The sequence below is a fragment of the Stegostoma tigrinum genome, chromosome 24, assembly GCF_030684315.1.
Source record: "Stegostoma tigrinum isolate sSteTig4 chromosome 24, sSteTig4.hap1, whole genome shotgun sequence".
NCBI classification, from domain to species: domain Eukaryota; kingdom Metazoa; phylum Chordata; class Chondrichthyes; order Orectolobiformes; family Stegostomatidae; genus Stegostoma; species Stegostoma tigrinum.
The window spans coordinates 30,354,406-30,426,494 of NC_081377.1; the positions used below are offsets into that span (position 1 = coordinate 30,354,406).

Consider the following 72,089-nt stretch of genomic DNA (forward strand, 5'->3'; position numbering starts at 1 on the left):
TATAGGTATGAAGTGCAAGTGGGCGGCCATTCGGCCCCTCAGGACGGGGTCTGCTTTTTTTTTCGCGCAATATCAAATGCTCAAAGCCATCAACCCCAGGGGAAACGCTGAAGGTGGCTAACCGTTGGACCCTGCCTGGCGGAGTCCTCCAGGGCGGCAGGTGGCGGTGCAGCAGGAGGACCGCGGAGGTTTGGCCTGCCCTGATCGGAAGGGGGAGGGGTTTGGTTTGGGGAATGAGGCGAGTGCGCGGGCGGGCGAGCGACGCTGGGTTTCCGCTGCGGCCCATGTGAGCGGATCGGCCATTGTGTGTCTGTGAGAGACGGAGGCAGGAAGGGAACGAGCGAGGCAGGCTGGGACCGGAGCCAAATCGTTCGGACGGGTTTCTTGAAATAAGGCCCTTCCTTACCAGCGGCAGCGAGGATTGAGCACCTCCAACTCCCGGGATCCTGTCTGTGCGCTCGCTCGGTCGGAGAGAGGAAAAAAAATATATTTATTAAATCCTCAGCCGCGCGGCGCCCTCCCGCAGCCCGTTCAGTCAGCGCGCTGTGCAGGCCGCTGGAGCCCAGCCCACAGCCTCGGGGCCCGAGTACCTCACTCTTTAACCCCCTCCCTTCCCACCCTTCCCCTTCCCCCACCCCTCCCCCCGGCCTCGGTTCATGAAGAAATGTCGGCCACCAGCGTCCTGGACCAGGTAAGGATATAAAACCTACTCCTATCTCCTTTGCACCACCCACCGGTGAATCAGACCGCGGGGGTGGTTTGTAGATCCCCCCCCCCCCCCCCGCCCTTTGAATAAGGCCGCAGCCTCGGCACTCGATTAATATGTTTTTTTTCTTTTTTCCCTATCCCGCCATCTCCCTCCCGTTCTTCTCTCTTTCGTCCGCCCGGAAACCGGCTGGTCCAGAGACCGAAAGGCCAAGGAAATAAAGGTAAGAATGTATGTGGCCGCCTCCCTGCTGCAGTCTCGGCTAGTCGTGTGTGTTTTATTTTAAAATGGTGGCCAGCTCGCAGGAGGTGCTGGTGCGGGCACTTTATTCAACTAATTCCTCCTGATCGATCTGTATCGGCGATCAGGAAGGCTTGTGAGTGAGAAAAGGAAGCAGCGCAGGCCTCGATGCCTAGACCTCCAGTCAGACTAAGTAGCCAATCGCTGAGTTTTAACGGCCTCAAGTCTCACTCATATCCTTTCTTCCCACCGTTTGCAAATTTAGAGGGCGAGGGGGTGGTTTTGGGGGGCGGGAGGAGAATTTTGAGGTGAGTTTTATTATTTATAAAGAGCCCTGATATAAAATACACGTTTATCCCATGAACAGGAAGAATGACTAATGCATTTCATTGGTATCTTCATTATAATTTTTTTCAGCAAAGAAATTATGGTGGTAACTACTTTTTGGATGGTTCAGATTTTGAAAACCTGTTCATTTAACACTGAGAATTTAAGAAGAATTGTACAAAATGTATTTGCATGACACTCCCTTCATTGGGGGAGGGGAGAACATTTCACAATTTTTTGTTGAATGACTTTAATGTGTTGCAACCAAGTGTCTGCAGCATGTTTGTTAATTAAAAAGATTGCCCCATATGTAAATTCATTTAAACTTCCAATGTTTATGAAAGACCTACATTTTTGTCATTCTCTCAAGTTTGTATTGAATTTTTGTGGAGTTCAGTTGTGAAAAATTCATGAATTGTTGTTATATTAGTAAATAACTAGGTTTGTTGTAGAGTGAAAAACAAATTGCTTGGAAGAAACGTCAGGTCTGGCAGCACATGGAGAAAAATCAAGAGTTAATGTTTTGGGTCAAGTGACCATTCTTCACAACTATAGATGAGTTGGCCAGTTATTCTTGCTTTGGTGCTGCCTTCTGCTAGACCCTGGAACTACCCTTCTTTGGTTTCACTTAGGTTACAAGTTTCCCATTTTCAGCTTTTGTTTTCACTTTTTGCCACAAGCTCGTTTACGTCAACTTGAGATGTGAACCATTTTGTATCACTGGAAAGCTAAACACCACTGTTACATTTTTAGTGACATTGCTACTCACGCTGATAAATGTGTACCTCCCAAACCTGTCCCTGATATGGAATGTTTGTCTGAGATATGATCTTCTGCCATATAGCATGTAACTTTCCATCTCAACTTCATTACTTGAGTGCTAAATCACCCCTCAGACAATTTACAGCACTCTTGCAGACCATTCCAGGAACAACCATGTTTTGCTGCACCAAAATGCTACCTGGTCATAAGCCTTGAGCATACGGTAAAAATGTTTAATAATGAAGGAAAGTATAAATATACAAGCAAATCTTGTAAGAGCCACGATTCATAGTGAATTAAAATAAAAGGCCTTTTATTATTGATCGTCACATTCTTCAGTTAACGATATCAAGTCTAAGGAAAGATCCTTTTGGATTTTCTGATAGCTTAGCTGTTTGAGCTATTAATACATGGCCAGCAGATTTACAAATGCTTCTGTTGGTTTACATTTATGTTTGTAAAAGCATGTGGGTCATTTCCCACAGTGTTTGCTACAGGGCCTTTTGGATTCATTGGCTTATTGAAAAAGAAATTTCCATTCTCAATTAAAATAATGTCTTAGCTTGGTCAGAATTTATAATGTTCTCTGCCTGAATATGTCTTAGATATGAACTAACTTTTAAAACTTGTTTTCTCTTTCTAGTTTGTTTTTTCATCCTTCCTTCTGAGCAAACAAAACCTTACTTTCTATAAGATTCTGACTCACTCGGATAAAACTCAAATTGGCTGTTCCTCAAGTGTGAATCTAGGATTTTTTTTTGTCAAGTTGTTCAACTGGGAAAGCCATCACAACCAAATGAAATCTGGATCTAGTTGACATTCAGACTGAGCATTTTCCAACAGGAGTATCACTGAATAATGATCAGGAGTATTGTTCAGAAATCCTGACTGATCCCTTCGTAGCCCAAGATTGAGGGAAATTGTAGATTCTCTTATTAGTGTTCAAGCAGAGGTTGGGTAATTTAGTCCAGATTAGAACTTTAAGATGTCTGACTAAGTACTACACAGTGTGATTATCAGCTGACCAATTACAAAATTTTACTTATTGTATTTCTTCATTAAGGACTGGTGATCTGTTGTGTGTAATAGCGCCCTCTATTTTACTTCACCCACTGTATTTACTTGAAAAGGTAGTTTAGGCACTTATTCCTTTTAAGATGCCTCAGTTTGTTCCTAAAAAATGCCCAGTTAATGAAAACATAAAATGAAAAAGTCAAACTCCTATTCTTAGGCCCTGAGTTTATCTAGGCAGGAATGTTGTATCTTTGAATGCCTGCAGCATGTGCTTGCCTGACCTATTGAGTAAATATGCTGCATGTTGAGCCAGTGAGTCATGCTGACTGAACTCTTGGTTGGATGTGCAGGAGTAGGTGTCTACTGCAGATTGGAGTGGGATTGTCTCATTCTCTACTTGCTGACAATTGCCTCCGACTTCAGACTTCACGAGAGAAGTAATTGGAAGGGAGGCAAGAGATTGAATTTTTTTGTTTAATTCTGTGTAAGCTTGTGTTTTCCAGATCTAACATATGTTGATTGTCTAATATTCCCAATTTTTATTCAATCTTTTCCCCCTCGAATTCTGTTATAGTACAAAATGGAGCTGTTCATCAAAAGGATGCACTAAATGATGATGACTTTGAGCCTTATTTGAGCACTCAGACCAGGCAGGTAAGTGTGTAAGAATTTTATTAGCGATTTGAGCTGGGAGTTGAGGTCTTTGGATGATATTTCATTGATTTTATGAATATGATACATTGGAGATTGTGATGTGTGTAGTGGGAGCAGCTCTGTATTGTAGAAAAATGTTGGCAATGCCTTGCCAAGTATGGTGAAATTAATTTGTTGGCTGGTTTCCTTGGTTAGGTGGAAATTTGTCAGTATGAATTCAAACATAAATTTTCTTTCTTTGCGACTTTGCTCGATTCATTCCTTTTCAGGGTAGAAGGATTTGCTGTGTCTAGCCATTATCATTGTTCCTGGATACTTTTGTTCATATGTATCTGTGTTGTAGGCTTTTGCATTTTTCTGTTAATATTTCAGTTCACAGCCCAATTCCAGCTCACTTCCAGAATTGGGAACTTTATTTTCTTGGAACCTGAAGAGCAGACAAGGTGCAAATAGTAGACTAAGGTTTAGAAACAGGAACTGTTTTCCATAGAGGACCACTCGATTTTCTCTCAAGTATTTTCTTCAATTCTTTGCCTTCCCTTGGAGATGTTGACCAGTGCAGGATTGCAATTTCAGTTATCTCCGTCAATTTTAATTTGGGTATTTTGGCATTGTTTGACAGGCTATTCACCTCTCCATCTCTCCACTTTACACTTCTTATAACCTATTTTTTAAAGTTTGCATTAAAGGCACTCTATATTGGAAATTGTTGCTAACAAATATCACAACTGACCCTGAGTTTCCTTTTGAAACCCATGCATCTACGTGCTAGCAGAACTCCCTGGTTATTGTTTGCAATTTGGAGACTCTAACTGATTTCCAATAGTAGGAACTCTTCGGTCAGTTATTATTCCTGAGTGAAGGATGCTAATAGGGCCAAGTCATGTCCCTCGTCTGTTTGCTCTGATACCAGAATAACACAAGATTTTCTCCCAGCCTGATGCAAAATAGTTCATCATATCAAATTAATATACTGTGAACAAATTGCAAAGTTAGACCATTCACAAGGTCATTATATTAATTAGCAACCTTAGAATTTGTGGCATCTTAACATTTCACGAGTATGTCTGTCTATTTTTTACATCCGGTTCTCTCTGCAATGAATTCTCTTATGCATGCATATGCAATGATCAATTTACACCGTGCAAAATCCCATAAAAGGCAAGGAAAACTGGTAGAATTGCTAGTTGAAGGAAGATGATTACCAAAGTTATTCGAGGACTACTTTGTAAGTGCTCCAGTGGAATTTTTTAAAAAAAAATTCCTTTTGAACAGGAACGTGTGGCCTTGATTTAATGCTTAATCTCAGACAGCATCTCAAGCAATACAGCATTCCATCACGACAGCACTGAGTGAGCACCTTAGATTATCCCCCTGAAAGAGTGTTTTCCTGATCAAGTACAAGTACTAGTAATGGAGACAAGTTGTTTGGGGATAAATACAGCAGATTTTCTCAGTTTGTATTGAGCCTTCATGCAACAGTTGTTTGTACATCATCCCACATCTAAGTCTACCTTCCAGTAGTTTATTGATAAATTGAAAGTTTTCCATTTGATTAGAAGTTATGCTGAAATCTAGAGTTTAAAAACCCATGTTTACACAGCAATATTGTATGTAATCTCTTGATGTTAATTCTATGATTTTTCTCTTCCTGAAGCGCATTTAACTTGGCTTTGGGACGTTCAGTACCTGTGATTTATCTGAAAAAAAATTCTGCTATCACTCTTCATGAATTTCCTCTAATATTATTTGTTTGCTCAGAGGGAGAGTTAGACTGTCTAGAGGGTGGAAGCATTAGGGACCTAATCAGACATTGAGTTGTGAAAAAATACTGTTGCAGTTAGCCTCTATAATTGTATCTTTAGAAATCAATGACTGGCAGGGTGAGAAATAATGACTGTCATTATTGAATGGGAATATTCATGCTTTATTGTTGTAACTATTTTGAAATCTCTCCTGTGGAGAACTAACTTTGGTTTGTCAGTCTGTGATACATCAGTCTGTACAAAGATGATCTAAATGTGTTTTGAACCAGATGTATCAAAGGTTGTCTTCAGATTGTTTGAGGCAGGCTATTAAGATTGTAGTTACTTGGAATGAGAAGAATTAAAACACAAGCAAAGGGCAAGAAAGTTGGTTGATCTTAGGATGGAAGTTATTTACCTATATTTCAAAGAGCTTTGGTGATCTTTGAGGGTACATTTCAACAAGCTGCTTCATTCTGAAATGTTTTCTGAAAGCTCCCCAATAGTTTAGGCAGTACTTTGCCATTTAGGCCGCAATAAACTTGTAACACTGGGACTGTACTGAGTTGATCTTATCCAGATTTTGTACAGCCTGGCATATACCCAGATAATTCCATTTAGTGATGATAAATGCCCCATTGCCATGTCTTGTACTTTTATTCTTGCAGCAATTTCAGAAGCAAACTTTTTTTTAAAAAGGGAAAGTTGGCAACTTATGCCTTGCTCCGTCTACATTTAATGGATTGCCATTTATTCGTAAAAACACAACTACCTTGTTGTATTTTCCTTCTGACCAAACCTATTCTTGCAATGTTTTGTTTAAATCTTGCCTGAAGTTGTTGGGTCTAGCAACAGCTGCAGACATACAGGTGGGCTTTCCTGCCCCTTGGAGAAAATTGTTTTGGTATCTGACCACTGTAGTACTGCTCATTGACCAACTCCATCTTTTCTATTCTACACCAGACCCCCCCAAACCCCAAAAACCTACTTAATGCAAAGCTCAGCAGAATATTCCATCCCGAGCAAGTGAATACTTTTTCAGTGCACCTGAGGTGAGATCATGATAGCACTCATACTAAGGAGCAATCTGGTTTGAATACATGTTCTCGAAATGCAAGCAGTCTGTGGACAGTTTTCTCTCAACCCAATGCATATTCACTTTTTTAAAAAGGCGTTTCAAAGTTGAGTCTCAATATCCTTTCCACTGTGGAAAAAGGATCAAAAAGTCTTTAAACGTGACACTGGCATAATATCCATTTATGTTGGCTGCTATTTGTCAAATATCCTAATCATTGTATCACTTACTCCAAATTGTCAATGCTACCACTGGTCTAGTTGCTTGCTAATTTACATGGAATGGCTTTTCTAGTCAATTTTTAGTGCCGTGGTCATTTTATTAAATGCCTGGGTGAAATTGGGGAAATCCCAGATCCCCTTCCCAAGCTGTTAGCTTGGATTAGATATACTAGATCAAAGATAAGTTCGCATGAGTAATTTCCCTTCCTGAGCGCCTGATGCTTTATTTAGTTGGAAGTTGATCGTACTGTTCAATTTGGTGATCGCAATTGCAACGCTCAAGCATTTCCTCCTCCTAATAAAACAACAGTTCTTCATTCTCTTCTGTGAGTGCTGCAACTGTTGGCCACCTTTTGTGATATCAACTTTACAAATGAATGCCTAATGGAAGTTGTGTATGCAGGAATCAATGAAAGAGTTGTGTCATGTCTCCATTACAGTCTTGTAATTAGAATGTAGAATAATTGTGCATATAGTTTGAGCTTCAGTCTGAACAAAGGATACATTTATGCACTTCTGTAGAGACGTTCATGGCCAAATTACTTTGCAGAATTATAAAACCACTTGATCAAGCAAAATCGTTTAAAGCTATTTATTTAAAAAAAGATTCTTTATAATTAGATGAATTTTGTTCCATTGGTTTTATGTTAACCCATTCATTGTGAAGTGATTTATTTTAATCTTCTGCAACACTTGTGCTTTTTGTTTCTCTCTTTTTCTTGAAATGAGTCAAGTTTGTGTGATTTGAACAGAAGTGAAAGAATTTTACATTTTTAAGCAGTGTTTGTACTCTTATAGGTGAGGGATATTGGTACCAAGTAAGGGAAGTCATTGCATCGAGAACTTTAATTAGCATCTTTTAGTTAAAAGCCCTGAGGCTCTTTCATAGGATTGTTGGAAAAGAAAAAAATGGCACTTAACTACATAAGGAGCTATTGGAACATGCAACCAAAAGCTTGATCATGGTGCTAATTTTTAAGGAATGTTTTAAAGCAGATGAGCAAGCTGAAGATACTCTTCTTGGGTTCAGATCGGCACTGATAATGAGAAATTTTGGATGGTAAATTAGACATGGTAATGGTCTTTAATATTAAAGATGCAAGCATGCAAATGATTTCCTTGCATTGAGTTCCCACCATCAAGTTATGCTTGAGAAGGAAAGTAATTTGGGAGATCATTGGGAAGGAGTAGCTTTGGAATCCTTAACCCTTCAGTTACAGCATTAGTGTGGAGACTTTAGGAAATTTAAGGAAGAGTAACCTAAGAACCCACTCTCTTTTAGCCAACTTACGCAAGGTATAAATTTCTCATAGTTTCAAAGTTTATTGTTTTAAAATATAAAACAAAGCCAAGAAAATGTACTAGTGAATGTAATTCCAGATGATATCTTTATCAGGATTAAGTTTTATTCTTGGGGCCTAACTGCATCCTCTGTATAGCCTAAAGACTCCTGGGGAGTTTTTCTACATTCCTTGTGGTGTTGATGGTTAAATGCATATGCATGCACGCTTATTTTAAAATGTGTTAGAGAAATTCACGTAACAGTGCTGAGCACTTGCATTCTGGTAGCAGTGTGACTGAAGTTTTGGAATTAAATGAGACTTTAATTAGATTCTTTATGGTTCCTTATTCTTTGTACGGTGTTGCTTATTGAATGTTTTTACTTTGTTTTAACAGAACAATACCTACACTGCCATGTCTGATTCCTACCTGCCAAGTTACTATAGCCCATCTATAGGGTTTCAGTATTCATTAAGCGAGGCTGCCTGGTCAACAGGAGGGGATCCACCTATGCCCTATCTGACGTCATATGGACAACTGAGTAACGGAGAGCATCACTTTCTACCTGATGCAATGTTTGGACAGCCAGGAACTTTGGGGAACACTCCTTTCCTGAGCCAGCATGGGTTTAACTTCTTTCCTAGTGGCGTGGACTTCTCAGCTTGGGGGACCAGCAGTTCTCAGGGACAGTCCACTCAGAGCTCAGGATATAGCCCCAGCAGCTATGCTTACCCTCCCAGCTCTCTGGGCGGAGCAATGATGGATGGGCAATCAGCTTTTACGAATGAGACACTGAATAAAGCACCGGGTATGAATAGCATTGACCAAGGTATGGCAGGACTGAAGATAAGTGGTGGTGAGGTTGTGAATAACGTATCTAAAATGGTAGGCTCTGCTGTTGGGAGTAATCCTACATCGACTATTTCAAGTAATGCAATACCTTCTAATCCCATGCCACCAACTACTATTGCACCCCCGAAGCCAACTTCATGGGCAGACATTGCAAGCAAGCCAGCAAAACCCCAACCCAAGAAGGCAAAAGGTGGGGCTGCTGGACCATCCCTTCCACCACCTCCAATTAAACATAATATGGATATTGGTACCTGGGATAACAAGGCAAATGTGGCCAAAAGCACTCCTCCACCATCGACTCAAACAAACAGCCAGCAGCAAGGCCAGCCACCTCCCCTGCCAGTGAACCAACAGGTGGTGAATATGCAACCACAACAGGTTTCCTCAGGCCAACAGCAGCAGGTGCCACCACAGCCAGTGCAACAGCAACCACAACCAAATCGCTGGGTTGCACCTCGCAACCGGGCAGCTGGATTTGGCCAGAACGGAGTGGATGCTGGAGGCATTGGACTGTCACATGGGAATTCAAATTCCACTTCTGTGGAAGCTCATCCAGTCTTGGAGAAACTGAGATCTGTGAACAACTATAACCCCAAGGATTTTGACTGGAATCCCAAACATGGACGAGTTTTCATCATTAAGAGCTACTCTGAGGATGACATCCATCGCTCTATTAAATATTCCATTTGGTGTAGTACCGAGCATGGCAATAAGAGACTGGATTCTGCCTATCGTACGATGAATGGCAAGGGCCCTGTTTACCTCTTGTTTAGCGTTAATGGAAGTGGCCACTTCTGTGGTGTTGCAGAGATGAAGTCAACTGTGGACTACAACACTTGTGCTGGGGTGTGGTCTCAGGACAAGTGGAAAGGACGTTTTGATGTGAGGTGGATATTTGTGAAGGACGTGCCCAATAGTCAACTGCGGCACATTCGCCTGGAAAACAATGAGAATAAACCTGTCACCAACTCCCGAGACACTCAGGAGGTGCCCTTGGAAAAAGCCAAGCAGGTTCTGAAAATTATTGCCAGTTACAAGCATACAACCTCTATCTTTGATGACTTTTCTCATTACGAAAAACGTCAAGAGGAGGAGGAGTGTGTTAAAAAGGTTGGTCCTGCTAAAAAATGTTAATTCGAAGACTGATACGCTGAAAATTGTCAACTTTGGAATTACCTGCAAACTTTTTGAATAGTGTTAAGTTCTTTTTTAAAAACAGACAAACATCCTGTTTACTTAAACCCTGTTGGTTCTCATTCTGTCTGAATTGATGGCTACAAGAATTAGATATATCTAAGTAATGCCACTAGAATTTACATAAAGGTTATGGAATGGATAAGAATTGTTTAATGTCTCTTGAATAGTGACTATTCTCCCTGCATTAACGCTATAGATTTTGCCCATTCAGACTTGGCTGGAGTCTTGAAAGCAATTGAGTTGAGAGTAGGCTGAAGTGGTGAGAAAATTCAAGGGAATGAATTCTGGGTGTCACAGAAGTGTATCATACAATAAAAATATATTGGCTGAAATGTGATTTTTCTTCTCACTAAATAATTAATCAAATAAGATTAGTGAAATATAACCACTTGCAGAGTCTAATGATTGCTGTACGTAAATTTGTTTAAAGGATTTGGATGCAGTTCTTGACCGGATTTAAATATACATTTCCCATGCAAATTTCCCTGAAATGTTTGCGTGCTTTCTATTCTCCCTCCTTTTGTAATATAGGAAAATATAACAGACCAAGCATTTCAATTGGATGTAAAGGACATCCGAAATTTTTGGTGATCAGAAATGGTACAGTGGATTAGTCTCTGGGTTTTCACCATTGACGTGAATACTGAAATTGTTGGAAATGCTCAACAAGTCTGACAGCATCTGTGAAGTGAAATAGAGTTGGTGAAAACCACAGTGCTGCTGTATGGAAGACAAAAACCATTATTTGTACCCTCTAAGTTGGGCACAGTGAAATGTGTGCTATGCCTGATCAGTTTGTGAGATGCCTGACATTGAATGATGTGGGCCATGTCCCATCCTTCAGTTACATGCATCAAGAGCACCAGCAGCTGGATGACAGTCTCAGTTATGGTCATGCGCTGAGTCAGGCAGTCAAAAGCAGATATTGTAAGCAATTTATTATTGTATCTAAAATGCTGCATCACAAATTCCATATTCTAATGGGCAAAGCTGGCCAAATGATTGGCATCCCATCCATGCACTTGAATATCTTAAATCTGTATTGTTATTGCAGTGTATTATTTACATTGAGGCATTGTGCTAACTTCCAAAAAGGCTGCTTTGGTGGTACAGCCGCATCATTCAGAAGGATAAGTACATTATGGTGATGGGGCACACTATCACCTCAATGTCACTTGCAGTCTTGACTTGAATGCACGTTATTAAGCCAAAATCTGGAATAAAGTATTGCTGGGAGCATCTTTGCTAGATCATATAATCTAATTGTTTAAGAACACTGCCATGTGAGCTTTCTCAAGGTCACTGAGGATGGGCAATAAGTATTGTCCTTGTCAGGAAAAAAGAGTACTAAAGTCCAGTTCAAATTAATTAATCAAAAAGGGGTAATCATTTTGGAAAATACTTGAACGAAATATTTTGAAGAAGTTGAAAAAATGTTTTGTCTGGGCTATGTCTTTCATGCTCTGAGGCAACTGGTGTTTCCATCTGTGTGCACTTGAGTTAAAACTATGCACCAATGCAATACTGCAGCCAGGGGAAAGATGCAGTCAGCTTGGGAAATTTTGCGTAGGACCAGTTTCACATCACCAAAGAAAGTGCCCTGCAATTTGAATCAAATGGGTTCTGGGTACCATGTTGTCATGAATAATATCAAACTGCACTGGAAACTATTGTCCCAAAGTTTAGGTGGGGTTGAGAGTCCTTACTTTCAACCTAACCCTTCCTATTCAGGTTTTGAGTGAAGATTTGTAGCTTGGGTGCTGGTTGTAGATGTTGGTGTTTGCCGAGCTGGGACGTTTGATTAGCAGACGTTTCGTCCCCTTACTAGGTGATATCGTCAGTGCTGTAGAGCTCCGATGACGCGCTGTTGTTTTGTGCCGGTTCAAATTTGTATGGTCTGGCTTTTGCTGCTTCTGGTAGGTGCCTGTTCCGGCTGTGTGTTGTCATGGTCGGTATATCAGGTCTAATTCAATGTGTTTGTTGATGGAGTCGGTGGATGAATGCCAAGCCTCCAAGAATTCCCTGGCTGTCCTTTGGTTTGTCCAATGATAGCGTTGTCCCAGTTGAAAGTGTAGTCTGTGTGTATTGAAACAAAGGACATCTGGTCATGTCGTTTAGTTGCTAGCTGGTGTTCGTGGATACATGTTGCTAGTTGTCTGCTTGTTGGTCCCCCGTAGTATTCTTTGCAGTCTCCGCATGGTGTCTTATAAACTACATTTGTCTGGTCTATGATAATAAAATGTGAGGCTGGATGAACACAGCAGGCCAAGCAGCATCTCAGGAGCACAAAAGCTGACGTTTCAGGCCTAGACCCTTCATCAGAGAGGGGGGTGGGGAGAGGGAGCTGGAATAAATAGGGAGAGAGGGGGAGGCGGACCGAAGATGGAGAGTAAAGAAGATAGGTGGAGAGAGTATAGGTGGGGAGGTAGGGAGGGGATAGGTCAGTCCAGGGAAGACGGACAGGTCAAGGAGGTGGGATGAGGTTAGTAGGTAGCTGGGGGTGCGGCTTGGTGTGGGAGGAAGGGATGGGTGAGAGGAAGAACCGGTTAGGGAGGCAGAGACAGGTTGGACTGGTTTTGGGATGCAGTGGGTGGGGGGGAAGAGCTGGGCTGGTTGTGTGGTGCAGTGGGGGGAGGGGACGAACTAGGCTGGTTTAGGGATGCAGTAGGGGAAGGGGAGATTTTGAAACTGGTGAAGTCCACATTGATACCACATGGCTGCAGGGTTCCCAAGCGGAATATGAGTTGCTGTTCCTGCAACCTTCGGGTGGCATCATTGTGGCAGTGCAGGAGGCCCATATTGTCCATCGTGGGCCTCCTGCACTGCCACAATGATGCCACCCGAAGGTTGCAGGAACAGCAACTCATATTCCGCCTGGGAACCCTGCATCCCTAAACCAGCCTAGTTCGTCCCCTCCCCCCACTGCACCACACAACCAGCCCAGCTTTCCCCCCCACCCACTGCATCCCAAAACCAGTCCAACCTGTCTCTGCCTCCCTAACCGGTTCTTCCTCTCACCCATCCCTTCCTCCCACACCAAGCCGCACCCCCAGCTACCTACCAACCTCATCCCACCTCCTTGACCTGTCCGTCTTCCCTGGACTGACCTATCCCCTCCCTACCTCCCCACCTATACTCTCTCCACCTATCTTCTTTACTCTCCATCTTCGGTCCGCCTCCCCCTCTCTCCCTATTTATTCCAGCTCCCTCTCCCCATCCCCCTCTCTGATGAAGGGTCTAGGCCCGAAACGTCAGCTTTTGTGCTCCTGAGATGCTGCTTGGCCTGCTGTGTTCATCCAGCCTCACATTTTATTATCTTGGAATTCTCCAGCATCTGCAGTTCCCATTATCTTTGTCTGGTCTATGGTATCTTTTGGGACTTTAACTCTGTTCAGTTGCTGTCTTAGTGTGGCTGCCAGTTTGTGTGCTGTATGACTCCTCATGGTCTAAGTAGTCTGGCTGTCAGTTCTGAGGGTTTTTTTATATAAGAGTTTATTGTTTTGGGTTTTGTTGTGTCCTAGTTGTGTCATTTGTTGGCTTGGCACCTATGGATGAAACTCTGGCGGGGTAACCATTCCTGGTAAAGACCTTTTTTGTAGGCAAATTTTTATTGGTTTCAACAGACAAGAAAAGTCACACTTTGAATCAGGACAACACTGCTATCCTTGGACAAGCCAAACAGAGGACAGCCAGGGAGTTCTTGGAGGCTTGGTATTCGTCCGCGGACTCCATCAACAAACACATTGAATTAGACCCAATACACCAACCATGACAACGAATAGCCAGAACAGGCACCTACCAGAAGCAGCAAAAACCAGTCCATATAAATTTGAACTGACACAAGACAAGAGCAAGACAAACGTCTGCCATCAAACCTCCCAGCTTGGCAAACACAACAACATCTATAACCCTTCTTATGTTGAAACTGAAAAGTGCTTTTTGTGGAAATTGTCCTTTTCCATACTGCATTGTTCTGAGGTCAGAAGCTTGGGGGTTCAGCCTTCACACTGTCACTGCCTACACTTGAGTGTTATGTGAGGGCACTCTTTGGATGCTTAAGTACCATGACACTGATTAAAGTGTACAAAATGTATCTCTCTTTTTCTTTGTGGGACCTTGCAAAAAAAAAAGGACTAATTTACATGGCAAAGTGTTCTCAGCATCCTGATAGGAATAGAAGGATAGTCTGAAAGAGTAAGATGGGGAATCATGGAGAGTGCTAATGCCAAGTATAAGCACTGGCATTGGTCAGCTAGGCCAGTAAATCAGTGCATCAATCAGCATTCTTAATTGTTTACTGTTTAGATGTGCTACAGTTCTAAGTGCAAGTATTTCCTCCAGTTATCCAACGTGGATCATTGATTCAAGTTAGGTGATATTTGACTGAAATCACATTTAGAAAGTGCTTTGCGGTGATTCAGATTGAAATAGCTGCTAAAACTCTGCTCAGCCCTGTGTACCTTTTTATAAAGAACCTGATGTTTACTTTTCAGAGCAGAGTTTGATAATTGTTTCAGTCACTTAGCAAGGGAATAATCTAAAATGTGCCCTAGCTTCATTTGTCTGTTTTGTAATCACTTGCGTCCTGCACCTTTTCCAGTTACTTAATTTTTTTCACTTGATTGCTATTCTACTGTATTTGTGAACACCTTAAAACTATAAGAATCTCTACTGTTGAGAGCCTATTTAAGAATAAAATATTGTCCTCTTTGACACTTGGAAATAAATTTCAACACCTGTTATGTAAGGACGCATGAGCAATGCATCTGAAGCTTAACCTCGTGTTCCTGTGTATTGGGACTGCCATTTGCCATACACACCACCAGCTCTTCTGTGAGAATACTGTAGCTTTTGCTCAAAATTGAAACTAGTTTGAAATTACTTTTGCCTCATTCAGAACTAGGGGACTTTAATCATCTGGTCTGATTCAAAACCAAAGGCAAGCCTTTCAGATGAGAGGTTAAACCAAGGCCCCATTTAGAACTACTTTAGGTTGACTCCCAGATAATAAAATGTGAGGCTGGATGAACACAGCAGGCCAAGCAGCATCTCAGGAGCACAAAAGCTGACGTTTCGGGCCTAGACCCTTCATCAGAGAGGGGGATGGAGTGAGGGTTCTGGAATAAATAGGGAGAGAGGGGGAGGCGGACTGAAGATGGAGAGAAAAGAAGATAGGTGGAGAGGAGAGTATAGGTGGGGAGGTAGGGAGGGGATAGGTCAGTCCAGGGAAGGCGGACAGGTCAAGGAGGTGGGATGAGGTTAGTAGGTAGGAGATGGGGGTGCGGCTTGGGGTGGGAGGAAGAACAGGTTAGGGAGGCAGAGACAGGTTGGACTGGTTTGGGGATGCAGTGGGTGGAGGGGAAGAGCTGGGCTGGTTTAGGGATGCAGTGGGGGAAGGGGAGATTTTGAAGCTCGAAGTCCACGTTGATACCATTAGGCTGCAGGGTGACTCCTGTGGTGTTTCTTTAACATCCTGATCAATACTTGTACACCAATCAACATCACAGAAACAGTTAATGGCTCATCAACTAGCTTTTTGTGGAAGCTTGTTGTATGCAAAATAATGGTCACTTTACTATGGTGTAAAAATGACTACTTCAGAAGTACTTAATTTATTGTAATGCAGTTTGCAGTTCCTATGATTGCATGATTTGGAAATGTAGGTCTGTGATTGTCTTTTCCGAGAACCAGCTTGGCTTCTTAAGCTGAAACATTTATGCTGATGAATTTAAACTTTCAGAGAATTCTAAACTGTGATCCTGATTTGCAAATCCTCTATGGTTGCTGTGGCTCTCAATTCCAGGTTTTCCTGATTTATTTTTTTTCTCTCACCCTGTCCAATCGGCTGTTTCAGCACCACCTTGGAAGTCATTTGTGCATCTACTTGGATAGAGGACTGAAGAAATTAAACTGATTAACTATTTATGTAGTGACTGGTCATGTCAGGACATCTCAAAACAATGTGGTCGTATCCATAGTATCTTGTTTTAATATTCCTCTTTTTGCTTCCAAATATAAATTTGAGACCTTGACAATTCCATTGGCAAGACTCTTGAATGTATGCAATGCCAATCTGGTACCCATTTAAATCACCTGTTGCACTTAATTCACCAAACCTTTTCTGTAATCTGTGTACGCACATGATACAAACAAGCATTTCTCTATAAAATAAATCGAGTGCTAACAGCAAAGTTGGGCATTAGGCCTGCCGAAAACTGAAAATGCAGCTGCATGCACTAACTGAATACTGCAAAGGCAAATGAGTAACCAAAACAAGGGGAATATTTATGCTGCAACAGAGAAATAATGTCCTCTTGTTTTCTTAAGAATTACTTGATTAATGGCCTGAAAGTTTTAAATATGTTGTGTACTCCTGAGCCCAAATAAGCCGTTGAAGAAAGAAGCTAGTACAATTAGTGATTATGTCTCTGCCTTGGGGAAAAAATAAAATGCTGACTTGCTAATTTGTTACTGCAGTACATTGAGTATCCATGAATCTTGTAATGGAGTTTGTGTGGAGCTGGAGGTTAAATTTTACAGGACTCAATCCTAAAGTATTAGAATTCTTGAGGTAATTTCTTGAACTCGTGCCTGTGAGAATGATATGCTGCATTTCTGTAAGTGAAAACACATTACTTGTGTTTTTTTTAATAAAGAAAACCAGTTTCACCCAGGAGGAGAAAACTTAGGTTTTAGTAACTGCTGATGAAATTTTATATAGGACTGAACTGGAGGGGTCTATTGAAAACAATAGATTGAGAAACTATATCATTTTAAGGAAAGGAGTTCCTATGTAATGAATTACTGATCTATGCTTTGAGAATGTTGTAAATGGTACAAATAATGGCACTCTGTGCAATATGAAATATATTTGCAGTTTGAAAAATATATTGACCACCTTCTGGACTTGCAATGAAACTAAATAACAAGGTAGTCCGAGGTAGTACTTGAAATCAGATAAATTGATACTTGCTGTTTGGTATCCATGAAACAAGGTCCAATCAGTGTTAGTGCCTTAGAACAAAAGGTATTGTGGGGTTTCTGTTTGATTTTGGGTAGGTCTCCAGACTGGCATTAATCTGGGTAGGTGTGCAATTAAACTGAAATGGAAACTATTTTTGGTTGTATGAAGTAGCTGAAATGTTTTTGAAAAAAGTCGTGCACTTTTTGGGACCACCAGTAATTTAGTGTAGTATGAAATCTTGATATGAAAATTAACCAATCCTGATAGTTGCTGGTATTTTTATTTATTCATACGATGTGAGTATCGGTGAGTTCAGCACTATCGAACTGCTCTTGAGAAGATTGTAGTGAGCACTGCCTTAAAGTGCTGCAGTGTCTCTGTAGTAAGCACACCCATTGTGTGGCTAGGAATGGACTTGCAAGATTTTGACTGTGATGTTGGAGGAACAGCAACATATTTCTAAGCCAGGAGGGCACGTATGTTGGAGATGCCCTTTATTGCCTTTGGCCTTCTAGATAGAAATAATGGTTTTTCAATGTGTTTTTTTTGAAATATTTGCTTCACCAATTACTGAGATGTATTTACAAATGGGCTGCATTGTTTATATTAGAGTTTGAATTCTACAAACACCTAACTAAACCTGTCAATTATACTTGGGACACACACCATTTATACGCAGACTAAAAAGCTGCTGTTTTCAGATGTGTGGGCCTTGAGCAGCTCGCATAACTAACCGTGTCCACACAGCTGACTGCGGCAGAAACAACCACGTTTTGTGAAACTGGTGATCCGCCTTGATATCTTCCTGCAACCTGCTAAACACATCCTTCATTGTGTTGTAAAGCATGACCACTAATACAAAATAGAACAACACAGTACTCATCCAGTATTAAAATGAGTGGGCTTCTAGAATTGGTACAGTTTGCTAAATTAAAACATTTGTCTTGTGATCTAAAGCTAGGAGAGTGTATCTATATGTCTTCCTTGAAAGGAGTGGCTTAGGTATGACCTGGGTGCTCATTAAGATTATGAAAGGTTTTGATAGGGTAGGTGTAGGGAGGAATTGTGAATAGCAAAATTCATTTAAGGAGAAGACAAATAAAATACAAAGGAGACCAGGAATAGAAGATTATTCTGATCGACTGAGATGAGGCAGCAAGGGAAAGATGGTCTTGGAGAGAATAAATACCAACATAGACCATTTGATGGCCTCTTTCTGATGTCATTCTAATATCAATCCCCTTTCTTCTCTGTATTGCAAATGGATGTGCCTGCATGAATTCATTGCTTTCACTTTGGTAATTACTTTCTGGGATTTCATTGGCTGTAAAAGTAATGAAACGTTGTTGAAATGCAAGAAACTGGAATTTGTACACAGCAAACTAACACTGATCAACCTTTTGATCCACATAAACTCTCAAATACTTAAAGTCAGCAAGTTTTATTGTTATTGTTAAGTATTTGACTGACTGTATTGCAAGTGGACAACACAATATTGTCAAGAAAGACTTGTCTCCTGATTGTACTTTTGGGTCAGGAAACTCGAATTTACACCTGGAACCTGTAAAGGAAGGCCCTTCTTTCCTAAGTCATTAATTGGAAACCTTTGTTTTGCCATGTTGTACCTTATATTTGAATAGCCAGCCCTTTGTAGTTCAGTGATTAAACTTAAATCATTTTGATAACCAAGAAAAGGTTTTGGCATGCAACTATGGGGGTGGTAATAATAGGTAGATAAGAAAGAATGAAGGATGTTAGCATTGATTGGTTTTAGAGGAAATATGTACACTTAGTCAGGAAGGACTGCATCTAAATAGGCAAGAGTAGAAAATGGAATTCATGGAGTTTGTATGAAATGTTTTTCTGGATAAAGATCTTGAGGAACCAACTAGAGAATGGGCTATCCTCAACTCATTTTCTGTAATGAGAGAATAATTGGCAGTCTAGTTGTGCAAGGCCCCTTGTGGAGCAGTGACAATAATGTGATCGAATTCTTCATTAAGATAGAGTGACGTAGTTAATTTGGACTCTTCGATCTAAATAAAGGAAACTATAATGGTATGAGGTGCAAGTTGATTATGATAAATTAGAGCTTAGGCTTAGACCATGGCTAATGAGGAAAATTAGGAAGAATATTAGATCCAAGGAACTGCAAACAAATTGGTCAAACAAGTAACAGACCTTAGGAGTGGGAGCAGTTCAGACTTCAGTGATGTAGAGCAAAGAGATTGAGAGGGCAAAATAGATTGAGAATACTATATTAGCAAAATATACAAACTTAACTTCTACACATATATGAAGGCAAATGATTCATGAAGACAAATGTAAGTCCCTTTAACAGTCAGAAACAGTAAAACTTGTAATGCAGAATAGAGATGGCAGACCAACTAAATACATACATTACTTTTGCCTTCATAAAGTGTGACACAATTGTCCTAAAAATATTGAGAAAAGGGACCTTGAGGGATAGAGGAACTGAAAACTATCTGGATGGGGAAAGAAATCTTGGTGGACAGTTAGGATTAAATACTGATGAATCAGCAGGGCACAATAATTTATACCCCACAGTACTTAAAGTGACCGTAGGAATAGTTGATATATTGGTCATCTTCCAAGATTCTATCGACTCTGAGACCACTGCAATGGGTTGGAGGGTAGCTGTAACCCCAATATTGAAGAAAGAAGGTAGTGAGAAATAAAATTATAGACTACTTAGCCTGACAACAGTAATGGGGTAAATGCTAGGGTTGACTTGTAAAAAAGATTTAATAATAGAGCATTTGGAAAACTGAGTGATAGGATTAGACAAGTCCATGGATGGCAAATCTATTAGAATTTTTTGAGGTAACTCATGATGATGGGGATCCAGTGGATGTGGTTTACTTGGATTTCCTGAAGGCTTTCGAAGGCCCCATGTAAAATTAAAACACTTGGGATTGGGAGGTAATGTCCTGACGTGGATAGAGACCTGGCTGGCAGACAGGAAAAAAACGGGCATAAATGGGTCTTTTTCTGACTGGAGCCCTTGTCTATGGGTTATTGTCGAGGTCAGTATTCGGACCCAACTATTCACGATATATGTTAATGTTTACAGACAACACAAAGGAAGGTGAACTGTGAGGTAGATACAGAAATGCTGCAATATGATCTTAAGTTGAATGACTGGGCAAATACATGGCAGATGAAGAAAAGCATGGATAAATGTAAGGCTGTCCACTCAGTAGCAAAATCAGGTTGCTAGGTTATTATCTGATGGGCTCGGGGAAGAGGGAAGATACAAGGAGACCTGGATGTCATTGAATAACACTTGCTCCAAGTAAGCATATAGATGAAGGAGGCAAGTGATATGTTGCCCTTCCTGTTTGAATACAGGAAGAGGAATGTCTTGCTGCAATTGTACAGCACCTTGGTGAGACCACACCTGGAGTTATTGTGTGCAGTTTTGATCTCTTTACCTGAAGAAAGATGTTTTGGTTGTGGAGGGAGTGCAATGCAAGTTAACCAGGCTGATTCGTGGGATGGCAGGACTGTTGTATGAAAAGAGACTGAATTGGTTAGGATTATGTTCACTGCAGTTTAGAATAATGAGGTGGGGATCTCATAGAATCCTATAAAATTCTAACGGGACTTGACAGGGTAGGTGCAGGAAGGATGTTCCTTATGACAAGGTAATCCAGAAGCAGGGCTCACCTAAGGATTTGGAGAAAGTAATTTAGGACTGAAATGAGAAATTTCTTAACCCAGAAAGTCTGGAGATCTCTGCAACAGAAAGCATTTGAGACCAAAACACTGAATGTTTTCAAGAAGGAGTTAGACATAATTCTTAGGGCTAAAGGGATCAAAGTGTATTGGAAGAAATTGGGAACAGGATACTGAATTAAATGATGAGCCATGATCATATTGAATGGTAGAGCAGACTCAAAAGGGCTGAATGACCTACATGTGCTTCTGTTTTCTATCTTTGATTGGTTCAACTGAGTCTGCATTCACTTGTGTGTATAAGAATGTATGCCTTTCCTCCTAGCAAGTTACAGAACTAAGTGGTGATTCCAGTGTTTGGTTTTGCTGAGATACTAAATCTTCAATTTTTGCAGATATATATGGGTCTTTAGATTTATTTTGATAATTGAAAGTACTTGAATTGAGATTGCAAATTGTGGTTATAGAAATTAACAAATTAAAAATCATCAGCAATAGGAGCAGGAGGAGACCATTTGGACCCGCTCTCCTGCTTTGCATTCAATAGGATCATGCCTGATTTGATTGTGGTTTTAACTCTTATTTTCCTGCTTGCCTTCTGTTGTAGTGTAAAGATCTTTCTTAACTCAGCTTTGAAACTATTCAACAACCCACCCTCCCTCCAGAAGAAACTCTTTCTCATCACTTTTAAATGGGTGACCCCTTATTTTAAAATAATTTGTCCCAATTTTGGATTCTCCCAGGAGGAGATCAATGTCTCAGTTCAAAATCTGATATTTCAATAAAGTCACTTCCCATTTTTCTAAACTCCGATGAGCGCATGCCAAACCTGTTCAACCTTGCCTCGTGGCCTTCTCTGTTCTTTGGCAATTTTGTAATTCTGTGATATGACAAGCCCTTCATCCTAGTGTACTGTTCACCTGAAAACACAGCTCTATGCAGGTGTGGTCTTATCGGTTTCCTGCACAACTGTAACAAGACGTCTCTTCTTGTATATTCCTTACGTAAAGAATTTGATGCTTGTGCAAGTACATACTACAGCAAAATGTCATGAGATTGAACTGGCTGAGCAGGGAAAAACAAAGACAATTAGATCTGGTCTTGAAACAGGGTTAATTTTGTATCAGTTGTGTTAGCAGATACATATTTCTCTTTCTGTGCACGCAGCATTACAAAAGTTGGGATACTCAATAACATATGTGGAGAGCAATAATAAATACAAATTTGGCTTGGATTTAATACAATATTTTTTAATTTCCCCAAGAGCTTTAAGCTGTAAAATACTGATCAGTCAGTGGCAAATAGCAACAATAATTGATACAATAAGTACATTCAGAATTTTATAAGTGTGATTATAATTTATTGGTTTACCCTGGGTTTCAGGAAACCTAATTTCTTTGAATTTCTCACATCACTTAAACATATATAGACAGGAAAATGTCAAACTATGCAAAAAACACTTGCACTCTGGTGGAGATGCTTAAGAATATTGTTCATCTAAAGAGTTAGTATTATGTGTTTTTTTTTGTGAAACAAATGCGGTTTAATTAAACAAAACTTGTTAAACTTTAGGCACACTACGACATGTGGGGGCAAATCTTTTTAATAGTTCCCAACGATTAATTTCTTCCTTCAAGGACCTGTCTGAACAAAATAGGAAATGTGGTTTTATGACACTAGGCTTTAAATTCAACTCCTGCTTATTCAGTATTGATGTCTGATATCTAGATTCCAATTTCTATTCAGTTTTTCACCAGGTTGCACCAGAATATTTTGGGAAGGCCTGCTGCACTTGCAAAATATACTGTTTTAATAAATCATAAGTAGCAATCACATTGACATGTCTCATACAAGATATGTTCTTCAGCATACAGTCTGAGCTTCCAGATTAATTTTTGCTATTGTACTGATAGAATTCCAGTACAGTCTGTCTGCCTTTCTGAGCTTAGATTGACTGGACTGTAATTTGTATTTTTTTTTCCCCTCAAATAGTGGGCCCTGGTGAGTGCTATGGAGTATATGTGAAATGTGGGATGTGCCCTGTGGGGTAGCCTGCTGGTGATGTCACTATTACAAGCCAGTGGCTTCTGCTTCATAACCTGGGAAAGTAGTTTGCAGTTTCTGAATCTGTGTTCAATAAGCTGCAGTATGGACTGATGCAACAAAAACGTTGAGAAAAAAAACTTAAATGTGTGAAGTAAGCACCTGAAAAAATAGCCCAGATGTGCCTTTCTCTGAAAAAGGCATTGGTTGGGATAAGAGGAAAAATGATTGTCGGTATAATCAAACTCTGCTAATATACTTGCAGTGATTAGCTGTAAACTGATTTTTTTAAAGATTCACGATCCTCAACTTTGCACATTTGTGCATAATTTAAAAACAATAATACAGTAGCTTATAGAGGACTTTGGGTTTTATTTTTACCTCAGCAAAATGTTACACTCTAGAGCACACAAACTGGTGGAAACAGATTCAGTTGTAATTTTCAAAGAATAACTATTTGAAAAGCAATTGTGCACAACTGTTGGGAAAAGCAAGAAAGTGGAAATTTGCTCTTTCAGGGTGCTGACAGAAGTGCCCCCACCTCACCTCTTCTCCCCCCCCCCCCCCCCCCCCCACAACACACACGCGCGCACACACGGGTGCCGCTTCGCTTGGGTGCAGTTGCTAACACCTCACCCAAAAGGAAAATATTGACACTTATTAAACTTTGTAATAAAGATCCAGAGAGCCAATCACAAAAAGTCTGTACCTTGGAAAGTAATCAGTGTATTGTGTCTAATGCATCTGGTTTGAGTAACACATAAGCATGGTGCCATGTGTAGGAATGCTGTGTTCTTTTAACGTGTCCTGGGATCTTGATAGTATAGATGAGTAATGAGTCCCAATAAAACAAAGCAAATAAATAGTTCTAATGTAGCCCAAAATGACCTAGTCATCCTAGGTCTGAAGTTACAAACCTTACAAGTAATACATTTTGAATGACCATATCAAAATTGAACATAATGCTGGTTCATAATACTGTATTTGGAGTTTGTTTTCTGGCCTTTGAAAGCAAGGAATTGATAGTTTGATGAAAACTAGGTCCCAATTTGCTTCTGCCATTGCTATCTCCTCCCTTAAATAGATGGTGGGAAAGAGGGTAAAAGAACTAAAAGCTCATGTTTTTAAAGTCTGCCTTTAAATTCAAACCAAAGTTTGGATATATTAGTATAGGATTGAAGCTTGAGCTACCAGTCTTGTTTAAAAAAAAAAGTGAGTTAGTGTTATCAAAATGGTTAGCATTGAGGTGAAGGTACTACCTTACAAATGGCATCATCACTGTGAGCTTATTAATCGGCATGAACTAAATACATGTTGGACTGATAAGTCCAGGAAGACTGGAATTACCTCAAATTGCTGCTAGGGTTAAAGAAATAATTAGAAATTGTCATTCCAATGTCACATGTTATTTTCCTGTCTGTACTAGTCTCTAAATATGATTTTCCTTTGGTTGGATGTAAGGTGTCCAGGATTGCTCCTGCATCGTCCTAAAAGGTCATCCTTTATGTAAGGAGTTAAAAACATATGAAACAAGGGTAAAAACTTACTGGTCTGACTTGCTTATTCCACACAGTTGTGATATCTGATGCATCACAATACAGACACTCCCCTCTACACTACTTTTGAGGACTGGGTACTCTTAAAAGAGAGGAGAAGCCCAGACAGACTGCAGAAAAGCTCTGACAACTTTGTCTTCAATCCCCTTAACTGATCAAAGCTAGCCCAAGAGTCAGTACTGCTTATTTTTCAGCATGAGGTATCTCCCTCAACCAGGAATGGCTCCAGTTTTCAATTTAAGGAACTAAGTAGATCAAGTTTCAATACATAACCTGTTAACCTGTTTCACAGGTTCATGCTGGTACATAAAACATGCCACCTAACCTCTAACCTAGTTCTGCCCTGATGTGGCTTGTAAGGCTGGTTTGTGCTGTCCTGTTCAGTCAAATTATTTAACAAGTACCAATCTTTCTATTATGAGAGCCTTACATTTGTCCCAAACTCATCTAACACCCACACTTCCGAGCAGGAACCACTGATACTTGGGGTTTTAATTCTTAGCTGAAATTTTCCACCCCTCCTTTCACCTGCATGATCCTGCTTTCTGTATTCTCCACCCTGCACATGCAACGCATTCACCACCTCACGAGGGTCCGAGAGGACTGTTACTTTGTTATAACAATGTCCTTGCTGTTTTGGTCAACAATCTTCCTTAATTGGAAACACCAGAAGTAGATAATTTGACAATGTCTTATTTGTTTTATGAGAACGTGCTGTGTGCAAATTGTGACCATGTTTTCCTACATAGATGATAGCCTCTCAGAAGTATTTAAACATAGATATAGTGAGGTGTTTGGAGATTTGAAGAAATTAGACATATTTGCACTTGACTTCCTGTGTCTGCCAGTTGATAATACAGCACATAGCCACAGGTTTAATAACTTTTATGTATTAGTTTCACACTAACCCTAACCAACACACCCAAAAGGGGCTTTAGCAGATTTTAATTGCCATCATCAGGGAATGCAGATTCTAGGTATATTGTGACCTAGCTGATAATGAACGGAATCTTGTACTGTATCTTGTACTCTATCTCTTTGTACTGAGATAGACACACTCCATAGAATTTGTGCTTTTCGTTTTATGTGCAAATAAAGCAGTTCAGTTCCTTATTCCATAGTTTTGAAAAAAAATACTGAAGTATATGAACCTGCCCCTTTGAAAACAACTTACGGACTCCTGATTCAACAACACAGCATTCTGTTCTAACCATCTTCATTGTAAAGGGTTTTTCCCTCAATGTTTCTAATTGTGCAGTTTGTATTTTGCTGTCACTAAACATAAGCCATCTTAAATAACTGGATTAAACCTTTGTCTTTTCTTTACAGGAACGTCAAGGTCGTGTCAAGTAACGATGTATTCTCTGGAAATGTGACGTCGACCTAAAATGTCATGTCCTGAATTTTCTTCAAGAAATTGAGTGATAATGAAGATCCCTCTTCCTGTCCTGTCCCCTCCCTTCCCACGCACCTTCTTTCATTTTCAGTGAATTCTACGACTTTCAGACTTGTAGTTGTCAGACGTTAATCGTCTTCTATAGAACTTTGGGAACGATAGCAAGAACTAGGTGGGGGAAAAAATGTTTAAAAAAAAAACCTTTCAATTATCAGTTGTGACTTTACAAAGTGGTACAACTTGTTTTCCTTCTGTTTGAAAAAAATTAAAATCAATTTTTGATTTTTATGGTTCATGGGCTGCATTTAAATATATTTCCTTGGAAAAGAAATCAGTGGCCTCACAGCATCGAAAAGGCATCGCACAGCTGGGTCAGCATGTGGATAGATTTCCTTCTCCAACTTGAGCTTAATTTATGGAGCCCAAATTAAAGCATCCAGGCCGTTTTGGGAACTGCAGCCCCACCCCACCTTTTCCTGCAAATGCTGCTCGTTTCGTTTTGAAAATGCTCCAGGAAAGAGCTGTTACTTCTCTGTTGTCCCTCCTTCCGTTGAAAAAAAATTAAAATGGTTCCTGTTCACAACAGTTAAGGTGAACATTTTTTTAAATTGCTGCCAATTAAGTCTACATCCACCTAATTAAAAAAAAAAGACTGGACTAAAGGAATACTGTAAGGAATTTTTTTTGGACACTGAACTTTGGAAAAACAAAAACTGCTTAATTTTTTTTCACTCCTCATCAACAGTGAAAAGCTGGGAATTTACCCTTTCTTCATTATTAATCACTTCTCAGTAATAAATGTGATATCCTGTTCAGCAAAGTGGTCGTGTTTGCTTTTTTGGGGGTCTTTTCTCTCTTCTACTTGTTTTCATGTTGGTGAAAATTAGAGAAAGTTACACTCTGGCTGCTGTCCCATAAGGTTTGTTGGTGTTTCTAGGTTTTCTAGGTGCTTGAAATAAAAAAAATTGTCAACTCGAATGTAAACTTCTCTGGGCAGGATGGGGTTAGGGAGAGAGACACCTCCAGAAACCTAAACATACAAGTCAGGTTGATGTTTCAGGGAGACACTTAGGTATGTGCCGACTTTCAGGTGAGATACTTAATTGATTTGTTTGCCCTTTGGGTAAAAAAAAAAGCCAAGTGCTATTTCAAAGACGTGTTATGTTGGCAGTGGATGTAGTCATGAGAAGGTTCAATAAGGCAGTCACAGGTATGAATGGCATGTATTATGAGGAGAATGGGCAGGAAAATGGAGTTGATCAGCAATCATCTTATTGGATGGCAGATCAGATTTGTGGCTGAATGGCCTACCTGTGCTCCTCTGTCTTATGGTCTTATTTAAAGTGAATGAGATTCCCTGGTTAATATTTATCCCTCGAGTAACGCTGTTCAAGAACGTGATTTAACACGCGCTGTTTGTGAAATATTATTGTGCGTATAGTCACTGCATTTTTTCTGTTACAGCTCTTCAGAGTTACTTGCTTTACAAAATGTATGTAAAGCATTTTGGAATGCGTGGAGGCCAGATAAAAGACAATATCAATGCAAATATCTTATTTAAATATTTATTAAATTTTGCATTTGCCCATTTACTACAGCTCTTCGGTATTTCTGTAAGGTGGATAGTCAGTATGTTGCAACATGTGCGCTGTCCTAAACTAGAGTTCAAAGTTTTTCTTTTTAGTTGGTTGTACTGGCCCTTCATGAAATAACTTTGGTCAGAATCTAGTTCCACAGCAGTGAATGACCTAATTCAGCATTGTTGATCTTGCTCAGAGGGGCTGGTTTGTGTGCTGGTGTAGAAAATGGAAACTGTTGCAGTGATCGGCTACTGATTTGCTACTAGGTCAGGATAGAGGCACGTCTACTGTGCATCTAACTCTTGGTGCAAACAGCAAGTGGCTTTGTTTAATTGTAATTTTTCTGAGCATTGAGATCATTTTATTTTGGAACTATGCATTTGGTGATGTACAGTCCTTACAGTAAAATCTCAATGCAATATCGCCTTCCTTTTTCACCTTGACTAGGCTGAAGAGAAGGTCCTCTGACTTGTCCTCACTTCAAACTGAGCATTGAGCCAAGTATTACGTGTGTGTTGTTTAGTGAAATCTGGATGCCTTTTCATGTTGAAAGTATGGAAAGGTGCTTTAACCATTGTCCATCCTTATGGAGCAACTTTTGTGTGTATAAAACTGATGTCCACATCTTATTTAAAGCAAAATCTAAGTTGGTGCCAAGGTGAAATTAAGGGCTGCAATTGGGAGGGTGAATCTCCCCATTTTAATGTTGTACTGACGGGGAAATAGAAACAGGAATATAGAAATGAAGCAGGGTAGCAAAGAGAATATTTGTTGGTCGAGTTTAGGAAAGTGGTGGAGGAGGGAAGGAGGTTAGGTCAGGTAACCAGCATGTTTGGATTTCCCCATTTACCAGATATGGCTGTTTGAATGGGAATACTATGAAACCTGCTGCTGTGTGTAGAGGGATCATTAATGAAGGGTGTTCTGTCCCCCAACCCTGTGATTTTAATGGTAGCATCATGGTACTCCAATATGGATAAACAAAAGCTTGGAGGAGAACTGGGACAAAGAACGGTTTCTGTTGTCCCAAAAATAGTTAAAGACCCCATATCCGAAAGGTGCCTTTGTCTCCCTTGTACTACTTGTAATCAAAAGTTTGAGAAACCCAGCTGGATGGGTTTGTACATGTATTATGACTTAATTATTAGAGTTTGCAGTATAATAGTATCTTAATTTATAACGCTCTTTCTGGGAGCAGGCTAGCTCTCTGCCCTGTGCCATGCTTCTGTTAAATCCAGAAGTGGGCAAGTTTAGGATTGGATTTGACATTTTGTTCTGGGCTGTTTCTGTACCATAATTTGTCAATGGTACATCTCAGCAAATTCCACCCCAACTATTTTGGGAGTTAAAATTACTTGTAACATATCTGAATACAAGCCAGTACGTGAACTTAAGCTGTGTAGGGTCTGTATTTGCAAGAAACATTTTTCCCATTTTTATTTTTTCTTGGAATTTGAGCACATTCATGTACTTAACTCTTCCCGGGTATTTCTGGTAATGATATTTTTGCCCAGGAGGAGAATCTTATCTGAGCCCATGAGTTTTTTTTTCTTTGATTCCACTTACAGTGCACTTACTTTACTGATCAGATATTTGACCCTGCTTCTCTCCATATTGTGGCTGGGAGGTAGAGTATTTCTTCCAGGGCCTCTTGTTGCAACAGACTGATGTTTTGAGGGTTGAGAAAATACAACTGGCATTTGTCCTTCTGTGTTTACCGGGAGACACCCAGCCACAAGTCAATGCATTTACCACAGTGGAGGTAACTGAGAATTGAAATTACTTTGCAAGGAATTCTCTCAGGCCCAGGCTACTCATCTGTATGATTGGAAGACAGCTTCTTTTGGAAACAATTGTGGTAAAGGTAAAATCTGGGTATTATACAAGCTTTTCATGTTTGTGTAGAACCTGTGCTGAAAATGGATGTGTGCATTTGTAATGATCCATCTGCTCAATGTGGAGCCTTTATGTAAAGTTTCAAATCAGCATTTACAACATAAACCTCGGGTATATCATCAAAGCAAATGTGTTTTACAAATTGCTGTTAACTTCTGCCTATAAACAGTGCAAACTCAAATGACTACAGGGACATAGAGAGAAAATGACTTAAATGTGAATTCTCTACATGCTGATCTAATTATCTCCTGCATGCCAACTGCAGTTCATCTGAAGCCTACATTTGGTACTAAGTCCCTAAATGTAGTGTCATGAGACATGAACTACTTATTATAAGCTACTTAAATAGACCCTACAAAATCCAGTTGTCAATTTTCTTTGTTTTAAAAAGAAAACTAGCTGGCCATAGTTGCCTTATTCTCTTTTTAATATTAAAGATGTAATGTCAGGTTTTTATTTTACAATTGATCAAGTATCGAGTACAATTTACAGAAAAATGTTGCATTTTTCTACCATTTCTTGTGTGTAGAGGCTTTTCCTGAATTTGGCTTTTTTCTTTGCTAGACACCCCATCGGTGAGATATGAGAGGGAGGGAGAACCTTCCTGTTCTTCTCAATATCTTGAAAACATTGATCATGTCATTCCCTTACCTTATGTTCCAAGCAATACAACTCCAGTTTGTCTAATGTCTTCCACTATTTTAACCCTTGAAGGTCAAGTATCACTGGTAATCCCAACCTGATCTGTCTAAGATATATCATTCCAAGGATATGATACACAGAACTATTCAGTATTCCAGTTTTGATCTACCATGTTTGGCTTTCTGTAGTTGAAGCACTTCTACTTTTTTGTGTTCTCGACTTCCTGCTTATAAAGGCTAGCATTCCTGTAACCTTTTCAATTATTTCCTGTACTTTTTCAAGACAACAGTTATCTATCTATTAAACCCTCTCTGTGTAGTTCTTTACTATCCGGAAAGTTAATGCTTTTTTTCTTGTAAATTCTTCTGATTTATTAGCAATGATCTTATATTTCTGGCCTCCAGTTTTGATCTTCCCCATAAACGGAAACACATCTCCACTTCATCTGATCAGGCCCTTTCATAATTTTAATGGCCTTTTTTGGATGACTCCTCAATGTCCAGCCTCTTCGTTCATCTTGATAGTTACAACCCCTCAGTCCTGATATCAGGACTGACAGAGCAATGCATTTTTTTGCTGGAGCTAGGTTTTGGCTCAAATATTAACTCTAAAAATTATCACAGGATTAAAAAAAAATCGGAGGATATCACATACAATCTTAAAGAAAATAACTCAAATCTAAATTTTGTCACTTTCTGGGTGTAATGGTTAGTAAGTTTGCAAATGACGCCAAAATTGGAGGTGTAGTGGACAGTGAGGAACGTTACCTTAAAGTACAACAGGATCTTGATCAGATGGACCAATGGGTTGAGGAGTGACAAATGGAGTTTAGATAAATGAGGTGTTGTTTTGGAAAGGCAAATCAGGGCAGGATTTAAGGGTAAGATGTTGAGGAGTGTTGCTAAACAGAGACCTTGGAGTGCATGTTCACTGTTCCTTGAAAGTGGAGTTTCCGGTGGATAGGGTTGTGAAGGCAGCGTTAGGTATACTTGCCTTTATTGGTCAGTGTGTTGATATAGGACATGGGAGGTCATTCAGTGACTGCACAAGATATTAGTTAGGCCACTATTTGAATACTGCTTGCAATTCCCTCCTACTTGCCAAAGGAAGGATGTTGTGAAACTTGAAAGAGTTCAGAAAAGGACTTACAAGAATGTTGCCGACGTTGGAGAATTTGAGGAATAGAAAGAGGCTGAATAGATTGGGGTTATTTTCCCCCGGAGTGTTAGAGACTGAGGGGTGACTTGCAGGGTTTATAAAATCATGAGAGGCATGGATAAGGTAAATAGACAAGATCTTTTCCCTGGATTGGGCGAGTCCAAAACTACAGGGCATAGCTTTAAGGTGAGAGGAAAGATTTAAAAGGCATCTAAGGGGCAACTGTTTCTCTCACACTGTTGCGTGTATGGAATGAGCTGCCAGAAGAAGTGGTGGAGGCTGGTACGATTACAACACTTAAAAGGCATCCGGATGGGTATATGAATAGGAAGAGTTGAGGGATATGGGCCAAATGCTGGTAAGCAGGACTAAATTTATTTAGGATGTTTAGTTGTCCTGAACAAATTGAAACGTCAGTTTATTTGCTGTATATCCCGATGACTCTCAAATCACAAGTAAGCAATGCGTAAGGTCTTTTGGACTCATTGTTAATGCCAAGCTCTGTTTGGATGAGAATATTTGCAGAGTGGATGACTTGCTTCATGGGCCTAATTGCTATCTGCAAATTGCAATGTTTCTTGATTGTTTTTGCTTCCTTTCAACTCTGAATCTGGGTGAATTTACAATGGTCAATGATGTCCCTGTTGCTATGGGCTCATCTTGTGTAGGAAAGAACTGAAATTGTCGGCACTGTGCTGAAATGACTATTAAAGGGTTAGGAATCCAATCCAATTTTTTCTCTCATTTTCTTTTTGTTCTTCCGCCACTGTTCCCCATCATGCACACCACCACACTCCCTTCCCCCGTGACCCAGCCCCCACCCCTTCTGTAATCTAGAGGCATAGAACAAATGGACCACCTTCACAACCTAGACTGGAATCTAGCTTCTCTGCAGAAACTGGCATCACATTTACGTACGAAGTCAATCGAAAAGAAGTAAAATGATTTATATTTGCAAAACACTTCATTTTGCCTCCGGATTCCTAAAAACGAACAAGAAGCTTCACAACCAATAAAATTTCTTAGAAGTGCGGTCACTTGTGATTTGGGAAAGGTTGGCAGAGTTAGCTGGGCAGCTGGTTTGCAATGCCAAATGGGTTCAATTTCCACAATAGCTGAAGTTACCATGAAAGACTTCTCCTTGATCTCTCCCCTTGCCTGAAGCATGATGGCCCTCCAGGTTTTCTCTCCCCCCCCTCAAGTGAGACAGTGGTCTGGTATTTTCTATAGTGACTTTACCATTATGGGCAAAAACATCAGACAATTTCCACAAGGGAGGCTCCTTAAACTGCCAATGTGCTAATCACTAGACAATCTGTTAGTTCGAGATAAAAGTGGGCCAGGACACCAGGAATAATTCAACGTACCTGTTTATCCTCAATTAAATGCAGGGAACATTTTAGAGAGCATAGGGAGCCTAGCTTTTAAAAAAAACACTGTGATGGTACTTCAGTAGTATACTAGTATCAGTACTGCACTGGAATGTCTGCTGAGATTCTCTGAGCTCACTTGTGCTCTTTTCTAAGGAATTTAAAATAGAAGATTGATGAATGGATGAAGATATAGGTTGTTGCTAAGTTGGAGAGGGTTCAGAAGAAGTTTCCCAGGATGTTGCTGGGACTTGAGGGTTTAAATTATAAGGATAGGCTGGGACATTTTCACAGGAGTGGAGGAGGTTGAGAGGTGACCTTAGAGGTTTACAAAGTAATGAACAGTATAGATAAGGTGAATAGCCAATGTCTTTTCTCTAGGGTGGGGGAGATAAAATTAGGGGGCATATTTTTAAAGTGAGAGGAGAAAGGTTTAAAAAGACCAACTTTTTCACAATGGGTGGTTCTTATGCAGAATGAACTGCCAGAGTAAGTGACAGATGCAATACAGTTACAATATTTGAAAGACATTTGGACAGGTGCATGCATAGGAAACGGGAGGGATTGGGGCAAATGCAGGCAAGTTAGACTAGTTTAGTTTGGGAAATTTCGTTGGCATGCATGGTTTTAGCTTTATTTAGATTTATTTATATGTCACGTTCTAAGCATAGGAACACATAAGAACAGCGAAAGGTGCACAACGTTGCCATTCACAGGTGCGCACTTGGTTACAAAAATCAGAATTAAAAGATTTACAAAGCCATAAGCAAGGAGAAGAAAAAAAAGTCCAGATCTCAGTCCCAAGTCCCACCTCCACAATAGTGCAGATGCTGCTCCAAACTTGGACCAAAGGTTCTGTTCCCTTGCTGTATGAACTCACTGACTGATTACTTAATTGAAATAGTCTTTAAAGCAATTTCATTAAAGTTAGACCTATCTAGTCCTCAAAGAATATAAATTAAGCAGGAAAGGAACTAAACAAGGTGTTCAGAGGGCCAGAAGGAGCCAGGGAATGTCCTTGGCAAGCAGGATTAAGGAAAATTCCAACGTGCTTTATATTAGGAGCAAGAGGATAGCAACAGATAGTGCAGGCCCATCATGGACGATGGGGGGAATTTATGCACTGAGGTAGAGGAAATGAGAAATGTATCAAATAATGGGAACTGCAGATGCTGGAGAATCCGAGATAACAAAGTGTGGAGCTGGATGAACACAGCAGGCCAGGCAGCATCTTAGGAGCACAAAAGCTGACGTTTCGGGCCTAGATCCTTCATCAGAAAAGGAGAATAACTTCTTCAGGGGTCTAGGCCCGAAACATCAGCTTTTGTGCTTCTAAGATGCTGCCTGGCCTGCTGTGTTCATCCAGCTCCTCACTTTATCTTGAAGTGAGAAATGTCTTTGAGTACTTTGCTTTGGTATTCACAAAGGAGAAGGACATGGTGAGCCTAGAGAAAGTTATGTTGATTATCTAGGGCGTGTCAGTATAACAAAGGAGGTATTGGGTGTTTTGAAAGGCCTGAAGATAAGTCCTCAGGGCCTAATGAGATCTATTTAGAATACTGAGGGAGGAAACTTCTGGAGTCTTGTATGAAATCTTTGTACTCACTTTAGTCTTAGAGATGCCAGAATACTGGAGAAAAATCAACATTTTTCCTTTGTTTAAGAAGGGCAATAGGGATAATCCAGGTAAGTATAGGCTGATGAGCCTTATGTCAGTGGTAGAGAAATTATTAGAGAAGATTTTCAGGGAAAGGATTTACTCACATTTAGGAAAATATGGGACTCATTCGTGATAGGCAGCATTGCAGGGGAGGTTGTATCTCGTAAACTTGATTTGAGTTTTTTGAGCAATTGACAAAGATAATTGACAAGGGCAGGTCAGTGGATGTTATCTCCACGGACTTTGGTGACGCCTTTGACAAGGCCTCTCATGGTAAGCTGATACAGAAGGTAAAGTCACGGATCCATGGTCAGCTGGTAAGATGGATCCAGAACTGGCTTGTACATAGAAAACTGAGAATAGCGATGGAAGAATTGTTTTTCTGACTAAATATCTCTGACCAGTGGTGTTCCGGTGGGATCCTTGTTGTTTATAGCATATTTGAATGAATTGAAGAACAATGTAGGTAGTCTGATTAGCAAGTTTGCAAATGACAAAGATTGGGGGAGCTGTGGATAGTGAGGACGATTGCCAAAGAATATAGCAGGATATAAATCGTCTGAAGGTTTGGATTGAGAAGTGACTGATGGAATTTAATCTTGATAATGCTGAAGTAACTTATTTCAGAAAGTCAAAGGCAGGATGGAAGTATGCAGTAAAGACAGAACTCTTAGAAACATTAACAAACAGAAGGATCTAGGCATACAGGTCCAACAGTTCCTTGAAAGTGTCATCACGGGTGGATAAGGTGGTTAAGAAGGCATATGAAGTGCTTGCCTTCTTTGGTCAGCCTAGAAAATAAAAATTGGCAAGTCATGTTGCAAGTGTATAAACTTTAATTAGGCCACATTTGGAAACTGTGCACAGCTGTGGCTGCCACTCTATCAGCAGGATGTGAGGGCTTTGGAGAGGGTACAGAAAACGTTTACCAGTATGTTGCCTGGTTTGGAGGGTATTAGCTATGAGGAGAGTTTGGACAAACTTGGTTGATTTTTGCCTTAATGTTGGAGGCTGAGGGCAACCTTGCAGAAGTTTATAATGTTATGAGAGGCATGGATAAAATGGATAGTTGGAGTCTTTCCCAGGGTAGCAATACCAATTACTGGGAGATAAAGTTTGAAGGTACAACAGGGAAAGTTTAAAGTAGATGTGAGAGAGAAGTTTTTCTTTACACAAAGGGTGGTAAGTACCTGGCTTGCGTTGCCAGAGGAAGTCGTAGAAGCAGATACAATAGGTACATTTAAGAGGTATCTTGACAGGTACATGACTAGGCAGGGAGTAGTGGGATGTGGATCACAGAGGTAAAAGATTGTTACTTTAGAAAGACATCAGATGGCAGAGCAGGTTTGATGGGGTGATGGGCCTGTTTCTGTGCTGTACTGTTTCTTGTTCTTTGTTATGTAACAGAGTAATTCCCTTACTATTTATTGTTATTATCCATGTATATGTAATTTTTGAATAGACGATTTACCCAAAATGATTCCAAATGTACAATACCACAAAATGGAATGGAATTGGTCATGAGTTTGCAACATCTGACATAAATGCAAGATGGCCCTTCACTGGGCTGGGCTGACACACACTATATTTACAGGAATGGGAAACGTGAGTTCTGTTGGTGTCCTGGCAATGAGTTGAGGGAAAATATTCTGATTATTTCACTAATCATGGTTGCAATTGGTTGCTTGGCAACCGCAGAACGATGGTATTGGAAAATGTAGCACACTGCTCTGTCATGCGTCAGTAATTCAGCCTGCCCAGTTCAGTGGTGAAACAGTCAACAACAGAGCGTCCCTGTAGGGACTATAGTTGAAGCCTTTAGCCATCCCACTTTGTTTTTATAGTATACTTGTTGGAAAACATCCCAAGATGTTTGACTGGAGTGCTATCCAAACAAAACTTGCTGAGAAGATACTACATTACATTGGCAAAAGCTCTGTCAAAGAGGTAGGTTTTAAGGACTATCTTTAAAGAGATGTGTTGCACCAGCATCATGAGGGATCTGCTGGATTCCAAGGTGATCCATAGTGAACATATCTGGAGCAAGAGTTTTCAGTTCAAGCAACTTTGCATCTGATTTGAGCTGCAAGCTTTGCCCTGTATCAAGTAAGGGGAGAGTTACTTTGGCAACCTGTTCCAAGAGATGGATACACACCTTGGAAGAGGTCATTCAAACTTTGCTCTGATCAGGAAGCTGTGATTAGATGAGACAGGTTTGGGGACTCTTGGGGCAGCCCTCGAGAAGCTTCGGTCCCTTGGTTATCCTACAGTTATGAGGCCTTCGTAGGCTGAGGGATGACAAGTAAGAACTGCAGAGAAGATGAGTGAACTGACTGTAATACAGGGAGCCATTTATGTGTGAGAGGAAATAGAAATGTAGTAGTAGTAGTAGTAGGGGTCAGTATAACTAAGGGACAGGGAGGTTCTCAGAAGTCATGGGCATGAGACTGCTGGTCCTGCTGTAGTCTGCCCAGTGCCACATTTAAAAATTATTTCCTCAAGGCTTGATAGGAACTCAGAGATTGAAGGAATCAAGTTGTCATCATCCATGTTTGCACTAATGATATTGATATGACTGGAAAGGAGGTTCTGCTGGAAGATTTTGAACAGTTAGGAGCTGAGCTTAAGCACTGAATCTTAAGGTAACCTTAGGATTGCTATCTGAGTCACCAGCAAACTAGTTCAGGGTAAATTAATTCAAACAGCAAAATGTGTAGTTTAAAGTTTGGTGTGAGGTGAAAAAATTTCAGTTCATGAGACACTGGCACAAGTAGTAGGGCAGAAAGAAACTATTTCAGTTGGATGGGTTTCATCTGACCTGGCCTGGGCCCAGAGTCTCTCCAAATTGAATAAGCAGTGCTGTGGAGAAGGCTAGAAACTAACTAACTGCCAGTGGGAAAGGCAAAGGAGGGATAATACAGTAGCTTAAAAAACAAAAAGATATGGTGGCATTGCAGAGAGCTATTTTGATGATACCCAGAGTGAGACAAGAAGGAACAGAGTACGCAACCTCGGGGAAAAAAAATCACCAATTAGGGTCAAAGTGGGGGAAAAAATGGTAAGAAGACAAAATTTATGGCTGTTTTCTCAAATGCCCTCATATTTGGAACAAAGTAAATTAAAGGTTAGTTGGTATGATTAGAGTCGGGAACTAAATATTCAGGGTTATGGGACTTTTTTCAAGGACAGGCAGCAAGAAAAGGGTGATGGGGTAGCTTTGTTGGTAAGAGGTTAAATAAGTGCGATAACAAGAAATAATCCACAACCAGATGATGTAGAATCTGTAGGGTATTTGAAGTCTTTAAAGTGATGTTGATGTGAGCATTAAGTATCTTCAAGGGTGAGCTAGACAGATTTTTAATCAATAAGGGAATCAGAGGTTAAGGGGATGAGGAAGGAAAGTGAAGTTGAGGATTATCTGATCAGCCAACATCTCATTGAATGGCAGAGCAAACTTGATAGGCAGAATTGTTCCTAAATCTTAGGGTCTTATTGAGAGAAATTTTGGGAACGAGTTTCAGAACGTAAGAACTATGTATCATCAAATTGCCTTGGACTTGCTTAAGTAGTAAACTTAGCTGACAGCTGCAAACTTCTGAAGGCAGACAAATAGCAGTTTACGTGACACACTGAATGAGTAAGTAAGTTTTGAGATGAATAGACATTTTAAGCTCTTTGCCAGCAACTCTTTTTTATTGTGATCAAAACCTCATAAAATAATGAGGTCAAACATTTTATATTTTTTCTTGACTGTGAGAATGGGAAGTGTAACAAGGTACTACAATCGGAGCCTATTGTGATCAACGTTCTGACGTTGTAAAGTTGATGTTGAAAGTCCAGGACTGCTGGTCCTGGAAAACACACAATTTATTTTAAAATTCCCCACCCTCTGAATAACAAAAGGAATTGTATGTCAGGAAATATATTTACATAAAATATCTTGAAGCACTATCTGGAACAGATAGTATGTGTTCCCTTGTACTGACCATGATCAGCATTTTGATAAGAGGTATGTTTTTTCTTACCCTCGTAATGAGTGGCCCAATATTATAATTGTTGCAAATATTTTGTACATTTTTAAAATTTAAAAAGAGATTATTTATTCTTGCCCTGAAAATAGCACAACATTTTATTAACTTGTCTAACACAGTATCTCACAAGCACAAAGGCCAAATACAGGTAACGATGAAATAATGTTACAGCATATAATTGTCTCTTTCTTTTATGTTGGGTAATTTAGGAGACAACATTGATACATTAAACTTGAATCAAGTCTTATAAAGCTGGGGATTCACAGAAACACGTGAGATTTCTGGTAGGCAAAGTTCCGAGAGGTACTTCCTGGCTGAACACAAAATTGGAGTAGGTTGTTTGTTGAAGGGGTGGGTTCAGCCCTTCTTTCAGTTGGGATTTCCCGTTTCCAAGATATTTCTGTTTGTTATCTTGGTTGTCAGGTGACCTGCTGTTAATACAATGGCATTCACTGGGCTTCTCTGCTTGCAGAACAGCTTCTAGCTGATATGAAGGCAAGCAATAGAATGATATGCAAACCTTGCTACTGCAAATTCAAAACTGTACTCCAAGCAAAGAGTGATATCTTGATTTGTGGTATGACTAGACCCTGGGTGAGCTTCTCCTAGTTACCATGGTTCCGGATGGGATGTCCCAACTTATCAATTTCTCAAGTGAGGAAGGATGTACTGGCTCCTCTTTTTTTCATTCAACCATCCACCTCACTTGATCACAGCAGGATTAATTTATAAGCAATCATCTCCCTTGTGGATACCTTTCTCGCAGGCAAAATGAATCTATGTTTTCCAAGCATTCATTTTAACCAGGCTTTCCTAATTTAGAAGTAAGTTTATTAGTTACTAAACACAAGAAGAAATAAAAATGTAGCACACATGCACAGAATAGATATGAAAAAAAGTCCAAAAGAAGATAAAAGTTTAAAAAAATTCATTTACTGTACGTTTGTAAAGAGTATTTAGTGGAACATTGATAGGCAAACTGTTGATTTCAGGTTTCTTAGCTTCACAGATTTGGCTGAATTCCTGTTGTCGAATTTCCTTTTGACTGGCTTGCTGGCTAACTGGTAGTGAGAGACATTTACTCGCAAAATGGGGTGATTAGAAGGTGGTTCAATGAATGTGATGTTCATAGCATACCGGTGCTCAAACCTAGGTGGTATACACAAGCACCTCAGCCCATTAGTAGACACAATCATCACTTCTATTAGCACCCACAGATCAGGTTTGAACTGGCTTTTCACTTCTGCTTGTATGTATTCTTGAAAGAAAAATAAACACAGCACGTCTCTTGCCCAGACTGCTCACTTTCCTCCCATCGTAAGTGAAATAATTTCCAGAAGATTGCAGTTCAGTTTTTAGTATATTTCTCCTTTCTAAGGCTGTCCCTTTGAATTTTTCTTGATGCCTTGTCAAGTGTGACATTCTAGGATTTTTCAATCTCCAGACAGCCACTGATGCCAACTTTTCATCAACAAATGTCTTTTGGCCCTGTCCTGTTTATAACAAAAGGCACATTGTAATTAGAAGATAAATATGTCCTTTACTTCTTCCCTTCACTCTGTGACTGTGCCCTTGGGCCCTAGTCTCTCCTGCTACTAGAAACATCATCTCCACATCCATTGTGTCCAGGCCTCTCAGTATTCTGTAAGTTTCAATCAGAACACCCCTCATCCTTCTAAACTCCATTGAGTACAATCCTGGAGCTCATAACTGCTCCTCACAGGCTGAGCCACTCACCCCCAGGATCATTCTGGGCCTCATCCAAAGCCAGCGTGTCCTTCCCTTAGATATGAGTCCCAAAACTGCTCACAATATACCAAATATGGCCTGACCAGAGCCTTATACAGCCTCATTAGAATATCTCTGCTTTTGTATTCTAGTCCTCTTGAAATGAATCCTAATATTGCATTTGTTTTCCTAACAGCCAACAAAATTTGCATATGTTAACCTTAAAAGAATCCTGAACTAGGACTCCCAAGTTCCTTTGTGCTTCAGGTTCTGGAGCCTCTTCCCATTCAGAAACTAGTCTATGACTCTTCTTCCTATTCAAGAGAGAGCCTCTGTTCTTTCTTCCTGCCCATCTTTCATGGAATTGACAGAATTTCTCTACTGATTAGGTAAGATGCAATCTCTTCAGTAGATATAGCCTTTATATCCAGTGCCAATCTTTAAAAATCTTCCCATCTTGTAGTCCAATTTCCAAGACATTCTTCCCAGATGAACTCAACATTGGAATAGGTTGTTTGTCGAAGGCAGTGGGTTGAGTCCTCTTTGTTGGGATTTCCCATCTCCAAGATGTTTCTGTTTATCTTCTTGCTTCTCTCTTGACTTGTAGCTAGTACAATGGCTTTCATTGAGCTTCTCTGCCTGCAGTACAGCTTCTGGCAAATTTGAAGGCAAGCAATATGCACATCTTGCTTCTTCTCCAAATTCAAAACTCTACTTCAAGCTAAGGGTAATGTGTTAATTGATGTTGTGACCAGACCCTGTGTGCTCTTCCCCAAGTTGTCATGCTTCCAGATGGGATACCCAAAATTGTCAATCTTTTCAGTAGATTGGATCTTGATATCAAGATCTAATCTTAACAAGTTCTTACCATCTTCAATTTTGAGTGTTAAGAATGCTCCATACCATGATATTTTGTGTCTACCATCACTAGAAAACTGTACGGCTCCATAGTTGAGCAAGTGATAAGTTTATCCTCTGGGGGTAACACCCGCTACCCTATGCAGCACCACTGTTAGTAAATACACAGGAACAGTGTCACTGTCACACAGCATGGAATGGTTGCAGATTTTTGCCTTTGTGGAATGTTTAAATGTGTAGTGTGGAGTCTTGGGGCTCTACGCAAAGAAATTAAATCCCATTTCTCATTAATTTTCCACTTATCACATGCTGCAGCTATTAAAAGTAGCTTGGGATTCTGATTTAGGATGCATCAACATTGTGCAAACTCACATATAAACGTTTGTGAATTTTAAATAGGACAATCTAGTGAATAAATATTTCCCAGTGCCAGTGAGCAGAGGACACAGGTCCAAGATCCATGGCAAAACAAATCCACGTGGAGGTGAATTTGTATTTATATGCAGTGAACTGTTATGACCTGGAACGTACTGCCTGAACAGGTGGTAGAAGAAAATTCAATAATAAATTTCAAAAGCTAATGAGAGAATTTTTTGAAAAGGAAAGCATTGCAAGGCAGAGGAATAAAACTAAATAGACTGCTCTTTCACAGATATGATGGACTTCCTAGCATCGTATGTTGTGAGCACATTGGATTAAGTACTAATCAGTTTGAAATTACTGCCAATATAAAACAAGACCTCTAGTAGTACTAATCTAGCTTTTTGATGAATTCAACAACCTCTAAAGGAACAAACGAACTCGCTTGCTTTTTGTCACCAGAGGGAGCCAATACTCCAACTTTCAGCTGTGTGCAAAACTAGCCTGAAGCAGCATCGCCAATTACATCAACTTACTGTTGGTTAGGCAAGGCCATGGTTCACGGAAAACTATCATGGGGCATGTTATATCAAAAAAAGGCTTGAGCCTTAAATCGAAATACATCATCAATATATTAAATTCCAACCTCCATTCCCTCACCACAACCCCCAATATGGAACGTTATAACGCAGTGTATGCCTGTCCACTGTCTTTGGTGATCAGCTTGGACCTCATTATTAACACTCCTCAGAAGACAAGCATTAACTGCATTACAATAAACTTCACAGAGCATATTATGTTAACATTGAGATATTCTCTGTACCCAGCAATTTACCGTGGTCAAATTTTTATTGTGAGCTTTGTCTGTGGGACAGCGAATGTATCTTTGTGTGATGGTTGTGGGTAGTGCGTGGGGGATTGAATACATCGGTGTCATAGGCAGGTCTAATAAGACAACGTACATTAAGTCTCACAGATCTGGCTACACAATTGGTATGGAACATTAGGAGGTAAAGTTAGTAAATTTGAGAATGAAACCAAGATTACTGGTATCATGGACAGTGAAGAAGGTTATTTGGCACTACAGTGAGATCTGGATCAACTGGGCCAGTGGACTGAGGAAAGGCAGATGAATGTAAGTTGGATAAATGCAAGGTGTTGCATTTTGGTAAGTTAAACCAGGGCACAACTTAGACAGTCAATGGTAGAACAAAGAGATCTAGGGGTACATGTTCTTAGCTCCTCGAAAACAGAGTCACAGGTAGACAGGGTGATATAGAAGGTTTTCAGCATGCTTTCCTGCTTTCATCAGTTGGAGCACTGAATATAGGAGTTTGGACATCTTAGTGCAGTGGTACGAGAAGTTGATAAGACTACATTTGGACTACTGGTCGCCCAACAAAGAAAGGATATTATTAAACTTGAAAGAGTGCAGGAAGAGATTTACTACGATGCTACCTAAACTGAAAGGTTTGAGCCATAAGGAGAGGCTGGATACGCGGAGACATTTTTCCCTGGAGCCTAGGAGACTGAGGGTGACCTTATAGAGGTCTATAAAATCATGAGAAGCGTTGAAAAAGTAGATAGCTAACAGCTTTTCACCATGGTCGGGTGAGAGGGAAGAGAGGCACCCTTTTCATACAGATGATAGTGAGTGCCTGGAATGGGCTGCTAGAGATAGTGGCGGGTGCAAGTGTAATTTTGTCACTTAAGCATTTCGACAGGTACGTAGATGAGATAGGTATGCAGAGATACAGACCAAACACAGGCAAATGGAACGAGGTTAATTCTGAAAACTGGATAGCATGGACAAGCTGAGCTGAAGGGCCTGCTTCCATACTGTAAACCTCTATGAGGTCCACTCTGTCTTCCGTTAGAAGGCGGAGGGTGTCAAAACTGGCTCTGCATTTACTCCATTGGCCTTGCCCACTCACATCTGTTCCAGCCCCTGATTTAGTGATGATTTCATTCATCATTGTTCCTGCCCTCGGAGATCTCACAGTCCCCGTGTTCATACTTTCCACAGGCCTTTCCCAATCCAGTACCCCTAATCTGTGCAGCTCAGTCTCCTCTATTTAGTAGACCATTGAGAAACCTCTCCCTTTTGTCTTCCAAAGCCGCTTCCTGCATTCACCTTTCTGCCTCTGATAATGCTGTTTGTCAGTTGACTCCCTGAGATAGGAGGTGCAGTTCAGTGGGTAGAACCCTGGTCTGGGTCAGAAAGTCTAAGTTCTGGTTGGGTTTATGAACTAACCATGATAGTCCCAAATGCTTCAATGAGGGACACAGCATCATGGTCTACAGTAATGTCACAGGCCACCGCCTTTTGAATGAAATGTTAAATGACAACCTGTATTCTCACATGGGCCTAAAATACCCCAAGGCAATATTTGAAGAGCAAGAGAATATCAGTGTAGTATTGTTGAATTTAACTAGGCTTCCAGGACTTACCCAAGTGTTTTAAAACCATTGTGAGAGGTTTTTTTTTGTAATGCAACCACTTTTGTATGTAAGAAACATAGACGACCCATTGGCACCCGGCATGCTCCCATAAAACAATGATGAGTTGATGACATAGATGTCTACAGCTGAGATAAAAGCCCTTCAGCCCATCTAGTTTATGTCGTGATGTTACCAACAGGTAGGGTTAAGACAGTCTGTCCTGTGGCGAGAATGTTTGTTGCCAATTTGCATCACGATTGTAAATACAAGAACATCTGGAAACCTATTAGACCTGACGCTGTGCTCATGAGCTCAACTCCGAATATGAAGGGACTGAGATGGAATTGGAGAAGACGTGATTGAGGGAAAGGAGGGACGGTGTGCGAAGGGACAGTAAGGTGTTAAACTTTCAGGATTAGGACTCTTGAGAAATTGAATGTCGAGGTGCAAGGAAGGATAAATATATTCGAGATAGCAAAGTGTGGAGCTGGATGAACACAGCAGGCCAAGCAGCATCTCAGGAGCACAATAAATATGCATTTGGCATTGTTTATAAACTTCATGTTGAGTGTTGGGAGTTGTTTGTTTTACCGGATGGGATTATTCCTGGGAGTGGGGGTGTTGCTGTAATTCTACTCCTGGAATTTCTCTATTTAATTCCTCCTCCCCATGAAGTGGAGGACAGGGGTGGGGGTCAGTTTCATGCTGCTTGGCGCCTCGAGAATGTTTGGGAAGCAGCAACAAATCTGCAACACTGAAGACAACATTTTTAAAAAAAACGCCCTTTTTTGTTTTAGTTTAGTGCAGTCATGATTTTCTTTTGTTTCCAAAGTCAGACAGTCGGAGTGTAGACTGTATCCGCCGTTGTCTTGACGATAGCAGCGAAGCGCCCGTTCATTCTCTGGGGAGCAGACTCCAAAGTTTGCAGCACTTTTTGTGCGAGTGCGGTGTTCTATCCAGGGCTTACTTTTAAAAAGGGAAAATGCAAGACTTCACGCCATTGCTGACCAGACCGTGCAGGATTGAGATAAGGGTGTGAGGAGACACCCTCACCTCTTCTCAAACAAGAGTTTAAAGGTGGGGGGCGGGGAGACAGCGCGAACTAGGCACTGAGAATAATCCCAACATCTGCAACTTCTCGAAGGTAAGATGACGCCAGTCTGCCGCTAATTAAAACCAAAAGCGTCGTTTTAAAACCGCTGCAGATGGAAGCAGGAACCGAGGCAAAATACATAAACCAGAGTTCATCTCCAACATTATCCCCGGGTTTCTCGCATCGTGTGAAACCGCACAATACGGCCCGTTCAATTTTATACTGAAACAATTATTATTAATGTACTCCCACCTCCCTCACGTCCCTTTCTTCACTTCCTCCTTCCACGCTGCAGACATTGTTACCTTGCTCATGTTTGCTTCCAATTTTTTCTAATATGTGGATTCGACCGTCGCAAGATTTGTTGAAATGTTTTATACTTCTTGTTTTGTTCTGATCTGAGCTATGAGGAGCGCCGCCACTACCTCGGTGCTGGGGAGAAAGGGGCTGACAGGCAAATGTATTGATCACAGACTGGTGCAAATTGGGGATCATTACACCGCCTTTATCCAGTTCACCCTCCGGTTCGTTTCCATTAAATTTGCACCCAGAAAGGGCAGCAGTTAGCCTCCGGATTTGAAATCTGCTGGAAGTTGGGGGGTCGGCTTTTTGGGAGGGCAAGTCGAAATCCTACAGCGCTGTGATGCTCCCTAAGTGAAATAGCCTGTTTAAAATCTAGTGCCATAGATGAATGGTCAGGAGGTGAGTGAAAGTGCAGGGGCGTATCCCAGCATTAGGCAGTACATCCTGGAGAAGAGATAAAGTTGAATTGGCCTCAGGTCTCTGAAATTGAGCAATACGAGGGCTGTCTTCTTTTCAAACATGAGGGCTACCTACGTAGGTTAGACGCTGGGAGGCTGTAAGCCACCGCCCATCTCCCGGAGAGTCTAGAATGGCAGGCTGTACTCTCAGGGCAAATAGTTGATCAAAGATTAGAGAGTTGGCCAGATGCCTTCACTGGGAGAGTTGCGAATCTTTGGAATTCTTTCCCCGACAGGACAGTGAATGCTTAGCACGCGAGTGTTTTCAAAACTAAGAGTTTTGAACAAATATTGAATCATGTAGTATGGAAATAAGAGTGGAAAGTACAATTAAGGTAGAAAATCAGCCACAATCTTACCGAATGTAGGCTGGGCTCCAGGTATGTGCTACTGGTGCTCCCAGATTCGATTGCTCCTTTGGAACAAAAGCTTCTAATGCCATTACTGCAGTCAGTGGGTGATGTTAGCTACATTTTAACCGTGTGTTGTCTTTGCCTACACACACTGCTGCCTTTGGTAGACACTGTATACAATCAGTAGCATTCAGAGAGCATCACAAGGTGTTTTTTTTAAATTTTGGGATGGAATTGATGCATCTATTGTATAATGCTCAGGTTAGGTCTTGTCTGGAATATTATATTGAGTTCTGAGCACTGCATCTCAAGATATATATTTATTAGCCATTTGGTAGAGGCTCTTGTGGCTCAGTGGTGGCATCTCTACTTCCAGATCAAAAGATCCAGGTTCAAATCCCACATCAAGACTTAATGACCATAGAAAGTCTGTCCTACACGACCAAATGTATTGATTATCAATCTGTAAATCTTTCTGATGTGTCAATGCCATTCACTAAGAGTGAGAGCTTCCTGATCAGCCAGAAACATGCAGAAACTGCAACACAGCAATTTCTACACATTGAAAGATGTCACACAGGAAGGACTACCACACATCACCTTGGAGTGAATACAGGGCAGAAACACCAGAGTGATAGCACAGCTAAGGGTTAAAATGTGAGGATATGTTGTGTAGCCAAAGTTTTGTATTCCTTCAGTTTAGAAGATTAAAGAGTGAGCTATTTGAGATGATGAATGAAACTGATAGGGTAAATAGTCCAGATCAAAAGGACGTTATGTTTAAATTGTATATCTTGCAAATTCATAACCTCTACCACTCAGAAGAACAAGGGAAGCAAATTCATGGAAATGCCACATGCAAGTTCCCATCTAAGCCACTGTCCTGGAATTATATCACCGTCCTTTACTGTTACTAGGACAGTCATCCAGAAGGCTGCAGTACTTCAACAAGGCAGCTCACCATCATTCTTTCAAGGGAAATTCAGAATAGGTAATAAATTGGCAGCACCCCTGAAATGAACAAATATAACAAAACATGCCAGGCTATTAAGGGATGCAGTCAGGATGTACCTCTTCACACAAAGGTCAACGTAAATTTGGAACTCCTCCTCCTCCAAATCAAAAAAAAGGAGGGTGAGGCTGGAGATCAATGGAAATTTTCAAAACTGGAATTAAAAGATTTTTGTTAAAGAAGAGTATTAAGGGTAACTGAGGCAAGCCATGCAAACTGAGTTATGATACAGATTAGCCACGATCTAATTGAATGGCTGAGCAGACTCAAGGGGCCATTTGCTGTCCTCCAATTACTGCATTCAAAGTTAGCTCATCTCAGCCAGGACAGTGCTCAAGCATTTTTAACACACACTTGGGCAAGACGAGGAGCAGTTGCTTCTAATTGTTTGGCAAAATAATGGAAGAAAATTAATTAAAAGCAAAATACTGTGAATGCTGCCAATCTGAAATAAAGGCAGAGGGTGCTGGAGGAATTCAGCAGCTCTGGCAGTTCTGTGAAGAGGAAGAGATGTATGTTTCAAGTCCAATATGACCGAAGGTGGATGGAAATGATATTTTTTAAGCCGTTGACACAGGGAGAGGAAAACCAAGTGGAAAGATGACTGATAGTGCCCAGACTAAAATAAAACAAAATCAATGCTCATGACAGTAATAGAGAAATATTGATGCAAGTTAGTGTTAATGGTAAACCGACTCAGAATTTGCTGGAAAAACTCAGCAGGTCTGACAGCATCTCTGGAGAGAGAAATAAAATTAATGTTTTGATATGACTTCTTCAGAACTTTTGGATCTGTTCTTCAGAACATTATTTGAGGTGCTAATGTTAGGTATGATTTTGAGAAAGTAGGTTGCTTTTGCTCATAATAAATCTATGTAAGCCGGAAGTATTGGGACGGTTAATCAAAATGGAGAACAGTGTTCCTGATCCGAGGTTATTGAATTTAATGTTGAGTCCTGAAGGCAATAAAGTTAATAAGCAATAAATGAGATCCAGTGCTCCAGCTTGTTATGGGCTTCACTGGAGCACTGCAACATGCTTAAGACGAAATGTTTGCTTCTGAGCAATGTGGTACAAGGGTAAATTCACTGTTGTCCCAGTGGGCTGCTCTCTCTCATTTGAGAGACAACCAATGGTGAGTTTAATTTAAAGATTGCCATGCCTGAGGTGAGGGGCAAGGAGCTGATAAGGCAGGACCCTGATAGTAACCTTAGCTGGTTCAGGAGTTAAACCTGCACTGTTGGCAATACCCTACATCCCAAACCAACTGAGCTAACAAACCCTGGCAAGCAAATAGGAGGTCAGGTCATACACAATGAAGGTATTCTGTTAAACAGTCACCAGCTTGCATTTTGCCTTGCCAATGTAGAAGAGACCATGTTATGAGCAGTAGATCTAGTAAACTGGATTAGAGGAAGTACAACTGAGTTACTGCTTCATCTGGAAGGTATGTTTGGGCCATTTTTATGACAAAAAAGCTACTTAAACTACCTGTGGTACCCTGTTCCAACAAAACTTAATATTTTTCAGAAGAGAAAAGGAGAAAAATAGGGTGGGGATAAAAAAAACATAAAGTCATGAGATGTCTGACATCTCTGCTCCTAACTCCTATGCAACTAAACTGTAACTATCAACTTTGTGTTCTTGGTGATTGCAATTGAGAATAACTTGAACGATCAATCCATCTATTTATCCATCTACATATATATGCATGTTTATATCTATATTTCATATGTCATATCTGTCTTTATGGGGCGGCAATGACCTAGTTATATTATCTCTGGACTGTTAATCCAGAGACCCAGATAATTTTCTAGGTACCAATTTGAATCCATCCTGGCAGATGTTGAAATTTGAATTCAACAAAAAAATCCCTTGGAATTAAGAGTCTAATGTCAACCATAACTCCATTGTCAATTGTCAGGAAAAAAACTCATTAGGTTTACTAATGTCCTTTAGGGAAGGAAACATCTATCATTGCCTTGTCAGGCCTACATGTGACTCCATTACAATGTGGTTGACTATTAGTACCCTCTGGACAACTAGAGATGGGCAATAAATGCTGCCTAGCCAGTGATATCGTCATCCCATGAATGAATTTAATAAAAACCTCCTTGGGCCTAGTATTTGCATCTAACTTGGCTTTGAGTTACATTGAATGTACAGGACAGAAAGATACCACTTGGTAAAACTGGCCCATGTTGGTATTTGACAACAAGGCACAGCAGTGCCAGCTTTTAGATAAAATTGGTAGCCAGACATTGAGCGTGAACTGCACAAGAGCTGCGCATGTATTGGTCCAATGCAATACCACTTAAGTGGGAATAAGTTCCATTGTATTTCTGCTCTTGTGGCTCCCTGCAAGTTCACATCTCAGGATATTGCTCAGTTATTTATGCTTCCCTTGATATTTGGCACAGTTCCACTCCAATACAGAGCAAACTCCCAAACTCAAGTTTTGCACACTAGAGAGGATAACTGATGCATAATAAATTGCAAGATGTGCCGAATGTTTAATATTTTCTTCCCCTTATATTGCATTGTATGTGAAGTTCTTGCAGGCTATTTGATCTCTGAAGCCCGTGTTTAATTCTGTCCCTGGACTAATGGGATGTGTGATGAAGTCTACCTAATCCCAGCTCCGTAACATCATCAGGTTATTAATGGAGCAAGTAGAGAAACTATTTTCTTTAGTAACAGGGGGTGGTAACAAGAGGGTATTAATTTAGAAGAAATTGCATAAAACCTAGAGGGGAAAATAAGAAAAAAATTCTTCAAATGGAACATTATTACAATATGAAGTGCCTTTTCTGAAATTGTGGTAGAAGCTTCATTCAAGGTAACTTTCAAAGAGTAGTTGGACATGCATTTGAAGAGAGCAAATTTTCAGGGTTAGGTGAAAAAGCTGGAGTGAGATTAACCAAACAGTTCATTCAAAGAGCTGGATATGATGTGTTAAATGGAAACAATTTCACGTTTTGATATATTTTACAAGTATGGCATGGTTCTGTGTTGATTCCTAGCTGCAGTTCCATTGGTTGTTGAAGTATATGTTGATACAAAAGAAGGAAAGATTTGTATTTATTTTGTTTGATTCATAACTTCAGTATGCTGCAAAGTTCTTCACAGCCAATACAGTATTTTTGAAGCATTATCTCCAATTTAATGTTGGAAACTTGACAAGTAGTTTGCATGCAGCAAGCTCCTGCAAAACAGGTAATATGTTTAGGGACATTAGTTGAGAAATAACAATTGGATTCTTAAAGACATGTCTAAAGTGTTGCTGCTTGCTGTTACATAGGTTTTAATCTTCTCATTTAAGTTTATTGCACAATCGATTTCATGTATGTTCTGTTATATTACAGATTCTGCTTGTCTGCAAATGGGAAGAAAATGTACAAGTGGCATTGACAGGATAGAGTAGGTCCATTTATATGTTTTATTGCAAAATGTGCCATTACAAAATGTGCTTAGATTATAATATTATGGCAATAACTAGGTAACCTTAAATGTGTAGATATTGTCCAAAGGGCAAATTATTTTACTTGTATTGTGTGTGGGTGTCTGGTCCTTTTGATGGTATTTTGCTCACCTACGAGAAGGACTAATGTTAAGCGGGTGATGCACTCACCTGCTTACAGGGTTAATATGTTTCCATTTGCTACCCTGCTGATAGATGCTCAATGGCCTCAGGTTCCTATGTTCCCAACAGGATCCATTACCGAGTGAGCATCATTATTGTTTGTAGATGCAACAGAGCCACCATCAGCACTCAAGAGCAGAGGAGCCCCTTTAAAATGTGGCCCGCAATAATCTCTAGGTACAATGTGTTCCTCCTCAATGCGCATAACCACGTAGTGTCTCTTTGTCCATAGTCGTTTAATAGCAAATGTCCTCCTTCAATACCCTGTAATCAGCAAATGGTCCCTCTGAACCCTATTAAATAGTGTATCTCATCTCTCAGTACCCTGAAGTGCATTCTCCAATTTCTCATAAAAAGTAAACATTATTCACTGCTAAGTTTCATAATGATTAGTTGTAGGTTTATTTCCTGGTCTGTGTTTGAGTTAGCTGATTAAGTTTGTGACTTTAATTTTCATAAAATGATTGCATCTTTACTGGGAGAGGGGACAATATTTCTGCTCCTGATGTGGTGATTCACCTCCCTGACTTATTGTGAGTACATACATGAATGCAGAGAACAGGACCAAGTTTGAATATAATGCCCTCATATGCAAACAGCCTCTACATTTAAGATTAACACTTGGTCCACAGTTACAAGATTGAAGATGACCAATTGGGTGAGGTACCAGAGAATCCATGAATCTTTGAACCAGAAAGCAGAATAAATAAATGACTTCAGGAAAGAAGGGTGGATGGGAAATTTTAGAGCAAAGTTATCAATGATAATATACCCTTGCTTAAACTCTGCTGTCACACTAAAAGGAAAGAATAATTGCTGCAAATGTTCATGGGCAGCTGTAAAAAAAAGACAATTTGGGACCCTTCACCAGAACTCATTAGTTTAAAATATATTTATACTTTCATGTCATGCTATATTCTACTGTACTTTAAAACAAATTTAGCTTTGCATTGAAGCAGAGTATATTCCATGTATCAAAGGTGTCATGTTAGCACACTGAAGGTGACTTGTTTTATTTCATTTTTAGGCTATTTGATTTAGTAAGCAATCCTGTTTATAAAATACTTCGGGTATTGCTAGATAAGCTAGCATTTATTGCCCATCCCTAGTTGCCTTGGTGGGGGGGGGCGGTGTTGGTCTTCAGTCAATGCAGTCTGTTTTGGCAATGGGCTACTGGACTATTTCTGAAGGCAATTACATTCTGAATTATGTTGTGCTTGAGAAGAGAATCACACATAACCAGATCCGATGAAGCTTCCTTTCCGAAAGGAACTTTGTGAACAAGTTAGGTTTATATGAAATCTTCATAGCCAGTTTACTGATATTAGATCTTTAATACATGATTGAAATCGAGGTCTGAAACTGCTATGGCATAATTTGAACTCACACTCTCTATGCTATTAGCCCAGGTCTACTGGAAAAGTAGACCAGCTGCATTTCATCTACCCTACTATTTTGTTTTCTGCTGACTGCAAGATGACACGAAAACGGCAGTAAAGGTCCAATTTGCCATCTGCAATGTTAAATTCCCCCCTTTGTGGTATGTGAGTTCAGCAGCTGAGATCTTAAGCTTTGAAATTCCCCCCATAAACTTTGCTTTTATCTCTCTTTCGTCCTCTAAGACACTCCTTAAAGTCTAAATCTTCTGATCAGGCTTGTAGTGATCTGCCCTGATTTCTCCTTATGTGGTTTGGTGTCCAACTTCGTTGAATAGCACTCCTGCAGGTTTGGGTTTTTTTTACATCAAAGGTACTGTGTAAATGAAGGTTGGCGTTGCCAAGCAGGTATATCACGCAGTGGGTAGCTGTCCTATAATAGCAGTCACAGCTTAAACCGTCAAATACTTGAAAGTATGCATTTGGAGCGCAGCCAGTTGTTGGTACTGTTTGCACATTGCATTTGGTTACATGTCAGATGTGGGTGGGAAGCTGTAACTGAGCTAGCTCGGCTGTAAAGATGCTCTGCAAAGCATTTCCCCGTGTTAGTGTCCAATTTTTTTCTGGAAGAGAGACATTTGGGAAATTAAGATGGTATATGAAGACATACCAATTATGCTATAGGCACTGTGTCTTTCCTGAACTAATGCCTTGCCCCTTAAAATCCCGAAATCTAATTGCTATATAAAGCACTGTTTAAGGCGAGTATCGTAGGATAACACTTGCAAAGAGCCGGCACAGGCAGGATGAACCGATTGGCCTCTTTCTGTACTTTACCATTCTACAATTCTATCAGCTCTCCCCACCGTGTCCTTTGTTGCGCCGTGAAAACGTGAATCAAACAAATCAAGAAGCTAGCCAGTCGTACGCTTGAGACGCAGTGTGTACAGAATGCTCTGCAGCTTTATTCCCACAAGTTAGTCCATTTTGAAATGAAGCATTATTGATCATTTATTGTCCACATACTGCCATAACGGCGGCTATATATTTAATCAACCCCCGGCCCAAAACGCAGCTGTTTTGATGTGATTTTGAACTTTAAACCGTTCCCAGGGGGCACGCACACGCACACTCCCCCAAGAGGATGCGCTCCATCAAACCCCAGGACACATCCGCAGTTATAAATATGGAAAACCCACCGCGGCGAATAAAGCTTTGAAAGGAAATTGCGAAAACGTCTGGCGTTTGTTGTCTGCACCTGTTCCTGCGTGTAAAAAAAATCAGCGATGCCTTTTGACCCAAATCGTGTAGAATAAAATGTGAATCTGGAGGGAAAATATGAGGATGAAAAATAACAGTCCAGCCTTTTTCGACCCATTGCTGGATATGCAAATGCTAAAATATAAACAAGCAAAATAATTCTGCCTGTAAACTGGCTTTGATGGTTCAAACGCCTCTAACAATCCTTTCTGTCACAAGTTTAATAGTTTATGCATTTATTCAGTTTCTGATGGTGATCTAAATCCAAAACGAAAGAATTGCGCAAATAATTTCGAGCCCTGGTCATTTTGACCTCCGAAAGTCCTTAACATTTTTGCTTAGAAAATTCCTGGCTATTCCATTACTGTTGTTACAAATGCGTCAGTATACGATGTATTTGTATTTGATGTGGTTGCAGTATGCGTAGTTATTCAGTTAATGTGTTTTCCTTTTGCATAATATATAATCCTGTGAAATCGTGTTCAGAGAGTGGAGGTGGTTGGATCAATTTCCATTTTAAAGTTACACGTTTCCAAAATTTGATATTCTTAATAGAAATCCCCACGTCCACTTCCCCACTGGGATCAGCTTGTGCAAAGTCCGCATTCCGCATTGGCATCCTCCTACCAGTAGCGGCGCTTGAGCGTCTCCGGCCGCAGGAAAGGGTCATTGCGATCCGACCCATTGACTGTCCCTTGTATAATGATCGTTATCGATTAAAATAAAAGAAGTTGACTAGAAGGATGCACCCAGTGTGTATGGCTGCAAAAGTCTCGGAGGAGATTGCATTACAGCAAGAATGTAATCAATAACGGACAAATGAGGATGTAATTGTGGTAGTTTCGCAAGTGCATGTTATGTATAAAGATATCCTATGGATGTAAATTCCTCCCTATGTGAGTCTGCATGAAGCAGCTGTAGGACAGGGACGGACCATTCAGTTCAATAAGCCCAGGCCAGCATTTGTGTACCATAGGACCTCATCTCAACCTTCTTCGCCCAAACCAATCCTTAGATCTCTCTCATGCGCTTATTTAACTTGGCCTTGAGTACAATAGTGACGAAGGTTGCTGTGGGTTGCAGAGAGACATAGATAAGCTGCAGAGCTGGGCTGAGAGGTGGCAAATGGAGTTTAATGCAGACAAGTGTGAGGTGATGCCCTTTGGTCGGAGTAACCAGAAGGCAAAGTACTGGGCTAATGGTAAGATCCTTAGCAGTGTAGATGAGCAGAGAGATCTCAATGTCCATGTACACAGATCCTTGAAAGTTGCCACCCAGGTTGACAGGGCTGTTAAGAAGGCATACAGTGTTTTAGCTTTTATTAATAGAAGGATCGAGTTCCGGAACCAAGAGGTTATGGTGAAGCTGTACAAAACTCTGGTGCGGCCGCACTTGGAGTATTGTGTACAGTTCTGGTCACGGCATTATAAGAAGGATGTGGAAGCTTTGGAAAGGGTGCAGAGGAGATTTACTGGGATGTTGCCTGGTGTGGAGGGAAGGTCTTACGAGCAAAGGCTGAGGGACTTGAGGCTGTTTTCATTAGAGAGAAGGTTGAGAGGTGACTTAATTGAAACATATAAAATAATCAGAGGGTTAGATAGGGTGGATAGAGAGAGCCTTTTTCCTAGGATGGTGACGGCGAGCACGAGGGGGCACAGCTTTAAATTGAGGGGTGAAAGATGTAGGACAGATGTCAGAGGTAGTTTCTTTACTCAGAGAGTAGTAAGGGAATGTAACGCTTTGCCTGCAATGGTAGTAGATTCGCCAACTTTAGGTACATTTAAGTCGTCATTGGACAAGCATATGGACGTATATGGAATAGTGTTGGTTAGATGGGCTTGAGATCGGTATGGCAGGTCGGCACATCGAGGGCCGAAGGGCCTGTACTGTGCTGTAATGTTCTATGTTCTATATGTTCTAATAACGCCGGCAATGTGTTGTGTGTAAGCGCGCCGGGCCTGTTTTTTTGCGTGGTCCACGGCAGCTTTTTGTGAACCTATTGGTATCAGCTCAGTCTTAGGTAGTGTGGGATCATTCCGGCGTGTAGGCTGCTCCCCCAGAACTGGATGCAAACTGCTGATTGCAGAATTAGCCCTAGCCGACCTCTGCAGTCCGCTGAGGCTATCAGAACAAAGTTAGTGAATTGGCGCAGGGCAGGTGATGAAATGGAAATGTCAGGACCAGTGATCCAGAAGCCCCAGGCTAATTATGTGGGTATATGGGATCAGGTCACACCAGGGCGGCTGGCTGTGTGGAAATTCAAAGATGAAGTGTAGAGTATGAAGTTGCCCAGTCATGCTAACCGTCACACTGCCATCGATTATACTGGGGGGGGGGGGGGGGGGGGCGGTGGGTGAACAAACCTACCAGGATCATAAACGTCCTGCAAGGAATGAAATCTGCCGTCTTTACCCCGGTCTGGCCTACATGTGACTCCTGTCGCACAGCAATGTGACTGACTCGAAATGGTCTCGCAAACGACTCAAGTTCAAGGATAGTTAGGGATGGGCAACAAACTGCTGCCATTACCATCGACACACATCGCCAGGGAGATGCGTAAAATCGTCTCTACTGCCTTCAGTGCTCTCGGTATATTTGGGTGAAGGATTTAGCACGTGTCGGCTTAGTGTCATGGGGAATTACTGCCAGTCTCTTCTCTCTCTCTCTCTCTCTCTCTCTCAAGGTTGTTCTGAAATTGCAAAAATGTTCTGGCAGTATTTTGGAGAATTTTTCTTGTCAATCAATGTTACACACACCAGAATTAATCTCCAAGATTATTTTTCTCTCTGTCGACATTTCGGGTGAAACTTTGGGGATCACTCAGAGGGATCTTCTATGAGTTTTTCAGTCTGGAGACCCAGATTGATGTTTTATTTATTGTTTAAGATGTTGAATTTAGGCCATATGCTGGAGTACGGATACAGGTCTGCCGTCCACTACAGCGAGCAAACTCCAGGAGCTGCCTTGCTCGTTCTGTTCCCAGTTCACATTTCGTGTGATTAAGCAGTACAACATCAAACTTACTTCGGAGGAGCAGGAGAAATAAAGGTTCCTATCACCCATCAAATACCATATCCCTCACCATCCCTTCAACTCTCCTTTTCTGTTCGATGAAATATCTTCACTGGAACCGTGAAAGATTCCCCTGTCTACTCCACCCGCCCCCCTGCCCCCCGCCATCCAGAGGCAGTGGGCGCACCAGTTGAAATCTGCATTAAAATCGGGCACTGAAAATATCACGGACTATAATCTATCGCCCCCCCCCCCCAACAAAAACAAATTGCTGGAGAAACTCATCGGATCTGGCAGTATCTGTGAAGGGAGTGTGCAGCGGTAACGTTTCGGGTCCAGTGACCCTACTTGAGCAGAAAAGGATCCCTTGACCCGAAACGTTAACTCTCTTTCTCTCTCCGCGGATGCTGCGAGACCTGCTAAGTTTCTCCAGCAATTTCCGTTTTTGGCCCCCCCATTGTAATCTTGATTTGCTGAATTGAATGCTGTTTTCTGTTCTGGCTCTACCTGCCCCCAACTGAAACCGTTACATCCTACTGGATGTAAAACCTTGAACGAAGATGCTTATATTCGCCCTGAAGGTGTCAAATAAGGTGGGAGGGCAGTTTAAAAGTTTAGAAAATAGAACAAAATGCTGTAGAAACTCAGTGGCTCTGACAAGAGAGACATAAGCTGAACGTTCTGGGTCTGTGTTGCCTCTTGTTGGAAACGTCTCCTTAGTTCCGGCGAATTTTTCTCAGACTCGAAATGTTAACTCTGCTTCAATCTCCACAGAAACTGCAGAATCCGCTGAGTTTCTGCAGCACTTTCCTCTTTTTAAATTTCAGATTTCCATCATCTGCAACGTTTCACTTTTATGTAAGAGACTGGAAAGTTTCTTGTTAATTAACGAATTACTTGTATTTTCTTTTACTCTTGTCCCTCCTAGCCTGGGATGATGACAGGAGCTGGCTCCTCTGAGGGGACCTCGGGACTGAGGAGCAGATGGAAAAGAGTAGAGAGATGATCTGGGAATCCCCGGTTTAAAGGCACAGCTGCACCCGGAATGATCATCCCGATTAAACAGGTCAGTGTATAGAAATGATCATTACTATCAGAGTAGAGAGGAAATAAACTGACCCCTGTGAATCCAGATAACCAAGGATGCGGAAATGTTTAAACTATAAAATACAAACTGCTGTCTGAATGAGTACTGAAAATTCGGAGATCCCGGCGCAAGACCGACGCCGAACGATCGGAGATAGTAGGAACTGCAGATGCGGGAGAATCTGAGATAACAAGGAGTAGAACTGGATGAACACTGCAGGCCAAGCAGCATCGGAGGAGCAGGAAGGCTGACGTTTCGGGCCTAGACCCTTCTTCAGAAAATCATTTTCTGGTGAAGGGTCTAGGCCCGAAACGTCAGCTTTTGAGCTCCTAAGATGCTGCTCGGCCTGCTGTGTTCGTCCAGCTCCAACACTTTGCTACCAAACTGACTGCATCCTGCAGTGGGCTAAACACGTGCTGCAGAATTCAGATAGCGCCGTCTCAGGAGATGCCCTGCAGAAGCCTTGGGGGACTCGCTTGGCGAGTGGTTACGTTGGCGAGTCTAACCCGGAAAGCCTGTCAAATTGAGTTAAGGCGCGGAAGGTTTGCAGACGGAGTCGGTAGGTGTAATTGTCGCCATTAATACGACAGTCACTTGCAAAAATTCCAATAAGGAGCTTTCAAGCCAGAGAGTGGACACCGTGTGAAACTGACTTCCAGCGAGAGGGATTGAGATGAATAGTACGTGTATGTCGGGGGAATCTGGATAAAGACACGCGAGAGAAAGAAGTGGAAGCACATTTGTTGGAGTGTAAGGAAGGGGACGAGGTTAGTGTGGTCCGGAAATACTGCTTGGATCTATCGGGCCGATTCGCCCGAGCCAATGTCGTTAGCATCCTGTAAAACGCTGCAAATTTTCCCTCCAGAAGCGGCAAGAGTTGCTAATAATGGCTTGGTTCTGCTGATTGTATGATTAAACCAGTCCCTATTCTGAAGAGGTTCGTCAGGTAGAGCTCGACCAGTAAGAGGAACTTGTGTTGATACTTGGTCTGGGATCCCTGATAGAGTTTAGATCCGTGATGAACTTGGAATTAATGTTGGGGTTGGAGCTGCTGATGATGGGCAGGGGTTAATAATGAGATTCGGGTTAGAGATGTGGGTTAGCGTCACTGATAGAGCTGGGTTTAGGTGAACACGGATTAAGGTTAGCGCTGAGAGGAAATGTCTTAATGCGTTGTTAGTGTGTTCGGTTTGTTGTTTTTTGATGAGTTGGATTTAGGAGCAAATTAAACCATGAGACTAGGGTCGTAGCTAGGATTAAATTTCAGCAGATTAATCGAAATATCAGACCGAGCAAAGAGTCTCAGGATCTTTCAGAATTTCTGTTGCAACTATAAAGGGGACCCGTGTCATACTGAGTAAAACTTACCGTGTTCCCACGAATAATACCCCGGAACAGAGAGAAAATCCAGTAATTTTGATTAAAATTTCAAATTGCGCCATGCGTTGACAACAAATACCTTTGACTTTGATTTGTCATTGAGGGTAGTTCTCTGAAGGATGCTTAAATCCAGCGGAAGCGGTCCGCGCTTCCCTAAATCAGAATTGAATATTAACATGCAAACAGTTTATAGACGCCGTCAGTCTCCTTCTATATCAAGGATTATTTTAAAATCCATGTTAACACATGGTTCAGTATTAACTTCCACCTTTACTCACATCAACTCGCTGCAAACATAAACTCGCCCCTGAAAGTCTCCTTGACCGAATTTACCCGGAAATTTAACCAGGTCCAGCGCAGTCCGCCATCACGCCTGCTAGAATCGCACGTACACAAACAATTTAGTCGTAAACACATTCCGCCGAATTGAATTTAAAATGCACTTTGAAGATATAAATTCTCCCCACTGTCCATGCCCTGCCCATCCCGGGATATTCTAGCTCAGGTACAATCTGAGCAAGACTTGACTGCGTTTGGTCCGCTTTGTACCTCTTGTGTAAAGATTGTGTATTTGAGAATCTCAGCACAGCGTTTAATTTCAAAACGCAGCCACCTCTCGGAACTAATGTTAACCATTCAAAGTTGTGTGTGACCAATCCACAATGTAGGGCTGGCATAATCCCCAAGTTAAATGTTCCCATTTAGTTTTGGACTACTGTCTAGCCAGTCCAGTGCAGAGTGTGTCTGTGAGGTGGGGGTATAGGCGATGGTAGAAATATATTCGAAACAATCAAAGAGCGGCGAAGTGTTTTGCGCCACTTTCGTACCCTCAGCAGCATTATAATTTCGAATACGGCAAAACTTATATTTATGCAGCTAATGTAATGTAACATAACGTCCCGATGAATGAATACATTTCAATTTCCCCTCATTCACAAAGTTGTGATGAAACAGCGGTCAGTGATATCAGTGAACAGAGCGGAGACACTGGGACGTTGGGCTGAGGAATTACCAATTTAGAATAACTGCACTCAGGATGCGAATTTACACGATTACAGCAGCCGAAACTTGTGTCTATACGCCTGTGTGTGTATGGTGCGCGCGTCTGTGTATGGACGCACGCACCTTGATTGTCTAGCACCCCTCTCTGTGCGTGTGCGTGTGCGCGCGCGCCTCTGCCTGTATGTCTGTCCGTGTGTGTTCTTGTGTCTCCGTGTAAGCGTATGTGTGTAAGCATGTGCTCTTATGTATGCCTCTATACACGTAAAGTGTATTTGTCTGCGCGTCTGTACGAGTCAGTCTGTGTCTCAGTCTCTGTGTGTGCGCGCGCCTCTTTCTGTGTGTATGTCTGTAAGGGTATAGTGCTGCTGTCTGTAAGTATGTATGCGCGCCTCTGCCTGTTTGTGTGTATCTGTCTGAAAGCGTGTGCTCCCATGTATGCCTTTATGTACGTAAATATGTTTGTGCGTGTCTCTGTAAATGTGCCCTTGTCTGTAAGTGTTGTGTGCCTCTGTTTGTTTATAAGTTTGTATCTGTCTGTGTGTATGTTTGTGTCTGTCTATCTGTGTGTAAATGTGGACGTGCTTGTGTGTCAATTTGTGAGTATCCTTGTTTGTGTGTAACTATGTCCCTATCTGTCTGTAAGTGTCTGTGTATCCCTGCGTGTAAGTTTGTGCGCGTGTCCTTTTCTGTGTGAGAGATAATGGGAACTGCAGATGCTGGAGAATTCCAAGATAATAAAATGTGAGGCTGGATGAACACAGCAGGCCAAGCAGCATCTCAGGACGTGTCTGCATGTGTGTGTGTGTTTTCATCTGTGTGTGTCCTTTTCTCTCTATCTGTGAATGTGTCCTTGTCTGTATGTCTTTGCGTGTGTCCTTTTTTGTCTATGCGTGGATATGTGTTCCTGTCTGTATGTGTATGCGTGCCTTTGCCTCAAGTCTGTGTCTAAGTGTGTCTGTGTGTGACCCTCTGTGTGCGTATACGTGTGTCCCTGTCTGTGTATGCGTTTAAGTGTGCACATTGATGCGCCTCCGTCTCATCGCTGACCCGGCATAAATCTCAAACTTACGCAACAAAATCCATTAAATTTTGATGGGGCTCAGCTGTCAGATAGATTCCAGGTTCCACATATCTTAGACGTGAAACCCACAACATTAAATTCGCCAGGTATAGTAGAACCCGAGGTCCAAATTAATTCTGAACCCGCACTGAACACACGAAGATTGTTGGTGTCAATTAATAAACATCTCTCCTATACATCACTGGAGATATAACTCCTTTCAAATAGCCGGGCTCTGAGTGATACAATTCCTGGCCTGTGCTCTGTGGAGGAGTTCACAATCATGCCTGACTCCCTTCCCGGAGAGCAAGCCGGACCCCATTAGGTACCGATTAGCTAACAGCGAGGTGTTACTGGCTGTGGAGCTACGGAGGACGGTAGTGTGGCGGTGCGCTTTCGGAGTTATGCGGGAGGACTGGGAGTGTTTGGGACACTCGGGATATAAACTGGATTTGAACACAGGGAGGTTTTTACAGACCATACAGAAACCGGATCACCGAGGGCAGGAGGCACATTGCCCTGGTACCGATACACGTAATGCTTAGCCCCTGTATTCGAGAAACACAGTACATTCGAGGAGCAATATTGTACGTAGGATCTGCTTACCAGTTTAGACTTTGTTTTCAATTTAGACTAATGAAATAACCCAAACATTTTCCCCCTTGTTCCCGATTCCTCCCTTGGCATTCACCGCGTGCCTTAATTGTATAAAATTAAATCAAGGTCCGCCGTGAACACGGAGGGTGAGAACCGAATAATCTCTCCACATCCCGGGCTTGCGACTCAGTTCCCGCCCGGGCTCGGATCATTGCGCTTCTGGCTCGGGTTCCCCTGCGCTGTTACCTGTTTGTAGAGAAGCTCCTCCGGCTGTAAACGCCACTGTTGTTTCCGTGCTACACCCACTTCGTTCTTTTAGGTTTAACTTTGCAGTTTTTAAATTTGTTTTCGGGCGAAGCGTTTTTTTTCCAGCCCCGGCGAAAGGAAGAGCTAATATTTGCGGGTCCTAGCTCCTCCTGTCCGTCTCTCCGTTTAAAGAGGTGGGCGTTGAAAAGTAGGGCAGTGTCCCAGGTGGTTCTCGGGTCCATCTGGTCGTTTCGGCTCCGCAATATCCTAGAGAGAAACACACACACACACACACACACACACACACACACACACTCCAAACAAAAGATTGGACAGTAACTGATGGCGCTTCTGTCCTTTACCGACTATATTAGATCCAAAGGAAAGCAGTGGCGGATATTCATCTCAATCTCCACGCTAAAAAAGAAAATCACCTGAGAAATTCACTCCCAAAATACCACCACCGCTCCCCTCACTATAACAAGCCAACGTGTGGAAAGTGGTCAGCTATCGTTTTGCCGTTTGTTGCTGATGGAAAATGTGGATCTTGAAAAGTATTTTTTTTTGGGAAGGTGTTGTCATTTTTCCATTTTTTTAAAGAAAAGGGAGAACTTATAAATTCACCGCATTCATTGTGCTTGACGCTTTTTTGACTGAGGAAGCGGGACGCGTCCACTCACTGCTATCCCACTGCAGCTCATTCCTAGCCTCAGGACCGCAGCTGGTGGGATCAGACTCTTCCCCCAAAGGATTATTGGGCGCTCCTGACGTCAGCGCCAGTGCTGTCTTTTGCAGGACCGCTCTCACCCAACAGAAACTGTTTCCTGAAACCTGAACCAACACCACCGCCCCCCCCCCCCAGAAAAAAAACACTGGGAAAAACTCAGCGGGTCAGACAGCAACTATGGAGAGAAACGGAGTTAACATTTCAGAACTGTCACCCTGCGTCAGAAACTGTTTCCTCTCTATGCCGGAACTGCGGCGGCTCCAGAACTAATGTTAACTGAATGACAATCGTTAGTTTTTTTTAAAAAAAAGGAAGACGCGTTTGAAAACCGACTGAAATTAATTTCTCATCGGACCAGTAATGCCTAGTCTGATCATTTCTAATCTCAGAACATTTGGAACAAAATAGTCAAGTATTGTAAAGGATTCGGCGGGATAAACAAGAAACAACATTGCATACAGCTGAGAAAATAGATGTTTGTAACTGAGCTACTGAGAAGTTTGTTCGGTTAGTGTACAGCTCTATATATTTAGTTAAGTGGAGTTTACGAAGCCTATCAATTGTGATGTAGACATACATGTAGCCGTAAAGGTTTGTAACATAGTCTTAAAGCGCTCCAGGATTTTACACATTATCTGTGCGTTCTAGTTATTCCCACCCAATTGCGGCAGGAACCCCCTGAATTAGTCGCAAGTGCTGCATTTTGTTCTTTCCAATTTGGTTGCAGGATGCGGGCATGAAATTTTCTTTTTGCAAATTTCAACCAATGATTAAAACATTTTTGGCAAGGTTTTAAGCAGAAACAATTATCTCTTAATCCTCCAACTAAGTATTTAAGAGGGCCCAACCCCTGTAGCTAGAGTTGCGCAGGTTCCTTGCTAACATCTACACGCCATGTGTGTGGAAATTGTTTGTGTGTGTGTGTGCATACACATCATCAGATATATAGATGTATACCGAGGTGTCAGGGTCTTGATTGATCGGAAACAGAATAGACTTGACGCCAATTATTTTTACAAATTAACCCTCTATCCACGGCCCTTAGATTTCAGAAAGGCGGATGAAGCGGGGATCGATATATACAATTAATTTATTTAACTCTATTCATGGGTTGAAGGGAGTTATCCATCATTCCGATTTGATTATAAAAAGTGTAACTTGTTCCCTTTCAATCCTACAAGTGTAATCCCCTGAAGTACCACATAGCACGTTACCCGGGAGTTGTCATTGTTGGCCAGAGGGTTCTTTCGAATCTGCTCGGTGCGCTCTCCGTGGTGCTGAGGGTTGTTACTCAATGGATAGCGCGCACTGCGCTGCGTTAAACTGTCCCTGCAATTTGCAAGTTGTCGACCAGAAAGAATCATTAACGGGGCAGTTTCGAAGTGGGAACAGCAGCATCTCCTCAAGGGCACCCAGAGGTGAGCAATTCATGTTCGCTATGTTAGCGAGGCCCATGTCCCCAAAATAATTTTTGAAAAACCGATAAATGGTCAAACATATTTATAACAGATGACATTGAACAAAGGAAACAGTGATAATGTGAAAATTAGGACAACACCGGAGAGAATATTTATGGACAGTAACAAATCTATATTCCCAACAGAAAGCGATTAGACTGAAAAAAAAACTCAATACCCCCGCATCCCCACACCCCTAAATAAATTTCACAATATAGATTTTTGAAATTACCACTAAGGCCGAGTTAAATGGTCCTTATCGTTCATTGAAAATATTGAACTGTTGACTGACCTCTTGTCACAGGTCTAAGTTGTAGCTGCCTCGCCAACTTGCATGGGATCAGCGGCTTGTCCCATCAGTGATGTGCCAACAGTGCAATCTCCCCAAACCCTGTTTGATCCGCAGTAGAAACGGCCGAAGACCTTACCAGGAGCCGCCTGCCGCAGTAACATCTAGATTTTCCAATTGAGAAATCGAAGTGTTGCAGCATTGAAACTCTGACCTCTTCCTTGTCATGGCGCCCTGGTGAGGAACAGCGAGCAGTGGTATTCCGATGCACCAAATTCTAAGATTTCTTATGACATATTCCCCCTCCCCACTCCCCCCGCCTCTTTGTTGACACCTCCCTGATCTAGGTCCAGAGATTACAGGCCGGTTTGTTGTGGGTCACGGCACTGGGGCGGACTCTTTGAATTATTCCACTCTTTCCACCTCCCCACTGCGCTTTTGTTCCTATTTTTATTCTATCGCCTGCTCTCGCCATCTGCACAAATTGATGAGCTGAGCCCGGGTCTGAAGTCTGATGGGTGTGAGGGGAGGGGGTGCTAATGGCTGGATGGCTGAGGGGTCTTTTCAATACTGGAAGAAGATGGGAGTTGCTCAGACAAAACTAATAATTGCAGTCAGCTGCCTGACGCGTGTCCTCTACAAATCTGACACTGGACACCAGATGGTCCAACTCCAGAGCTCCGAATTCTGTCGTCACCTCGCGGCTTCCAAGCCCCGCATCCCCATCTACCAAATGTGTCCATTGCTACTTTGTTGGGTGGTTGCAGAGATGATATAAATTCGTTCATCCCGACGGTGGGGGACCGTTGCAGCCTCCAAGGTCTCAGCTATACTGGTGCACAGGGCAATATAATCATACTGCAGCAAAGCGGGTTGTTCTGCGGGGAACCGCACGGTATTGACTTCATTGGAGGAAGATAATTCAAATAATGACTTAATCGCTGGCTACATTCATATCCCTCTTACTGATATGTATAAAAGGGAAAATATGAAGATCCGAGGGACAAATTGCAACGAATTACCAGTTGTTTACACATACCTCCTCTGGTTCTTTCCAGTTGATCCCGTTTAATATTCTAACGTTGAATTGAAACGGTCAACATTTAAATACACTTTACGTCCAGTATTTAGGGTACTGTTTTGAGACTAACAGTGCCGTATAACAGACCTACAGATTCAAGCTGGCCTCTATCTTTTATATTAATAGGCGTCAATGTCAATGACTTAAATTGAGGCTTCTCTTCAGATGCTAATTCCATGCAAACCAAAAAGAGGGGAAATTGAGAAGAATGTTTGAGTTATTACAACGAACCGCAGCTTCAATTACACACGAATAATGAGATTGGCTTTCACGATTACGCAAAGGGAATAAGATTTTAAAGAAAAAAAACACATTTAACGATTGCTCGCTTCAGTTAAAATCCAGAAAAATATCAGGACTCTGAAAGTTTTATAACAATTTGAAACGTTAGAATTGATTTTAACCAAAAAAAGCCGTGTTCGAGACGTGAAAATAAAATAAGCCTAAAACTTAGCTCAACCGCAACATTTGTCAGCAAAATCTGTTTTGTTTCGCTGCCTGGTAATAGATTGACCTTGTTTAGCCAAGAAAAGTAAAACCCTCCGGTAGTTTTCGAAGACAATCAATGGAATTTAAATGATAAACCTCGTATTGTAGCAGCGAAAAGATTTTATTAAAGGACAAATGGAATTGCATAGGTACGAAAGTTATCTTTCTTTTAAAATTAACTTGTGTGCGTTCTTTAGACTGGGGTAGGTGTAAGTGATAAGGGTTCACCTTTCACGTGTTCTCCTGCTTAGCGTTTTAAAAACCCAAGTGAGAAAAAAAGAAAACTATCTTAAAATATACGGAGCAGTAAATGAGCATCTGCAAGCTGACAAAAGGCACATTGATCTGTTTTGGGTTGGTGAGTATTCCCACTGCGACAGAAGGTGCACAGTTCCTGCATTTTCCGCCGCAGGTTTTAACCCCGTTGCTTTATCGTGTTTAAAAGACAACATGGAAACAAAACAAATAAAAAATAACAACATTAAGGCATATTTCCCAATTTAGTGCTACGAAGGTTATCATTGTCGAACACTTTATCGACGTAATTGATTAATACTGCACAAAACAATTTTTCGTGGTAATATCTGATTTTCTTCGTGGGAGGGGGCGGGATGTGTTGATCAGATTAATATAAATCGTAACAGCTGTACGTTTGAATGTAGTCATGGAATGCAGATTATGAGAGAGAAAAAAAACACCGAAAAGGATTTGTTATCGATCCCATGCTTTAACGTTTATGCATTTAATAGACTTATGGTACTTACAGCCAGACTCTGAAGCGAACGACACGAAGTTCCTCTTGTCCAGAAGGCATCATTTATTTTTTTTTAAATTGCTACTTTAATGATTAGACTGTTTCTCAGTGGTTCAGTGCATAGGAATCAGGTTTCAACGGTTCGGCTTATTTCGTTTTCTTTTTCCACGTTGAAAAAGCTTGAACGCATTTTTTTGGAACGAGGAGAGAATCTGAGCGGAACAGATTCCGCACTGAACAAAGACGGGGCGGGGGGTAGAGAAACAGAGAGGGGGTTCTGGGATAGGAGATGATTAGGTAGGCGAGCCGGGTCCCACAATCTCCGTTTCCTTTTCTGTTCTCTCTCCCTCCCCAGAGGTGGTGGGGGTGGGGGGGGGGGTGTGGGTATGCATTTTCGAATTAACCCTTTTACTTCCTGACACACAACACTTGAGCCTTACGTTTTGAATGGGTGCCCTGTTTACAAAAACAAAATCCATTCAAGCACTCGGACTTCACCTGACTTGTGTTCGGTTTATCGAGATGTCAGGTGTCTTAAAATGCAATGACAGGTCCCAATATATGCTGAACTAAAATGTAAGCGGTTGTAAATTCTTTGAACCTCATTAGATACTGACACCCCATTACTCTGCTCAAACCTTCCCAATCCAATGTTTATTCCTGAATGTTGGAAAGTGGAAAAAGTTGGTTTGGAGCAATAATTACACGTACTCCAGAGAAATGTACACTGATTAGACATTAAGAAGGAGAAAATATATTTGGGAATCGAAATTTAAGATTATTCCGGCTCCTGTAGTCAATACCACCCTGAAAAATTCCCCCTCTCCACCCCCAAACTTTTGAAAGTTAAAACAGACACTTCGAACACAAATTAAGGCAGTGTCGTTCAAAATTGAAATTCCATTCGATGTTAGTAATGGGATTGCGTTCTTATTATGGGAAGAGGGAGATAGGCTTTGCATTCCTGTTCAGTACCGAGTGATCCCTCTGCTCCAGTTTTGGAGAGGGTCGGGGGATGCAGGAAAAAAAGGGGGTGCGGGGACGTTTTGTGAGTATTTCCCCTACACGATCCTCCCCCGCCCAGAAAACAGACTATTCGACGATTTTAGTTTTGTTTGCACTTAACAAAGTACACGAAATATATTAAACCCCTCTCCGGGTTCCTCGTGTGTATAAAATTCTCGCCACCTTTTTCTAATCTGTTCGGATCATCGATCTGTTCAATATATCTTACTTCTGCCTTTCCCCTTTCTTTTCTAGTTTCCACGACCGTTTTGAGCCCTCTCTGTCCCCTTCACGTTACCATATTACCCGCGTTGCAGTTTTACGTTGTTTTCTTTGGAGGTAAATCCATTTGCGCGCAGACCTACTCGAGAAACACTAAATATGAGGAAGCCCGTCGCTGATAACGTAAAGTAGTAAATGTCAGAGAAATATATTTCCACAGAAAGTGGTTCAGAAATAGAAATTGCTACCTCATGGAGTGATTGAGGTAAATTATATCTATACATTTGGGGGAACCTGGGGTAGAACTCCGGAAAAACAGGATTTAATGATAGGTAAAGATGGGTAGGGGTGCGAGTGGGCTGGCAGGAAGCAGAAACATTCATATCATTTGGGTTAAAGATCCGTTTTTGTCGTGTTTATTTTATGTACTTCCATATTTATTGATAGCAGGCCTACCAGGAAGCATTGTTACTGGGAAAGTAGAAACATACTTCAGAATATTTTTCTATCTCCAGTTTTTCCTTATCTGGCTGGGTATTTGTACTACTAATAGACAGCTACCTCCCTTGTCTCGCCAGATGGTCATTCTTCTTCTGGTAATCAAGGCAGTAAATACTGATAGGCTTTTCAACATTGGGAAGCACTTGGCTATAGAAGATCTCCCAACATACGCTTCAGTCAAAGTGAAATACTGCGGATGCTGAAGATCTGAAGCAAGCAGAGAATGCGGGGGAAACTCAGCAGCTTTAGCAGCATCTGTGGACAGGGATCTAGAGTTGACTTTCGAGTACAGCCTGACTCTTCTTCAGAACCTCAGAATGCTACCAGACCTGCTGAGTTCCACCAGCATTCCGTTTTCTTTCAACATGCACCAACCAACAGGGCATATGGTAAAAGCTGGAAACATCAGTTTAATTATTTCCTCCCCAGCCTGCTACATTAACCCAGATTCCCTCAGTGACGTTCATTGAAGTCACCTGCAAAACGTGTTTTCTTAGCAGTGAGTTGCGTTTCATTTTTCAAAAAAAAAATCACTACTTTCCTGGTAGATTTGTTTATTACGATGGTAATCTGTCAAGATCCTAATGACGTCATCGAGACGAGTTTTTGCTCTATTCTTTCTTCAAAGTGCTCCTCTGAGTTTGACAAGATGTGGTTTTGGTTGAAAGAGATAAGCTGTGCTATCTTTTGTGTAACAGTGATGCAACACGGCATAGAATAATGTCATCCCTTTGATGTCCTAAGTTTTTTTGAGGAGTTGTGGTTTGAGTCAGTATATAATGTGAGCACTGTACTGAATTGGAAGAACTGGAGATGGTGTCCAGATTTGAGGAGGGTTTTCAAGGCAGAAAAAGATACAGCAAGCTGGAAAATTACAGATAATGATGAGGGGAGATTGTGACGCTATTCTAATATGCCAGCGGTGAATTGATCTCATATACCAGTAGTATATGTAGGTCGGTACAATGATGGAATGAGCCGTTGGTGCAGTGTTTGCTATACGCAATGATGCAGTAAGTGATACAATGATGTAACATGTAGAATCCTCCAAAATGCAACGTGAAAACGGTGCAATGATAGAACCTACATAGATGCACTGGTTTCATGTGCCAGTGGTGCAATAGTGCATTGATTTAATAATGCGTAGTGTCTAAATTGTGCAATGAAAACTACAAATAGCGCAATAACAAAATATTCACATCTTGTAATGTGCAAGCACAGAGAAATACTCTGGACATGTGGGTGAAAATCTCCCCGGGGTAGATAGTCAAATTTCAGTTCAGTAATTTCTAAAATTAAAAACTAATGTAATGTTGACTTTGTGACCGCTGGTAATGATCGTTCCAAGTGGGCAGTGACACAAGGCAAGTTGTAGTACTCAATCAGCAAGCTATAGCCAAGAAATCAATTTTTATTTTACCCTTTTTTTCGCTGACAGTATTATTATGGGCCTCTGCCAGTGTTTCAACATTTTGACAATATTTTTACTACAAGCTTTGGGACCCTGACACCACGACCAAGCTGACTCTGCTTTTTAAAGGGAGGGAGGTCGGCGGAGCGATCTGACGGGGGGTGGGGGGGGGGGGGTGGTGATCGCTTTTGTGCTCGTCCCGCACCCCTGGAGCCTGAGCAGTCCCACTGGAGGAAGGTGGCCGCTGGCGCTTCAATGTGCAACGCAAACAAAATAAGAAGCCAGACCAGCAAGTCAATATGGATGGAAAGAAATCCCCTCTCTTGAAATGGTCTGAACTAGGATTCCGGCCTTTCGTGTTTAAACTTTCTTTTAGCTTCATGTGGCTTTTCTCTTGGTTGCCTGTTGCGGGGAGCCTGGCTCCACTGAATTGACGGCTTCCCTGTCCGGCAGGGTGGGCGAGGGACCGTAACTCATGAAGTCGCCTCGAGTAAGACTCTTCAATGCGCGAATTGGCTGCCCGGCACTGCCCCCTCGGAACAATCTTAGCCAGCGGTCACATCGTCAACATTAGTTCTTATTTAAATTTTAGAAATTACTGGATTGAAATTTGACCATCTATCTTGGGGAGATGTACACTCACATCCCTAGAACATTTGTTTGTGGCTTACATTACTCGTTCAAGTAAATTATTACTATACCATCACCCCGCACCCCCAATTACCTTTAGTGAACCCACTATATATGACCTTCTCGCACCATTTGCACATTAGTCAATTGCACATTACGTCATTGCACCATTGGCACGTTCCATCATATGGATGCACTGCACAGTGTGTTATTTTCACCTCATATTATTTTAACCATTTGCACATTACGTAATTTGAATATTTTGTTGCTGCGCTATTCGTGGAGTCGGTCCTCTTTCCCCTTCCCATCGGCAGGAATGCACCCGGGAACTGTCCTGACTCGACCACCTCCCCAGCCCCGGCCTCCAAGCCTGCCAACCCGGCTCTGGGAAATGATGACAGGCAAACCGCTCGACAAACTGGGATATATCGCCCATTGAAAGAAGGGAAAAAAAACAAAAGCAGTTTAAAATAACTCCGCGGGTTAATCACGGGAAATGTCCTGTATTATGCAAGTTATGACTTGTAAATTACACGCTGCCCACGGAAAAATAAAAATGTTTCCCGAGGGGTTTGTAGCTTGCCCATTACAAAAAAATACAGAAGGCGTCTTGCTTCCAAGTGCATTAATATATGTATTAATATCTGCAGACCTTTGGGAGTTGGCCAATTTATGCTTTGTGTCCAGCTGTATGTCAGTGTTTACAGGGGTTAAGGGTCCCCAGGAGTGGATCAGTATTTGCAGGGGGCCCCCATGCGTGTGCTAGTGTTTTCAGACGATTCATCTCCTTTTCAGCCGTAGTGCAGTTTGAAAATCACTAAGATGCAGTAAAATATTAACACTTAACCAATATCAAAATCTATTTAGCTTTGAACAGTTCAAGACGCATTCTTCAACAGTATGTCTAACACTGCAGCCATCACCATCTGCTGCTGTTTGCTTGTTCTGATCCTTAATAAACAGTAATTAAATCGCTAGCGTCTGGCTCGACCATTTGACAAACGCATCCATTAGCAAGACTGTGTCCCCTGCCACACACTCAACAACAACAACTTGCTTTCATACAGTGCCTTTAATGTAATAAAATGTTCTAATGTACTTCACAATGATGATTATGAAAAAAAAAATGCTCATTGAGTCATATAAAGAAAGATCAGGGCAGATGACCTGAAGCTTGGCTAGTGGTGTAATATTTAAGGAATGAGCTAAAGGACGAGAGAATGGTTGGGCAGTGGAGAGGGTTAAGGAGGAGACTTCAGAGCTTGGGATCGAGGCATACCTAACAATGGTTGAGTGATTACAATTGGGGATTTGCAAGATGCAACACAGAGATCTAGAAAGGTTATAGTTCTGGTGGACTTTGCAGAGACAGGGAGGTGGGGAACCTAGGACAACAATTTATAAATCAAACATTTGCTGCACTAGAAGTCAATGTCAGTCAGTGAGTGTAAGGCAATGTGTGAATGGGTGCATGGTATGTGTTAGGACATGTGCAGCACTGCTTTGAACAGGAGCATTGTCATTCCTAAAATAAATCATTGCTTACAACTAATCTTAGAATAAAGGTGTCTAACAAAACCATTGCTTTCTTTGTTGGATGGGATTCCAAGGATTTCCTCTGGTTTAAAGTGAATTAGTAACTTCTTCCCTCCCCTGTTGTCCACTCCTCCTCTTCATTCATCACCTCTCTTTCACCTACTCCTTTGGGGAGAAGGGAATTTTGACACATTCCATGAGTGAGCTAATTTTTTTTAATCTGTTACATACATGTGGCCTTGAATTGACCACATGGTGGTCAGACACACAGACTCTAAGTGAATGGAATCATTTTAAATAGAATAATGAGTAATCTGTCCAGAAATGACATAATCCATACATTTTATACTGGAAATGATAAAAATTTAAAAATGTGCATTTCTGCAATGCCTTTTGTATCCTCATGATGACACAACATGCTTTAGAATCAAAGTTTGCAGATGACACTAAGATGAGTGGCAGAGCAAAGTGTGCAGAGAGCTGTGAAACTTTACAGAGGAACATAGATACATTGAGTGAGTGGGCAAAGGTCTGTCAGATGGAATAAAATGTAAATAAATGTGAAGTCATACATTTTGATAGGAGTAATAGTAAAAAGGATTATTACTTGAATGGTAAAAAGTCACAGCATGCTGCTATGCAGAGGGA

The 72,089-nt window shown here is 41.3% G+C and overlaps 1 protein-coding gene across 1 annotated transcript; it reads left to right on the top strand.

The window, feature by feature from the left end:
• The first annotated feature begins 241 nt into the window (after window positions 1-241).
• ythdf2 (YTH N6-methyladenosine RNA binding protein F2) lies at window positions 242-26,552 on the top strand. Its single transcript, XM_059654327.1, has 5 exons — window positions 242-691; window positions 905-929; window positions 3,624-3,703; window positions 8,422-9,987; window positions 25,666-26,552. Exons 1-5 carry the CDS (start codon window positions 665-667, stop codon window positions 25,687-25,689), a joined length of 1,722 nt encoding a protein of 573 aa, XP_059510310.1. The 5' UTR covers window positions 242-664; the 3' UTR covers window positions 25,690-26,552.
• Window positions 26,553-72,089: the final 45,537 nt, after the last annotated feature.

Excerpts from the sequence above, each read along its gene's own strand:
- ythdf2 (XM_059654327.1), top strand. The coding sequence starts at position 665 with ATGTCGGCCACCAGCGTCCTGGACCAG. Across the intron at positions 930-3,623 it reads GAAAGGCCAAGGAAATAAAG|TACAAAATGGAGCTGTTCAT; the intron begins GTAAGAATGTAT and ends ATTCTGTTATAG. Across the intron at positions 9,988-25,665 it reads AGGAGGAGTGTGTTAAAAAG|GAACGTCAAGGTCGTGTCAA; the intron begins GTTGGTCCTGCT and ends TTTTCTTTACAG.